Raw genomic sequence first — 70,568 nt, 5'->3', positions numbered from 1 at the left:
TCAGGAAGGACAAGCAGGGCAAAAATGGTGGGGGAGTTGCATTGTATGTAAGAGAGCAGTATGACTGCTCAGAGCTCCGGTACGAAACTGCAGAAAAACCTGAGAGTCTCTGGATTAAGTTTAGAAGTGTAACAATGGTGATGTCATGGTGGGAGTCTGCTATAGACCACCAGACCAGGGGGATGAGGTGGACGAGGCTTTCTTCCGGCAACTAGCAGAAGTTACTAGATCGCAGGCCCTTGTTCTCATGGGAGACTTTAATCACCCTGATATCTGCTGGGAGAGCAATATAGTGGTGCACAGACAACCCAGGAAGTTTTTGAAAAGTGTAGGGGACAATTTCCTGGTGCAAGTGCTGTAGGAACCAACTAGGGGCAGAGCTGTTCTTGATCTGCTGTTCACAAACAGAGAAAAGTTAGTAGGGGAAGCAAAAGTGAATGAGAACCTGGGATGCAGTGACCATGAGATGGTCGAGTTCAGGATCCTGACACAAGGAAAAAAGGAGAGCAGCAGAATACAGACCCTGGACTTCAGAAAAGCAGACTTTGACTCCCTCAGGAAGCTGATGGGCAGGATCCCCTGGGAGAATAACATGAGCGGGAGAGGAGTCCAGGAGAGCTGTATTTTAAAGAATCCTTATTGAGATTGCAGGAAAAAAACATCCCGATCTGTAGAAAGAATAGTAAATATGGCAGGCAACCAGCTTGGCTTAACAGTGAAATCCTTGCTGATCTTAAACGCAAAAAAGAAGCTTACAAGAAGTGGAAGATTGGACAATTGACCAGGGAGGAGTATAAAAATATTGCTCAGGCATGTAGGAGTGAAATCAGGAAGTCCAAATCACACTTGAGTTGCAACTAGCAAGGGATGTTAAGAGTAACAAGAAGGGTTTCTTCAGATATGTTAGCAACAAGAAGAAAGTCAAGGAAAGTGTGGGCCCCTTCCTGAATGAGGGAGGCAACCTAGTTGCAGAGGATGTGGAAAAAGCTAATGTACTGAATGATTTTTTTGCCTCTGTCTTCACAAACAAGGTCAACTCCCAGACTGCTGCACTGGGCAGCACAGTATGGAGAGAAGGTGGCCAGCCCTCTGTGGAGAAAGAAGTGGTTCAGGACGATTTAGAAAAATTGGACGAACGCAAGTCCAAGGGGCTGGATGCGCTGCATCCAAGGGTGCTAAAGGAGTTGCTGGATGTGATTGCAGAGCCATTGGCCATTATCTTTGAAAACTCATGGTGAATGGGGGAGGTCCTGGATGACTGGAAAAAGGCTACTGTAGTGCCCATCTTTAAAAAAGGGAAGGAGGAGGATCCAGGGAACTACAGGCCAGTCAGCCTCACCTCAGTCCCTGGAAAAATCATGGAGAAGGTCCTCAAGGAATCAATTCTGAAGCAATTAGAGGTGAGGAAAGTGATCAGGAACAGTCAGAATGGATTCACCAAGGGTAAGTCATGCCTGACTAACCTAATTGCCTTCTATGAGGAGATAACTGGGTCTGTGGATGAGGGGAAAGCAGTGGATGTGTTATTCCTTGACTCTAGCAAAGCTTTTGATATGGTCTCCCACAGTATTCTTGCCAGCAAGTTAAAGAAGTATGGGCTGGATGATTGGACTATAAGGTGGATAGAAAGCTGGCTAGATTGTCAGGCTCAACAGGTAGTGATCAACAGCTCCATGTGTAGTTGGCAGCCCATTTCAAGTGAAGTGCCCCAAGGGTCAGTCCTGGGGCCGGTTTTGTTCAATATCTTCATTAACGATCTGGAGGATGGCGTGGACTGCACTCTCAGCAAGTTTGCTGATGACACTAAACTTGGAGGAGTGGTAGATACGGTGGAGGGTAGGGATAGGATACAGAGGGACCTAGATAAATAAACCTGATGAGGTTCAACAAGGAGAAGTGCAGAGTCCTGCACTTAGGACGGAAGAATCCCATTCACTGTTACAGACTAGAGACCGAATGGCTAGGAAGCAGTCCTGCAGAAAAGGATATGAGGATATCCTCATATCCAGTTCTGCAGAAAAGGATATGAGGATATGAGTCGACAGTGTGGCCTTGTTGCCAAGAAGGCTAACGGCATTTTGGGCTGTATAAATAGGGGCATTGCCAGCAGATCGAGGGATGTGATCATTCCCCTCTATTTGACATTGGTGAGGCGTCATCTGGAGTACTGTGTCCAGTTTTGGGCCCCACACTACAAGAAGGATGTGAAAAAATTGGAAAGAGTCCAGCGGAGGGCAACAAAAATGATTAGGGGACTGGAGCACATGACTTATGAGGAGAGGCTGAGGGAACTGGGATTGTTTAGTCTACAGAAGAGATGAATGAGGGGGGATTTGATAGCTCCTTTCAACTACCTGAAACGGGGTTCCAGAGAGGATGGATCTAGACTGTTCTCAGTGGTACCAGATGATAGAACGAAGAGTAATGGTCTCAAGTTGCAGAGGGGGAGATTTAGGTTGCATATTAGGAAAAACTTTTTCACTAGGAGGGTGGTGAAGCACTGGAATGGGTTACCTAGGGAGGTGGTGGAATCTCCTTCCTTAGAGGTTTTTAAGGTCAGGCTTGACAAAGCCCTGGCTGGGATGATTTAGTTGGGAATTGGTCCTGCTTTGAGCAGGGGGTTGGGCTAGATACCTCCTGAGGTCCCTTCCAACCATGATATTCTATGATTCTATGACTTCTGTGGGAGGAGGCATGCTGGACAGTGCCAAGAATTGGGGAGACAACCAGGTGTGAGCCCAGGGTGCAGAGAGAGCTGGGGGAGTCTGTAACACTTCCCTGTCCACTCCCACAGATGGAGTCCAAGAGAGATAGGAAGGAGAGGACGAGAGCCCCAGTACTAAAGAAAAATAAGGTGCATCCTAGCTGGACCTGGGGCTCTGTGGGGTTAAGACCAGTGGAAGGGACAAGAGTCTCTTGTGCAGAGCGAGTATGTTGGGTGCAGGAGCAGTGGGGTGCTTTCCAATTGTAGCTGTGACAACATCATGCAAATGGGGTTCAGGGTAGAGCCCTGGGGTGTGGGTGATGCGAGAAGGAGAGCCTAGCCATCATGGCAGATTGTGATGATAACTTTTGTTTTTCCTTCTTGTGTTGTGTTTGGCACCAAGGGGAAAGAAGTGTGGGGGTGGAGAGGGAGGGGAAGAGGGGAAAGAGTCCAGCCCAGTGGTGAGATGGAAAATGAGTGAGAGCAGAAGCGTTGTTGATGCCAGGCAAGACAATCACCAGTGAAATCATGCTGCCCGAGCATTGTGAGATTTTCCCAGGGCCCCCCAAGTTGCCCGAGGCCCCTGGGCATGGGCCCACTGTGCGTTAAGCCGCCACTGCAATGGCTGCAGGGCTCAGGATACCGCTTCCCAGCATACCTGGAATGCCAGGTGGAGACGGAATACGCGGGGAGCTACCACCAGAGCCAATCAGAAGCCAGCGCTCAGAGACAAAGGGGTTGGTTTCCATTCGGTTGTTGGCTGTTGGTGAAGTGGAGCGGAGGGAGACGCGTCACAGCCTGGGAGGTGCCCATTGACACTGAGACCGAAGACCTGGTAAGAATCCCCATGTTTGCTTGTTTTCCTTGTGAATTTCAAGCCAGCCAAGGAGCACAGGGCAGCATCAGCCCCTAGAGAACTGATACTCAACTCCCATTCTGCTGCGCAGGGGCTGGGAGGGAGCTGGTTGTGGGGGGTCGGGCCCCTTGTCAATGCTGTGATTGTTGATGGGTTACTAGTCTAGTTGCTTCTGTTCTTTCCTTAGCCCCAGGCCTTTCTTCCCTCTGCCCAATAAGCTCCCTCACTTGTTGTGTTGTTACTGGGGGATTGTGATAGATTTGTACCCTTGTGCCTGGACGACAATCCTAGCCTGTTATTGGGCACGAAACACTTCCCCAGGGCACAGCAGCCCTTGTGACTCAGGTGCTAGGAGGGGCCCCTGGGGTGGAGTCAGCAGGGGCCAAGAGAGTCCTGCACTTCGGACAGAAGAATCCCATGCACCATTACAGGCTGGGAACCGCCTGGCTAAGCAGCAGTTCTGCAAAAAAGGACCTGGGGATTACAGTGGACAAGAAGCTGGATATGAGTCAGCAGTGTGCTCTTGTTGCCAAGAAGGCTAACAGCATATTGGGCTGCATTAGTAGGAGCATTGCCAGCAGATGGAGGGAGGTGATTATTCCCCTCTATTCAGCACTGGTGAGGCCAGATCTGGAGTATTGTGTTCTGTTTTGGGCCCCTCAGTACAGACAGGATGTGGAAAAATTGGAGAGAGTCCAGCGGAGGGTGACGAAAATGATCAGGGGGCTGGGGCACATGGCTTCTGAGGAGAGGCTGAGGGAGCTGGGCTTCTTTAGTCTGCAGAAGAGAAAAGTGAGGCGGGATTTGATAGCAGGTTTCAATTACCTGAAGGGGGGTTCCAAAGAGGATGGAGCTCGGCTGTTCTCAGTGGTGGCAGATGACAGAACAAGGAGCAATGATCTCAAGTTGCAGTGGGGGAGGTCTAGGTTGGATGTTAGGAAACACTATTTCACTAGGAGGGTGGTGAAGCACTGGAATGGGTTCCCTAGGGAGGTGGTGGAATCTCCTTCCTCAGAAGTTTTTAGGGCCCGGCTTGACAAAGCCCTGGCTGGGATGATTTAGTTGGGGTTGGTCCTGCCATGAGCAGGGGGTGGGACTAGATGACTTCCTGAGGTCCCTTCCAACCCTGATATTCTATGATTCTAAGGACCCAGGTTCCATCTCCCCTGAGGCAAAACAGGCCCATTGGTGAGAGGCTTTGTTGCCCCAGACTCACAGCTGCTCCCTGCTCAGTTCCAGGATGGATGTGCTGAGAAGGTATCTCAGGAGGAAGGCTCCGCAGGTGGCCCCGGAGCCAGAGGGGGGCAGCTGCCAGCGTCCCCAGACAGAGAGCTGCCCCTCCATCCGCATGGCATGGGAAGCAGGCCCCGGTCACCCCAGGAGATGGTCCTGCTCGGCCTTGCTCACTGGGAGGAAACCAGCCCCCAGGGCTGGTGCCGAGAGACAACATCCAGGCCGAGATGGAGGTGTCCCAAGTTCAATCTGGGCAGGCAGGACTCAGCCCACGAGAGGAGCCAGGCAACGCAGCTCTGGGTTTGCTTCTGCTGGAAGGTCAGCCCTCAGCCCAGCCGCGTGGACCAGCAGGAGACATCCCCAGGGCAGGAGCTGGGGGATTGCTGCCTCAGCTGCTTAACTGGTGCTGGAGAGGAGAGCAGCCACTCTCTGGAGGCTCCCTGCAACACGGAGGCTGAGTGGTCCTCCAGTGCAGGTGAGGAGACCCCCTGGGCATGGAGGGCAAGGGGCCATTAACACCCAGTCACTCTGTCGCAGTCATTGGGGGGATCCCAGCCCAGGGGTCTGGCCTGAGCCACGTGAGCTCAATGACCTCAGCGGGAGTCACAAAGCCACCCCCTGCAGTGGGGCATGGGGGGAACTGCTAGGAAGTGGGTCCCTGATGCTTTGTAGCAACTCCCAGGGAGGATGGGACAGTGAAGGGCCCATTCTGCCATGGGGCCATAGGGCTGAGGGTCTGTGGGAGCGGCAGTGTGGAGATCTCTCTGCCATGGGGCCCTGGGGCTCAGGAGTCTGTGGGAGGGGCAGTGTGGGGATCTCTCTGCCATGAGGCCCTGGGGCTGAGGGGTCTGTGGGAGGGGCAGTGTGGGGATCTCTCTGCCATGAGGCCCTGGGGCTGAGGGGTCTGTGGGAGGGGCAGTGTGGGGAACTCTCTGCCATGGGGCCCTGGGGTTCAGGAGTCTGTGGGAGGGGCAGTGTAGGGATCTCTCTGCCATAGGGCACGGGAATGAGGGGTCTGTGGGAGAGGCAGTGTGAGGATCTCTCTGCCATGGGGCTCTGGGACTCAGGGGTCTGTGGAAGGGGCAGTGTGGGGATGTCTCTGCCATGGGGGCATAGGGCTGATGGGTCTGTGGGATGGGCAGTGTGGGGATCTCTCTGCCATGGGGCCTGGGGCTGAGGGGTCTGTGGGAGGGGCAGTGTGGGAATCTCTCTGCCATGGGGCCCTGGGGCTCAGGAGTCTGTGGGAGTGGCAGTGTGGGGATCTCTCTGCCATGGGGCCCTGTAGTGGGGGGTCTGTGAGGGGTAGTGTGGGGTTCTCTCTGCCATGGAGCCCTGGGGCTGAGGGGTCTGTGAGAGGGACACTGTGGGGATCTCTCTGCCTTTGGATGCTTACATGGGAGGGAGAAACATTAAATCTGCTCTCCCCATCCCTTGATACCCCTGTCCTTCCTCTTCCCCCCTCCCCAGCAAGAGTTACCCTCTGCCCTTGTCTCTCTGATGCAGAGACCCCCACGGACCAGTCAGAGAAGGACTTTGCCCCTGAGGAAAAGACAGAGGAGGATGAAGACCCTGACACAGAAAGAGAGGAAGAGGAGGAAGAGCTAGAGACAGAGGAGGAGAAGCAGGAAGAGCAAGTCCTGATCACTGAAAAAGAGGAGGAGGTGGAGGAGCTAGTGATAAAAGAGGAGGAGAACATTAGCACGGAGGAGGAGGAAGACCTGGACACAGAGGAGAAGGGGGAGGAGGAAATATCTATAGAAGAGGACAAGGAGGAGGATGAGAACCTGTCTGCAGAAGAGGAGGAAGAGGAGGAGGAGGAAGAGGAGGAGGAGAATGTGTCTGCAGAAAAGGAAGAAGAGGAGGAGGAGGAAGAAAATGTGTCTGCAGAAGAGTAAGAAGAGGAAGAGGAGGAGGAGGGGAATGTGTCTGAAGAGAAGGAAGAGGAGAACCTGACTACGGAAGAGGAAGAGGAGGAGGAGAACTTGTTTGCAGAAGAGGAAGAAGAGGAGGAGGAGGAGGAGGAAGAGAATGTGTCTGCAGCAGAGGAGAGGAGGAGGAAGAGAACTTGTCAGCAGAAGGGGAGGAGGAGGACCTCTGCACAGAAGAGGAAGAGGACTTGATCACTGAGAAGGAGGAGGAAGAAGAAGGTGAAGGAAGAGAAGGACGTGGCCCTGGAGGAGGAACACCTGATCATGGAGCAAAAGGAAGAAGAGAAGGACCTGGCCATGGAGCAGGAAGAGGAGCACCTGCATGTGGAGGAAGAAGAAGAGGATCTGGCCACAGGAGTGGAGCACCTGGCCATGGAGCAGGAGGAATTGGAGGAGGACCTGGCTCCAGAGGGGAAAGAGGAGGACCTGGCCATGGAGAAGAGGCCAGGTCCTCCTCTTTCCCCTCTGGAGCCAGGTCCTCCTCCAATTCCTCCTGCTCCATGGCCAGGTGCTCCACTCCTGTGGCCAGATCCTCTTCCTCTTCCTCCACATGCAGGTGCTCCTCTTCCTGCTCCATGGCCAGGTCCTTCTCTTCTTCCTTTTGCTCCATGATCAGGTGTTCCTCCTCCAGGGCCACAAAGAAGGACAAGGAGGATCTGGGTCAGGAGGAGGAGAAGGGAGAGGACCTGGCAATGGAGGAGGACGAGGATGTGCTGATGCAGGGGGAAGAAGTAGAGAAGGAGGTGGACCTGGCAATGGAGGAGTAGGAGCAAGAGGACCTGGCCAGAGAGGAAGATGAGTAGGAGGAGAACCTGGCCATGGAGAAGGAGCAGGAGGAAGAGGACCTGACCAGAGAGGAGGAGGAGGAGGAAAAGGAGCAGGAGAACCTGGCCACAGAGGAGGAGAGGGAGGATCTGGCCAGAGAGGAGGAAGCGGAGGAGGGGAAGGACCTGGACATGGGAATGGAGCACGTGGTCATGGAGAAGAAAGCAGAAGAGGACGACTTGGATGAGGAGGAGGATGAGGAGGGCAAAACCAAGTCCTCCTCCACCTCCATGGCCAGTTCCTCCTTGCCCAGATGCATAATCCATTCCCACTGCCAGACTCTTGCCCGCGGTGACAATGAAGGAGCAGGAGAACTCCCAGGCTGCACAGTCGGATGTCACGGGGACATCTCTGGGAGCCATTGACAGTGTGTTCTGTTGGGGCCATTTTCCTTCTCTGACCCAGGGGTTCTCTGCTCCCAGAATCTCAGCCAGGGAGGACACCCTGCAGAATATGGCCCCGCAGTTTGGTGATGGGCTGCAGGAGTCACCACGTAGGTGTGCAGCAGCCATAGCACCTGCATTGACCAGGGACCAAAACCTGCAGCCCTCACAGCCCAGGCTGCCCCCATGGATGGCAATGGGAGTGTAGCCTGGGCAACTAGCTGCTGGGCCAGGGCATATAGAGAGGACTCAGAGATGCAGCAAACCAGTGGGCAGAGAAGTGAAGGAAGTAAGGGAAAGAGGAGAGCGAGGAGATCGGGGGAGCTGCTGCAGTCAAGGGACCCCAGCCAGAAGAGAGAAGCTGGGTGGGTTAGACACACAAAGTCCTGCATCTTGGCAGGGGTTAGACTAGATGAACCTTGCCAGAGGCGGCGAGTTATATGGGCCTGTGGTGCCCGGGCTCCAGCAAATTCAGGGCCCCGAGGGGCCCGGCTCCACCAATGTTCAGGGCCGGGTTTCTCCCCCAGCCCGACCTGCCACTCCCACGTGCCACCCCTGCGTGCCTCCCCCGGCCCAGCCAGCCACCCCTGCGCCTCCCGGACTGGCCTGCCACCCCGCCTCCCCCTAGTGTCCCTGCCTGCCCCCTGCATCTCCACACTGTGCTCCCTCACTGGCCGCTGCCACTGCAGGCTACAGGGGAGCGGTGCTGGGGACAGGCTGAGGTGGCTGCTGTGCCTGTGGAAGTACGAGGCGCATGGCAGCCTCCCCGCCCCCACCAGGTGACTCCAAGTCGAATCTGAGGGGAGGGGCTTATCCCAGCTGGACCTCCTGAGAAGCAGCCTGGTGGGGCCTGGGTGAGTATCTTGTCCCTGGGGGGAATCCTCCCCTCTGACCCCCCACCCCAGTCCCAGGGCAGCCTTTCTGCTGCACCCCAAACTCCTCATCCCTGGCCCAGCCCCACACCCTGCACCCCCTCCTGCACCCCAATGCCCTGTCCCAGCCCAGAGCCTGCACCCAGCACTCAAGCCCCTCTCACACCCAGCCCCCAAACCCCTCCTGCACCCCAACCCCTGTCCCATCCCAGACTCGCAACCCAGCCCCCCAAGCCCCCTCCTGCACCCCAACCCCCAGTCCCAGCCCAGACCCTGCACCAAGCACCCAAACTCCCTCCGAGAGCTTGTACCCCCATCAGCACCCCCACCCCCACCCCCAGTCCCAGCCCAGACCCTGCACCCAGAACCCAAACTCCCTCCCAGAGCCTACACCCCAAACCCCCTTCTCCACCCAAACACCCTCCCTGGACCTTGCAGTGCCTTCTAACCTGATGGGTCTATAATTCTTTGATTCTAGCATCTGTCACCGAAAAAGAAGGCCTGGCTTGTCTGGATTTCCTCCGCATCCTCTGCAGTGAAGACAGAAGCAAGGAATTTATTTAGCTTCGCCGCAGTGGCCTGTTCTTCCTGGAGTGCTCCTTTAGCACCGATCGCCTAGTGGCTTTGCTGACTGTTTGGCAGACTTCCTGCATCCCATGTACTTAAACAACCCTTTGCTGTTAGTTGTTGTGCCTTGGCTAGTTGCTCTTCACTTTCATTTTTGGCCTCTGCACTATACTTTTCATTTGACTTGCCAGAGTTTACGCTTCTTTGTCTTTTCCTCACTAGGATTTGACTTGCCAATTGTGAAAGGTGCCTTTTTAATGATCTTACAAAGGCTCTAGCGGCTGCACCAGCGCGAGCCTCTCCTAAACAAGGCCTGCCGTTTTACTTGCACCTGGCAACTACTCCAGCAAGCACTGGAGCTGTTTTGCTGCAAAAACAAACTGGCCTATGGTTCCAAAACTCTCAGTGAGGTGGAGGCGAGGTTTTCAGCTTGCAAACGTGAGATATTTGCCCTGGTATGGTCCCTAACACATTGGGAATATCTAAGTGGCACCGCTCTCATTGTGGTGAGGACATGCCATACTCCAGTAAAATATGTCATCTCTGGAAGAATTAATGAGGGCAGGGTATCCTCACCCCGGCTGGCGGGATGGACTCTAAGTCTGGTCAATCGGTATATTCGTACTGAGAAGATCCCCCCAATACGGGAATCCTTCCCTATGCTCTGATTACCGCAGGAGATGAGCACGAATGTCCGTTGCCAGATCCTGATTTAGACTTACTATCTCCATTCTTCTTAGCAACATCCTGGGAAGAAGTACAAGGAAAAGGGTTAACACTCTGGGCAGTTGATGGGAGTGCTTGTCACCACGAAGGGCATCCTGTTGCAGGGTTTGCTGCAATCCAGGAGGGGACACAGCAAGTGGTTCAGGGTACGGTGAGGCCGCCGTCAGCACAAGCTGCACAATTAATTGCGGTCCTGGCAGTATCGTCTGGGGTAGCCCCTGAGGAAAACATCTGTCTGTGTTCTGCTTCTAGTTGGGTGGTTCAAGCCCTTACTAGCTGGCTTCCCATCTGGAAGAAAAGAGTTGAAAGTAAAAGCCCATACAAAGGGGGTCGGTTCTGGCCACGCTTGACAATCAGGCCAATCAGCTAGCAAAACAAGCTGCTAGGTTAGGATCAGCATATACATGGGATAAGACCCCCATTGCTGCTGCTGTAGTTAAGATGCCGTCTCCAGATGTGTCAGCAGGCCATGGCATCTTGACCCTGCAAAAACAGGATAATGATCTCCATGCCCTTTTAACAGTAGGGAAACATCAAGGATATGTAAGGACAAAAAGGGATTGATTATAGCAACATCACCAAACTGTGAATTACCTGTATTGGTTATGCCAGTAACTCCACAAAAAGAACTAATAACTGTAGCTCATGGCCAGGGACACTATGCTGCGTCCAAAACTTTGGAACGGGTGTCCAAGTGGCGTGGTTGCCTAACATAAAGGAGGAAATACTGGAACAAACCTTTTCTCGATTTGGTATCCCATGAGAAATAGATTCAGACAGAGGACCACACTTTGTGGGTGAAGTCACAAAAGCGTTGTGTGCGGCCTTAAACATCAAACAGCGGTTGCACATAGCTGCTCACCCGCAAAGTCTGTTATTGTCGAGAGGCTAATAGAGCCATGAAAACTGCTCTTAGAAAAGTAATAGATGTGCAAGGAAGGGATTGGGATAGCAAACTCCCATATATCCTAGTGGCCATGCGATCTACTAGAACTGTGTGTGGGTTTTCACCGCACAAGATGCTAACTGGGAGAATTATGCACACCCCTGAACTTTGATGGGTGGGAGGAGTTCCACCAGATGAGTACCAGCCCAGGGTGCAAATAGACTTATACATGTCACAGTTGCTAGACACCATCAGCAGTCTTCAACATCGAGTAGCTCCCCAACTAAAAGGAATAACCAAGTCATTAGTGCTTGGTTAGGCCACATTAATGATGTAGGATGGGAGGTTGGTACAAAGGTAATGTTTAGGTATTATATAGAAAAAGGCCATGTCCTTAGTCCTCGTTGGGTGGGTCCAGTTATCATAACAGACGGAGCAAGTGCCTCTATATCAGGTTCAAATACCAGCAAAGAAGGGGATCAAATTAAAGTGATTCCATAGCAGCCAGTTAAAGGAATGGAAAGGAAATCAACCCATTTAACTGTGCTAATCATATTTTCTCTTCCATTCCTAGATCGACATGACCACCATCATCCTATTCTCTATGTATATAGGTGGCACTGTATTTGTTAAGGTTTGGTTAATTGATTTGGTTGAAGGTGACCATCTGTTCTGTATAACAGGGAGTCATTATGCCACAGAGGATCCCATGGCCACCCTGGATCCTTTGGAACAAAATGACCCCATTTCTGTTTTAATGATCAAGGAAGAACCGTGCTGTGTGCTCAAGTGGGTCAAAGGAAGATCGAACAAGGCAGGTATATTTCAAGCAGTAATTTCAGAAATGTGCCGTAACTATCAGGCTGCACCTGTGGGATGCAGAGAAAAACCAGAAATGTCATGTAAGTGGGAGATAGTAAAACCTCTTTTGGGAATTGTACCAAAGTTAGGGTGCCCGACAGTTCTCAGATTTGCGGTTGCATTAAATTGGAAGTACCTGAGCATGTACCATGGGGTGGGTTTCTGGAAATATATCAGCTCCTTGGGTTCATGAAAGACCTAGTGCCATGTTCAGAATTAGTACTCCAGCACAGTCCTTCCTTCTCGGCTCTCAATGTACTGTTGTATCCACACCTTCTTGCGATAGTTCGTCTATGCAGGGAAATGGTTGTAAAGCAGGAAGAGTCTTTTCATTGTAAAACTTTCTACTGCAGTAAGATCAAGGTTAAATTTTCCCGTAAATAGTTAGAATTGTATAGGGAGGTTTAAAATGAATGTTACAACGGCAGACTCTGGTAAATGGTCTATGGTAGGTCCGTATGGAATAAGAGTATACCAATTTGTTTTGGTTCTTCCTTCTCCTATTCCTAGTTTAACTGGTCCCGTGGTAATTAGGGAAGAAGCAAATCAAACAGTTATTACACATCCCCAGTTTGCAATAAGGAATGTTTTAATCAGCACTACCCCCTCTGTAATACTATGGTTGTATTTGGGTTCAATGCAAATTTTTCACCATGTGACAATTTATTCATCGGGTGGGTCATAATTTGGCAAAGCCACAGGTGTCGGCAGTTGCATCTTTTTAAAGCAGGTGTAACACCGACAAGAGGGGGAAATGTTAATTTCAGTTTACATGTTTGCCGAATTATTCTGTATAAAAGTTAAAATAAGTTCTGTAAATCAAAAGGCCATTTTGTTTTGGTAAAAGGACAAGGTGACCTCCATTGGGGGTCAGGTTCTTGTTCCTCAGTACCTAGAAAAGGCGGGAAAGTGGGAAGAGCAGGAATCTGACCTTGCCCAGCAACAGCTCCCTACAGAGACCAATGAGGGGAGGGGCCAGGGGCACTGGCTCTTGAGCTTTTGAGCTGTCAGAGGTGCAGGTGGCTGCTCTCTCTCCTGGTGCGGTACAATCTTGCCACTGGCTATGGGCCTGCAATAGCTACTTACTAATTAAGTTAGGGTTGTTTGTTTGTTGTTTTGGGAAAGCAAACTTGCGTACACGGACCTGGTCTGATTAGTTAGATCAATCGTGCACTCAGGACGACGCAAAGCGGGTTAGGGTGGGAGTTAAGATACGGATACGTACCTGTCTGTTTCATCTGTCATCCACGGTCAGTGTTCACTACTGGCTTCTCTTTTCTGGATCCTGCACCCCTTTATCGCTGATGTCTGTAAAGATAGAACATCTTGTATTATAAGTGCATGTGTGTGTCTGTGTGTTATTCCGAATCTCCAGAATCATGAATCCATTCCCCTTTCCATTCCTTCCTCTCCCCTTAGCAAATAAAGTGTTGTTGTTTTATTTTATAGTTTTGTGTGTGTGGAGTTCATTAAAGTCAGCTGTGATAGATGGCCTTAAAAGGGGGACTCAGCGGGAGATAAACTGTAAGGCTCCCCAAGATCTTCTGATCAGATCGGCCTGGAGAGATAAAAATCCTTACACTTGTTGAACCTCATCAGATCTCTTTTGGCCCAGTCCTTCTTGAGAGTGGGAAGGGGCTGGGACAGCAGCTTAAAGCCACATCTCCCCAGGGCAGCACAGCACAGTGTGCAGCGCAGGGGACACATTTCAGTTAGTTTCACTTTGTGCAACTTAACCCTGAGGTTCTCAGCCCTGTGAATGAGAATGTGGAATTACCCAGCCCGTGGGAAAGATTGTGAGTGTAAAATATTCCCCAGGGTTGTTCCATCCCTGGAGGACCATCTGCCTCTGGAGGCTGGGGATGGAATCAGGACCTTTCACTGCCAGGCCTCTGCTTACGACCAGGACTAGGTCAGCCGAGATCAAGTCTAAACAGTGACTTCCAATGAGCCTTATCCCACCGACTGTTGTTAATGGGCAAGGCGGAAAGGCCTCAATTTACAACAATGGCCTAATTTTGGGTACCTCAGTTTCTCTCTTTGAACTACAGGACTGCAGGGAACTTGTTCCAACTGCAGCCACAGCTGCATGTGGAGTCCGTGGGCACTGCAGGTGTCCAGCCCCTATGCACGTAAAGGCAGGATCCCATATTTGGACCCTACATCAAGAGACATTCTTGAAATCTGGCCCCAGCCCACCACTGTGCTCTGCCTCCCATGCTGCCCAGCGTGGGCCAAAGGGGCTGTAGGGAAGGGGTAAAGCCCTCCCCCACCCTGGGAAAATACATTGTTCACTCTTATTTAGCTTGTGGTCCACTATGACCCTTGGATCCTTTTCTGCAGTGCTCCTTCCTAGGCAATCATTTCCCATTCTGTATGTGTGCAACTGATTGTTCCTTCCTACGTGGAGCACTTTGCATTTGTCCTTATTGAATTTCATCCTATTTACCTCAGATCATTTCTCCAGTTTGTCCACATCATTTTGAATGTTCTTCCTATACTCCAAAGCACTGGCAACCCCTCCCACTTTGTGTCATCTGCAAACTTTGTAACAAGAGTATTTGTGGCACCTTAGAGACTAACACATTTATTTGAGCATAAGCTTATGCTCAAATAAATGTGTTGGTCTCTAAGGTGCCACAAGTACTCCTGTTCTTTTTGCGGATACAGACTAACACGGCTGCTACTCTGAAACTATGTAACTGTACACTCTATGCCACGATCTAAATCATGAATGAAGATATTGAACAGAACTGGACCCAGAGCTGAGCATGGTGGGACCCCACTCCTTATGCCCTTCCGGCCTGACTGTGAACCACTGATAACTACTCTCTGGGAACAGTTTCCCAACCAGTTATGCACCCACCTTAGAGTAGTTCCATCTAGGTTGTATTTCCCTAGTTTTTAAGGAGAAGGTCATGTGAGACTGCATTGAAAGCCTTCCTAAAGTCTAAATAAACCATATCTGCCGCTTCCCCCCATCCACAAGGTTTGTTACCCAGTCAAAGAAAGCTATCAGGGGCTGGTTTGACACAACTTGTCCTTGACAAATCCAAGCTGGCTATTGCTTCTCTCCCTATTATCTTCTAGATGTTTTCAGATGGATTCCTGAATTGTTTGCTGCATTATCTTCCCTGGTGCAGAAGTTAAGCTGACTGGTCTGTAACTGCCTGGCTTGTCCTTATTTCCTTTTTCATATATGGGAACTACATTTGCCCTTTTCCAGTCTGCTGGAATCTCTCCCATCTTCCATGACTTTTCAACTATAATAACCAAAGTAAAACTAGCCCATTGGGTCTGTGAGCAGGTAAATCGCCTCCCTCGCCCAGCAGCTCCCCCAGGGCAATGACCCAATGCCTCCCCCCAGCACAGGGACAGAGGCTGAAAGTCCATCTGATGGCGGGTCAGGGGCTAGTGTGGAATGTGCTGGGATCTCGGCCTGGGCCCTAGTGGGGTAGGTGACCCCGTGACACACAACCACCCCCAGCAAGGCCTGCACCAATTTTCTCCCTGTCTGTGAGTCCCAGCAGAGAGACCAGGGACTCATTGGTCCATGGAGAATGAGCTCCTTTCCCCCAGCTGGGGGCTGCAAACCAGTGGTCAAGGTCAGCGGGTGAGGGAGCTTGCACTAGTGCTCCTGCAGGGTCCATGGTGTGGGGTGAACAGAGAAATCCAGTGTCCAGGGCTCTCAGGCCACATGTCAATTCCACTGCAGGAGGGGATCTGGGAGCAGCCCGAGGGGACTGGGGCAGGAGTCGGGAAAGCAGCCATCTGGGAGAAGGAGGGAATTCAGCTGTGCTGGGGAAGCTGGGCTGAGCAGAGATGCTGCTGCAGATGCAGCTAGTTCCCTGAGTACGACGCTGCAGCACTTTAACTACATGGTTAATATAGAGGTTGCAGCTCAGCTGAGTAATGTGCTGCACCCATTTTAATGGTGTTAGTGGCTTTGCCAGGGTATAAAACCAGGGCCGCCCAGAGGATTCCGGGGGCCTGGGGTCTTCGGCGGCAGGGGGCCCCCGCTTCGGCGGTAATTTGGCGGTTGAAAAGAAGCTAACATCATTCTACTCCATGCTGATTAGGCCTCAGCTGGATTATTGTGTACAGTTCTGGGCACCACATTTCTGGAAAGATGCTCACAACTTGGAGAAAGTCCAAAGAAGAGCAACAAATATGATTAAAGTTTAGAAAACATGATCTATGAGAGAAGATTGAAATAATTGGGTTTGTTTAGTTTGGAGAAGAGAAGACTGAGAGGGGACATGATAACAGTTTTCCAGTACGTAAAAGGTTGTTACAAGGAGGAGGAATAAAAATGATTCTCCTTAACCTCTGATGATAGGACAAGAAGCAACGGGCTTAAATTGCAGCAAGGGTGGTTTAGGTTGGTTATTAAGAAAAACTTCCTAACTGTCAGGATGGTTCAGCACTGGAATAAATTGCCTAGGGAGGTTGTGGAATCTCCATCATTGGAGATTTTTAAGAGCAGGTTAGACAAACACCTGTCAGAGATGATCTATATAGTACTCAGTCTTGCCTTGAGTGCAGGCGACTGGACTCAATGACCTCTTGGGGTCCCTTCCAGTCCTATGATTCTGTGATTCGATGATCCAAAGGTCTCTTCTCGCCTTAACGTCTACAATTGTCTGCAAAACTAAGTGTGGCACATTGAGCAGCCTCTGATGTTTTCATGTGTCGCCTGCTTGATCTCCAGAACTAACACTGAGTGAGTGGGGGTGGGGGTGTGACACAGCAGGAGCAGCTCAAACATGCAAAGGGGCTGGCCAGGGCAGTGACATCACAGTAGCCTTTTGCAGGACCTCAGCTGATTGGTCAAAGGCGGTTGGGAGGCGGTGACCTCACAGAGAGTCTATGACAACGGGCAGGTAAAGAGGCTGCAGGGTGGGGGAAATGGCTTTGCTGCAGGAAGTCTCCTTCTCAAGGTCTCCTTGAGGACGGTGAGAGAATACAGGGTCATGCCTGTGAGCGCGAGGAGGAGCCTCCTTGGGGTTTTCCCTTTCCCATTGCTAACTGAGTGAGAAGACAGACGTCCTGTGGAGCAGGTAAGAGCCCCAGAGAGGTTTGGTACTGTCGGAGAAAAACTTAGTTCTCGCTTTTTGGTTGGGTACAGCAAAGTCAGATACTTTATTTTCTCTTTGCAATTGTATAGAGGGAGGGAGTGCCCTAGCACACAGGGTTGCCCCAGTCCTAGGCAGGTCTCTCTCCAGGTAAACAATTACAGTAGCATTTATACTTTTTGTTACATACAATAATAAGCAACAGCTGCATATTGTTTATACATAGGCCATCTTGATATCTTAGTTTTCTCACTTCTGTTTCGATGCCAGTCTACGTTCCTCATTATCGACACAAGGTCGCAACAACTTCTCACACAGTTCTTTCCCACTCACTTCACACAATCCTCGCTTCTACAAATCTTGCGTTAGTAGGGTTACAGCTAGCCTGACTCTTGCTAACAGAGACTGTCATGCATTAAGATCCCTCCAAATCCCTGTCAGTTCTTTCTCTACTTCCACACTCCCCCCTTTTGTACTTCTAGTACAACAAAGATTTTCAAACCTCTATTTGAATTAAGCCATAGATTTCAGATTCTAGGTCAGATGTTTCAACCTTAGGGGTTTTGATTGGATGTAATGACAATGCATGATTAGCATGGACATGAAAGGTATTATTATTAGTACGTCCTTTACAACAACAACAACATAATCCTAAGAAAACTAATAGCAATACAAGCAATAACATTCCCATAGCAATAATATGATGGGGTTGTTGTACAGTTTTAGTCACAAAGCACAATACATCATACTTAGTACATAAAGTAGACTCTCTACAAGCTGTAGGTCAGGCATTCTTTTCAACTTGATATATATATATATATTGAAGCATATGAATTTGCCCTTGTATTTCAGAGATTCTTTGAACCTCTGGTAACACTGAAAGCAAATTTTGAAATTGATCAGGTACTAAGCTGGTCCGATTAAAGGGCATCTGGAACCTAGGGCTACTTGCAAAATTCTATCTGCAGGCCAGTAAACAATATGATTGCCTGCAGTGGTAATGAGATTAAACTGTATATCTTGCAATGTGGTGGTTTTAACATACACACAGAGCTATCATTAGCTTGAAAAAGTAAATGTCCTGTCAGGATCGTTCCTTGTTGCATATTCTCCCAGCAAATGTTGTTGTGAACAGTGACAACTTTCCCTGGCTTCAGTTTATGGATACACTGAAGCTGTGGGGGTTCTAAGGGCCAAAATGTCCATTGACTCCCTAACCCCATCCATATGTCAGATGTAATCCCAGGAGCACTGAGTAAAAATCGATTGGGCATATCAGGTAGTCTAATCTCCCAGATGTCACGGTGAATCATCTAGTCCCACATGCATCTTCTCCATGGACTCGGCAGGATTCGGTATGTGGGAGCCCACACTCCCCTAACCGGTCCAAATGCTTGGAAGGAGCAGTGTGAATATCCACACTTCCACCCAGAAAGTCTCCAAGTATGTCTCCCTGGCCACAGATCAGATGGTACTCCTGATGTGTCTGTAAGGGCCGTGGGCCAAGCCTGGTGCTCAAGGTCACTCTGAATGGCCATTAGCTGGTCATTCAGGAAATCCTGAATTTCTGAACATGCTAGATCCCACTGCAATGCCTTCCCAGCCTCAGTGATGGTCAATACCATCTCTGTCAGCAACTTCTGGGTCATAGAACTAAGGGCGGAAATGACATGTAACTCACCAACTCCAGCCTGTACTTGGGTTAGCTGAGCTCCAGAAATAAGGCTAGTGGTCTTTTCTAGTTGGCCCAATTTCTCATCATGTTCTTGGTTCTTAAAATATTCCGAACTGCTGCTGCACTATTGGCCCCATCCCATAGGGATCTGGTCAACTCCCTCTTCTTCCAGAGGAAATAACCCAGGCCCTCTCTTGTGCTAATCTAATGGCAGCCCCTTGTGAGCAATTTGGGTATGTAGAGGTGATCTGGAAACTGGAGAAGGCAATGTAACCTTAACAGTCCCTAGTGTAATATTAATCACAATCCAGCAATACCCTAATACATCTCTCTTTGGTGTAGTACTATATCACATCTGTTTTTTAACTATCCTCAGGTACTTTCAAGGGGCATTAACATTAATAGCATAGGAGGGGGTGTATTGCAATAAAGTACAGGTTACATTATAAGTCACTGGAATAATTTCTATATAGGTAAAATTTCCAGTGGCAGAACAAACTCTTTGGGTATTCATTTGCTTATTCACTAATTGGGTGATGAAATAACGATAAGGGCCTCTTTCATGTAACACATTGCAAACTCCAGGAACAGCCATCATATCTACTTTCCCATGGAAGCCATCAATTTCAATTACAGATTCTTGCAGTTCATTTGTAGTGATATCATAGATTTCTATTTCCACTGATCCATTTATTCTCCACTCAATTGTTTGCTTATATGGGATATCCTGAACTTTAAAAATATTTTTCCAAACAATCTTTAAATAAATCACTAAAGTATGAAGGCCTTGGCCACTGGTTTTATCAAATATATGGCATTGTCTGTATTTGGATATATTACAGGGGTAACCGTGTAATGGAGGACATGGCAGGAGCAGTGGCAACAAGGTGCCTTTGGTACTTGTCATTTAAAATCCAATTAGGGAGGGCAATACATGCTGAAGGATTTATCCAAAACACAGGGCACAGCCTGTAGAATAAACCCCAACATCCAATCAATACCACATTCCCAAGCACGGGTCCCACAAATTTCTTCCTGCCAGTGTATAATTCTTTGTTTCTTCACCAGGCTGAGTTCTTAATGTCCTTTCTAGTCAGGAATTCCTGGACTTTGGCAATTTCGGTGGAGCAAGTGTCCCTTCTTTTTTCCCGAAACAACCGTGGTAAGGCATCCTACAGGGGAGAGGTTACCAGCACATCACCCTGTAATGGTTTTGCTTCTTCTAGAAAAATCCAAAGGCACAGTAGGTCTGTCAGTGGACAAGGGAGAGGTTACTAGCACTTCACCTTGTCCTTTTTCCCTGCTGTCCAGAAGGCACAGCAGAGCTAGAAGGAGAAATAGGCCAATCATCGGTAGGAGAATCCTCCCAAGGTGGAGGGGTCTTTTTTCAGTGAGAATCATGGGTCCAGGCAGGTAGTCCCTGGCACTTCATGGAAGTGTTGGTGGTTAACAGGACTCGGAAAGGGCCTTTCCAGTGTGGAGCCAGAGCAGTCTTTCGCTGATGGACCTTTACATAGATCCAGGCTCCTGGTTCCAAGGAGTGGCAGGGCTGCTAGGGTCTTTGGGCAGCGCTTCTTTACTTGTGAGAAAAGAAACCTAACTCATTTCATTAATGCCTGGCAGTGTTTTGCAGATCTCATAGCTGCTTGGGCACATTCAAGCCCCCTTTCTTGGTTGTCAGCTACGTCTTAGCTGCGAGCAGTGTCCTTGAATGGGGCCAATGTCTTATCTTTAGACTGAGCATACTAGCTATTTTTTTCCCCCAGTTAATTCGTTCTGTTCTTTTTCCTTCTCCCCTTCTTGGCTTCTTTTAACCTACAAAGGAAACTTCCACTCTTCACTCATACACCTTTTCCCAACAATGAACACATACACATTGCCATTATACAGTACATTAGTCTTATTATTTATCCATGCTAGCTTACATTTCCTGCTCTGATCCAGCATTCAGGGCACAGTAGTCAGCAAAAAGAAGGTCTCTTAGCACAGTCTCCTTTATTTTGGTGACAGCCTGGAGTCTTCACAGGTTGAACAGTTTCCCATCAGTCCTGTATCTCAGGCTGATTCCCAAGGAACTGTTCTGAAAGACGTCTGACAGCATAGCTGAAAACATTATGCTGAACAGGGTCGGTGCCAACACACACCCTTGCTTGATGCCGTTTGTGACGGGAAAGGCCTCTGAAGCTTCTCCGTCGTCCAGAACATGAGCCGTCATGCCGTCGTGGAACTGACGTACCATCAGGATGAATCTGTCAGGGCACCCAAACTTCGACATGATGCACCACAGACCTTCGCGACTGACAGTGTCAAAAGCCTTGGTAAGATCCACGAAGATGGTATACAGTTCACGATTCTGCTCTTGACACTTCTCTTGGAGCTGTCGAACTGCGAAGATCATGTCCACAGTGCCACGCTCTTTGCGGAAACTGCACTGTGTCTCGGGTAGTAAACCCTGTTCCAGATGGTCAATCAGGCGATTCAGCAGCACTTGTGCAAGGATCTTACCTGAGCTAGAAAGCAGTGATATTCCTCTATGATTATCACAGACTTTTCGATTTCCTTTCCTCTTGTAGAGGTGTACGATGGATGCGTCTTTCAATTCCTGAGGAATGGACCCTTGATTCCAGAAGGACTGGAACAGCTGAGTGAGTTTGTCAACAAGCATTGCACCACCATCCTTATAGATTTCCGCTGTAATCGCATCAGATCCTGAGGCCTTGCCACTAGACAGCTGACTGATGGCCTGTAGGGTTTCAGTCTCTGATGGTGGAACGTCCAGGCTGTAATTAATATCCGCCTGCGGCATTCTGTCAATCGCCTCATTATTGATGGAAGATGGGCGGTTCAGTACGGATTGGAAATGCTCAGCCCAACGCTGTAAAATCAGAGTCTTCTCAGTAATGAGAGTTACACCATCTAAGTCCAGTAGAGGGGAACTCCCTGAAGGCCGAGGTCCGTACAAGGATCTAAGGGCTTTGTAGAACCATTTGGCATCGTTTCTATCAGCAAACTTCTGGATTTCATCTGCTTTGGCACTCAACCAGGAGTCCTGCATCTTACGAAGCTTGCTCTGTACGGTCCTGCGAATGTTGTTGAAGGCATTTTTCCTAGCTGTTGACGACAGGTCATTCTGATAAGCACGGTGAAGGCGGTGCTTTTCAGCAAGTAAAGCCTTGATCTCTTCGTCATTTTCATCAAACTAGTCCTGCTGTTTCCTGTGTGAAGGTCCAAGAACCTTTAGTGCAGAAAAGTGCACAATATTTCGGAAGCGTTCCCAGTTCCTCTCAACGTTTTCCTCTAATTGCAGCTCTGAGAGTTGGTTGTCGAGATCTTCTACTAGTGAAGCTGCTGTGTTGGGGTTCCTCAGTTTACTGACGTTGATCTTTTTCATCACAGCTTTATTTCCCTGCGGACGTCTCTTTGGCTTGATGTGAAGGCTTAATTTAGAGATGATAAGTCTATGATCAGTCCAACAGTCAGCACTCGGCATGGCCTTAGTCACCCTTACATCCTGTCTGTCTTTCCTCCGCACGATGACATAATCAATGAGATGCCAGTGCTTGGAACGTGGGTGCATCCAGGACATCTTTTTGCGAGTGGGCAGGCAGAAGATGGTATTGGTGATGATCAAATCATGAGCCACACATGTCTTCAATAGTAATAGGCCATTGCTGTTGCATTTGCCGATTCCATTTTTTCCAATGACGCCATCCCAGGCAGAGTGATCGGATCCTACTCTTGCGTTAAAATCGCCAAGTAGAATCAGCCTGTCGGTGTGCTTCACGGATGAAAGTAGGGCATCGAGATCTTCATAAAACTTGTCCTTTACTTCATCCGGATTTGTCATTGTGGGTGCGTAAGCGCTGATTAGTATAACTCGCTTTCCTCTCGGTAGTGGAAGATGCAGTGTCATGAGTCGATCGTTCACGCCCTTGGGAAGACTGGCAAGTTTGCGGACAAGATGATTCTTAACCGCAAAGCCAACTCCAGATTCACGACGTTCGTCACTGCTACGTCCACACCAGAAGAATGTGTAACCACCTCCTGTTTCTGTGAGCTGACCTTCGTTGGCTAGATGAGTTTCACACAGGGCCGCAATATCGATGTTAAATCTTGCGAGCTCTCTGGCGACCAGCAAGCTAGCATGGATAAATTCACAGCAGCATGCGATAACTTCGGCCTCCTCATCAACATAAAGAAAACCGAAGTGATGCACCAGCCAGCTCCGAAAGCCCAACACCAAGAGCCCACCATCATAGTGAAGGGACAAAAGCTGCAAGCAGTGGGCCAATTTACATACCTTGGCAGCACCCTTTCTCGCGCAGTGACAATTGACATAGAGGTCAACTGCAGAATCGCTAAGGCAAGTTCTGCATTTGACAGACTGTTGACCAACGTGTGGGACCGCCGTGGAATAAGCCTTGCTACAAAGCTTAAAGTCTACCGAGCAGTAGTGCTAACTACCCTGATGTATGCCAGTGAGACTTGGACTGTATACAGGAGGCACGCTAGGTAACTGAACCACTTCCACATGACTTGCCTCCGCAGACTTCTGAGGATCCGGTGGCAGGATAAGGTGCCAGATACAGAAGTCCTCTCCAGAGCAGGCCTGCCGTCAATTTATACTCTGCTTATGAAAGCCCAGACACGCTAGGCAGGCCATGTTGTAAGGATGCCAGACCACCGCATCCCCAAACAGCTCTTTTATGGTGAGCTGTCTCAAGGAAAGTGATCGCACAGGGGACAAAAGAAGTGATATAAAGACACGCTGAAAGCCTCTCTTAAGTCCCTGGATATTGACATCACCTCCTGGGAAACCCTGGCACAAGACCGATCGACATGGCGTACGCTGATCCATCAAGGCTGCCAGACATCTGAAACCAGAAGGATAACTATTGCACAAGAGAAGCGAGCACTCCGTAAAGCCAGAGCTGTAAATGTAGTAACAGTGGTGCCCACACATGTCTGTCCGACATGTGGCAGAACATTTTGTGCCCGTATTGGCCTTATCAGCCACCTGCGGACGCACTGTGGACAGCTCACAACCTGCTAGATGTCAAGGTCGTCTTCGAAAACGATGGACGAACATCAGTCTTATTATTCAATGTATGCCACATATACCCTTCCAGTAAAATAACTTTATTACAGAGCTTTGGAGCAACAAGCCAGGACAAGCACACCCACTTTGAGGAGTCCACTCAGTACAACCTCTTGTGTCCAATGGCTTCCCACCCTTCCCAGCCCTCTGGCTAGAAATCTGAGGTAGCCAGAAGGATCCCATGTGCAATATGGGGAGTGGGTTAATTTTTCATGTCCTTGCTTCCAAAGACTGTTGGTATGCAAATTTTAACAACAATTTTTCCAGTTAAAAGATCTGGCCAATGAAGTTTCTTTTTCTTACTTAAGTAAATGTATTAGACTTTAGTATATCACGTTCTCCTGATTTATCCAAACACTTTGTATTCCAAGTTGAATAAAACAAGTATCTGCTTCTTCTTTTTTGATTTAATCCTCCTGTTTGATTTTAAACTAGACTATTGGATGAAAATATTAAACACAACAATTCTGGCCACAAGACAAACCCCACAAGACAGGACATAGAACACAGAACATAATTCCTATTGTGCCAGTAAATGCATGGTACGTTGAATGCTGTTCAGCTGGCATCAGTTTTCTCTGATTATCTGAAAGACAAAAAAAACAGAGGTCTACCCTTCTGGGCAGCCAGTCATTGCTTAAAAGATACAAATACTCTTGTTGATTTCAGGCAAAACAGGGGAATTACCCCGTATTTTCTTGTATATGTTTCATAGGCAGCCCAGGTTTCAGTGGCTTCTACCTTATCAGTTAGATAATTTGCATTAATAGAGATGCTTTCTGGCTTGCTTCTGGATCCAAAGCTATTCACAGCTTAAAAGATTTTACCTTAAAAGGGACATAATTAAATTTACCAGAATTTTGATTGCCTTTTACTTTTAACTCCTGCTTTCAAACACTGAAAGAAAACATCACTACTTATAGTGGCCCCTTAGAGCCTAATAGGGTTTTAATTACATAGCACTGTATACATTTCTTTAGCTAATTTGACTACATTGTTCATAGCCAAATAATTGCAATCTAATAATTTCTTGCCTGGATTTATTTACAAACATTTCAAAGACACCAAGAACTTTCCTCTTTAGCATTTTTACAAAGTTCAACTGCTGTTCCCTCCAGCAACTACATAGTTAACTTCTCACTTCTTCCTTAAATCACTTGCTTGTCTCCCAACAGCCACTTTTATCAACTCAAATCACCATTTCAAGTATTGTCCTGGGTATTTGAAAGCCCCATGCTTATACTTACTTACTCCTTCCTTCCACTACGCCCTCAAAATTTTCCAACTTGGTTTCCAATCGCTCTATCTGTTGCCTGCCTGCTTGGGCCCGATCCTGCTTTCCTCGCTGAACCGTCTCTTCCACGGGCACTGGCTTTGTTTCAATACCAGTTTAGCTAGGAGGGTGGGCTTCTCAACTAGCCCCCACCCTTTCTGGTCTCTTCCCTTAAACATTCTTACTCACAAGGCTACCCGAGTCCTCCCTCGTGAGGCTTGCCACCTGGGCAAAACACATGGCCCACTGGAATTTAACTATTCAGTTTCCTCTTGTGGCAAACACACTGCTGTTATGGCGTATGCAGAGCACAAATGGTTAAATTTTAACAAGTCCCTGAAGGACCTGTAATTGCTTAGCCAGTGCTTCCTTTTCTGCCTGGAAGTCCTGTCTCAAGGCCTGCAACTTGCCCTGGGCGTAGGTTTGAGTTGCTGCCTGGTTCATGATCTATGCTCTTAATTGCTCAATTCTAGTTATCAAGTACACATCTCTTCCCTTTTCTCCAACTTCTCTATTGCCCAGTCCAGCTACGACTGGGGGTAGATCCACCTGCCACCCTTCTCGGTCAACCAGGGTGGAGATAGGAATGCTAAACCCCTCTCCAATTCTCAAACTTACTGCAGCTGAGAGCGGGCACACCTTTAATCATGCAATCCTCAACATATAACACCAACAGTACCAAGCAAAGAAAACATAAAATAACGAGGGTAAAACAAATAGATGGTGTAAATTCTGCAGGGCTCCCCCCTTCTCAATTGCTCACCAAACTGTGACAGATTTGTTACCAATCTATCCCTCGTGTCAGGTGATCAGGCTGACACTACAGGATCCTTGGGAGAAGATAAAGAAAACACACCATATAACTGAATTTTAAAACTTCATTAATTAAAATAATAAAACAACAGAGAGTGTTGGGAACACTCCGACATCACTCAGGGAAAACATTAATGCCCCAAGCCCTAAGCCACTGTCATATTCACACACCTATGTCCAGACTGGCCACGTCTGTGTATAACGTTCAGAGAAGTGGGAGAGGTGGACGGGAGATTATCCTGTATACAGCTTATCCAGAATTTCCAACATGCTTCCGCTCTTGGGAGGGCTGTTCTTTTACACCCTGGGATCTCCTGCAACGTCTCTTTCAGAGATTCCAGTCCAAGTCGGCTGCCTGTGGCTTCTTCAGTGTCACCAAGCCACACCGGCTTCAGGGTCGCAAAGGCACACCGTTGGCTCTCACTGGACAGTTAAGCTTTGCAAATGTAATCTCAGTTCTGTAACTTGTATTGCCTTTGGTTTGCCTCTGTGTATATTTTTTCACAGCCAGCTGGGGTTGAAAGCTGTTTTTCTTTGTACTTAGCATGGTCTGCGTTGATTCTTGACCTTGAACACAGAGCAACTTTCTCTTTATTTCTGGGCCAAGCTGAATTTCCAATTAACCCATTCCTTTCCTCAATAGACAAATTGCTCACTCTGTGTCAGAGGCTTTCTTGGTGATTAAAAGCATCTTAGATGTATGATCTTTTCTAGATTGAAGGTACCTTCTAATGGGCATTGTTTAGATGGATTTTCACGCGTCTAAAGATTCCAATTCTCTAAATACCTGCAGGTTTTAGGACCATAATGTACGTACATGAAATAAGATTGGGTACCCTTAGGAGGTGAGAGGGAATGCTTAGACTGTCTGCCACCCATTTTCCAATCACACACACAGGGAGGATGCCCTGTCCGCGCTAGCAGCACATAAACTAAGGGTCTTTCCCTACAGGGTACTCACACAGGAGAGGCTAACGAGGATGGCCACGACCCTCCTACACCTCCCTTCAGCAAAGAGCGTCGGCTAGTCTCAGGGAGATGGCACTGCTCTCTCTCGTTGCATCCAGTGAGATGATCAGACTGTCAGTAGCCCACACGGAAAGGAAGGGGGAGGGAAGATGGGTTCACACGCGCCTAGACCCAGGGAGCTTCCTCGCTGGAGGATGCCAGGCCGAGTCAGCCACCGTGGGTTGGATCTTCTACAGATCCTCTAGTTACTGGGCTTGTGTTAGAGTAGTTCTAGTCACAAGCCAAAGGACTTTGCAGAATACTCTGGGCATCTTCCGGTAACAGTCATTCACACTGGTGTACACACACACACACCAAGGCCTCTATTTCTACCACGATCCATCTATACCTGACATCCAGACTCAATACACATGAGGCAGTAACAACCCCTCTTGAGGCGGTAAAAACCCCTCAGCACCAGTGCATACCTAATGCATTTCCCTTATGCAGTAACCTTATTGGGGGCGGCCAAATTAACAGTTCCCCAGTACCGCATACAACTACGTTGTGGGTGGCAAAACTAAGTCCCCAGTACCACTTCAAATTAACCTTATTGGGGGTGGTGAAACAGTTCCCCAGCACCGCTCTGCATCTGATCTTGCTGCACAGTCAATAAGTTCAGATGGCATAAGCCCAGCAGGGACAGACGGCCCCACGGACAGTCCTCCTCCGATACCCCAGTAGAGATTTCAAAAGGTCTCATACCTCTCTTGTGGTGCCATGAGGTCCGAAGGGGAACGATCCGTAGCAGCTGCCTGTGTCTCAGTAGGCGTTGCCATCCCGGATGAACCCCCAGATTGTCAGAGAAAAAATTAGTTCTAACTTTTTGGTTGGGTGCAGCAGAGTCAGATACTTTATTCTGTTTAGCAGCTACAGCAGGGAGAGAGTGCACTAGGACATAGGATCTCCCCTGCCTAGACAGGTCTCTCAACAGGTAAACAATTACAGCAGCATTTATACTTTTGTTACAGACAATAATAAGCAACAGCTGCATTTTGTTTATACATAGGTCATCCTGTTTTCTTGTTTTTCTCACTTATGAGACTCCAGTCTACATTTCATATGATCTACACATTATCTACACAAGGTCGAAACAGCTTCTCACACAGTTCTTTTCCACTCGCCTCACACAATCCTCACTTCTACAAATCTCTTGTTAGTAGGGTTACATTTAGCCTAACTCTTGCTAACAAAGACTGTCATACATTAAGATCCCCTGCAAATCCCTGTCAGTTCTTTCTCTACTTCCACGGGGGAGATATGCTCACCCAGCATTGGTTTAAAGTAGGGAGCCCTCAGTCACCTGTTTGTAACTTGGTGGCAAAAGCGTGGACCTGTTTCCACCCACTGAGGATAACAGCCTACTACTGCTGCTGCCAGCTAATGGCGTTATTCCTCTAGCTCAGGTGGGAGAGGGCTGTGTTGAAGGTCCTGATTAAAACCCTACTGATGATGCAAGTGGGGGATCCAAGGGGCTTATGACCCCCTGCCCATCCCTGATTGCAAAGTAAGAGGAGGGAGTCCTGGGTAGATAAAAGGGGGCTTGAGGAGGTGCTGATTCTGCACCCCTCACCTGGTTGCTAAGGGGCCCGATCCTGTATTGCTTAGGTGTGCTGGGGGGCCTGATTCTGGGCTCCTAAGCGGGGTCATGGGCTCCCCCTTCCATGATTACAAAGTGTGAGGGATTCTGGCTGGAGGGGTGGGGGGCTGATCCTTGCCTGCCTTGTTACAAAGTTAGGACCTGATTGTGCACCCCTAGCAGACCCAGGAGTGTGTGGGGGGGGTTACAAATGTTGATCCCTTACCTCGTCCCCAACCTCTCCCTCCCCTCCCTTTGCAGGTGGATGCTCCCTTTGTACCAAAGTGCAAAGGCCCTGGTGACACAAGTAACTTCAACGACTATGAGGAGGAGGAGATCCGGGTCTCAACCACTGAGAAGTGCGCCAAGGAGTTTGCTGAGTTCTAGGACCAGCGGCCCCCCCAAGAAGGGCGCGCGTGGAGCAGGTGGGGGTGGGGTTGGATTTTGGTTTCATAGATAAATTATATATATTATAAATACATGAGAGCTGTGGCTAGGCCTCCCCTCCAAACCCCCTTTTTCCACAAAGAAGCTTGAGAGTCCCATCTAGAGGGTGAGGATATCATCTGCCCCACCCTGGGAAACACGTCTGTGTCCTCCAACAACACTTGTTTCACTGGAAAAAAACAAAAAAATCCCCCCCCCACCCCCAGCCTCCACTTCCTCTTTAACAGTGTGCTTTGTTGTAAACATATTTGAAACAATTACCAATAAAGTTTTGTTAAAAAAAAAATCAGAGTGGCATGTGGGCTATTCAGCTCTAGGGGACAGTTGTCCTTGTTCCATGTGTGTGAACCTGCCTCCAAAGGGGATCAGGTAATGAGATGCCAGCTAATTCCCTATGAATGAACGGCAGTACTGTCAGTGATGAGCCCTTCTGTACAGCCCCTTGCACAAGGGGGTTCCAAGGGTGAACAGGCTGGAAACCGATTATGTTTTGTGAAAGAATTGGAGGGTTTCAAATTTGTTCCCATTCTATATTGGAGTGAGTCAGAGCAGGACCTTGAACCTGGGTGTTCCACAGCAGAGGTGAGTGCCCAAACCACTGGGTTACTGAAGCGGGCGGGGGGGGGGGAAGGGGTGTTTCCTTTTGACCTGAGAAACCTTTTGTTGAAACCAATCTGTCCTTAAAAATTTTGTTGTCTATAAATCCCCGTTTTCTGGCAATAAAACTCCCGCCCAGCTCTGCCTCTGGCCGCCACTGCCTGTACAAAGGAGCATATAGTCCAGGATCCTGTTTTCAAACAGTACCACTACTGGGTGCTTCAGAGGGAATGAACAAAACAGGCAATCACCAAGTCGTCCAATCCTAGCTTCTGGCAAACAGAGGCAAGGGACATGCAGAACATGGTGTTCCATCCCCGCCCATCCTGGCTAATAGCCATTGATGGATCTATTCCCCAGGAATTTATCTAGTTCTTCTTTGAACCCTCTTACAGTTTTGGCCTTCACAACATCCCCCAGCAAAGAGTTCCATGGCTTGATTGTGAGGAAATACCTTCTTTTGCTTGTTTGAAATCTGCTGCCTATTAATTTCATTGGATCACCCTTAGTTCTTCTGTTCGATGAATGAGTAACTCACATTTCCTAATTACTTTCTCCACACAATTCATGATTTCATAGACCTCTATCATATCCCCCCCTTAGTCATATCCTTTCCAATATGAAAAGTCCCAGTCTTTTTAATCTCTTCTCATACAAAAGCTAATCATACGCCTAATCATTTCTGTTGCCCTTCTCTGTACTTTTTTGAGATAGGGTGACCAGATCTTCATGCAGTATTCAAAATGTGGATGTACCATGGATTTATATAGGGGCAATATGATATTTTCTGACTTATTATCAATCCCTTTCCCCCGCTAAATGGTGCCCCTATGTGGAGTAGGCAGGAGCCACATGTCTCCTAACCTGTGCATCCTGAGGATGCAGAGACCTCTCTCCAGATCCCAGAGCTTCCAAAGCGCCAGATGGCCTCTGGCCTCTCTCCCACCACCTCTTGCCAGGTCTGCCCACAAGTGAGCTTGCCTGTTCCCTTTTAAATCCTTCCCCCAGTCTGTGCTTGCCATGCCCCAGGTGTGTTGGGGTGGGGCTGGCTGAGGCCAGAGCAGCTCCTTAACTCCTTGTTGCCCTGTTACAAGAGGTAAGAAAGAAGGTCCTGCCTTCCCTAATTGCTCAAGGGAATCCTCTTAGAGCAATCAGTGTAGGGCTTTATGCCTTCCTACAAACTGATCACTTTACATGGTGTGTCAAGAAGCTGCACAGCCCTTGACAGCTTTGTTTAGAGCAACATTAACTGCCACAGGGATTTCTGCTCTCAATGCACCAGCCCAATGGTGACCAGATAGCAACTGTGAAAAAACGGGACAGGGGGTGGGGGGAAATTGGTGCCTATATAAGAAAAAGTTCCCCAAAATGGGACTGTCCCTATAAAAATGGGACATCTGGTCACCCTAGCCAGCCCTGATGGAAGGATTCTGTGGAAAACAGGTATTTCCGTTGCTCCAATCTGGACTCTGCAGTTCTGATGCTGCAGAGCTGATATGGAAGGCTGGAGGGTTCCTGGAGTGCATGCTGCAGCACCAGCAATCCCATGCTGCCATGGCCATGGGGACTGGGGTGGCAAGTTGTATTGGCCTGTGGTGCCTGGGCTCCAGGAATCTTGAGGGCCTAGGGTCCCGGCTCCACCAATGTTCGGGGTCAGGTCTCTCTCTCGGCCCTGCCTGCTTGTTATACCAATATAATAAAAACCAGCCGGATCTTATTAAGAGGGATAAGGCAAAGATGCCACATTTATTGTAAATATAATAATAAAGCAGCAAAGAATCCTGTGGCACCTTATAGACTAACAGAGGTTTTGCAGCATGAGCTTTCATGGGTGAATACCCACTTCATCGGATGCAAGAATACCCACTTCGTACTTGCATCCGACGAAGTGGGTATTCACCCACGAAAGCTCATGCTGCAAAAGTCTGTTAGTCTATAAGGTGCCACAGGATTCTTTGCTGCTTTTACAGATCCAGACTAACACGGCTACCCCTCTGATACTATAATAATAAAGCAAAAGATAAAAGTAAACAACGCTGTTTGACTAATCCCTATTACTACTTATTCCTTATACACACACACATGCACACACACATATATATATATATATTCACACAATCATTCATTCAAGTTCTGTATACGTGTTATAGTTACCAGCCTAGAAGTTGCTCATGCCAAGTTACTGCCCAGGTATCTTGGTCATGAGGATGGAGCCGAGTCTGTGTCAGATTCACCTGATGCTCCTGGAGGCTGGCAGCAGAACCAGAGACTCAAAGTTCTCAGTCTTTGGAGTTCATTCTTATAGGAATTAATTCCTATGTTAATCTATGGGAGCTGTTTCATCCTGCTGTTGCTGACTCAATCAGCAGATGGCACATTCCTGGTGGCTCCACATTGTCTAAAGTGGCACATTCCTGGTGGCTTCATACTGTCCAACATTTGTGTTTCTCATCCTTCCAGGTGATGGGGTGGATCCCAGTTTACCCTCCAGGGGTTGTCTGACACATTCTTCGGCCAATGGATACTCCCTTCCTAGGCTGGCACCTCCCTAACCATTCATGCACATCAAGCATTCATTAACATGCATTCCATATCTTAACCATATTTTAATGTACTGTCTCCACCACTTTTGGGGTGTGTGTTCATTCCTATGAGATTCCTGGCCCTGTAATCACAGAGGGTGGGAGTCTGTTTGTTTACATTGTATCATTGCAGCGAACAGCAGAGAGGCAAACAGAAGGAGTTTGCCTGGGATCTGTCTGAGCAGAGGTACACTAAGTGCTGCATTAGGGGGACTGCACTGGTGAGTATCTGAGTGCCTGTTGAGGGGACAGTTTGGCAGTTTGACCGTGTGCTTGATTGTTTGATTGCTTGTTTGACCAGTGTGAACTGGGAGTGCTTTGTTCCAGCTGGGCCTGAGTGTTATAAAAAGGCAGTCAGCTGCAAACCAGCTGAGCAGCGAACAGCAGATAGGCAAACAGAAGGAGTTTGCCTAGAGAGAGCCTACTGAGGCCCCCCTCAAGCAGGTTTCTCTGAGTAGCTTCTGCCACAAGTAAGGAAGCTCTTAGAAGGAAGAGACTTTACTACAGTTTAAGGCTAACGTAGTGTTTACATCAAGAACAAAGTTAATTAACTTGTTTGTAAGTTTTACATAGTAATAGAATATCTTTCACAGGACAGCTACAATCAATGTTTTCTGCAGATAGGAGCTTACTAGTTTTAACAGAAGAACTAAAAGGTTTTTGTACTTGGTGAAACTGGTGGGTCACTGTCACTTGCGGGGAATCACTGTTAGTACCTTCTTTAATATCCCTACATGCTGCCCCCACGCACCTCCCCTGAGTGTCCCCCGGCCCCCACTTGCTGCTCCTGCGCACCTCCCCCGCGGCCCAGAGCATCCCTGTCTCTCTCATGCAGCTCCATGCTGCCTTCCTGCATTAACTGCCACCGCAGGGTCCTAGTGCCCCCGTGTCTCTACTGCCAGGGCAGACTGACCCTGAGCCTCCCCTTCCTCCTCAGACCCTTTCATTTACTGGTGGGACACTCCACCAGCACAGGGGAACCCCCGCCCGCAGTCACCGCTCCTGCCCCACGCTGGACAAGGGGCAGCCCCACCCCCACCCCCAGTGAGGCTTCCCCGCCTTCTGCGACACCCACCACGGGGGAGACAAGGGGGCTTCCTGTACCTGAGAGGGGCCCTAGGAGCACATGCAGTGACAGTGGTGTGAGGTGAGTGTGGTGAGGATGGGGGGGGAATGTAGGGGGGCCCTCCCCCGAAGCTCGCTGCTGCCTGTGGGGAGAGGGCTCGGGGAATCCTTCTCTCTGGCCCTTGCCCCAGGGCAGCCTTTTTTCCCCCCAAACTCCTCATCCCCTGCCCTGTCCCACCCCAGAGCCTGCACCCCCAGCCAGAGCCCTCATCCCCATCAAAGTTCCTTCCCCACTCTGAACTCTGGGGTTCAGATGTGGGGACCTGCATGAAAGACCCCTAAGCTTATTTCTACCAGCTTAGGCTAAAACTTCCCCAAGGCACAGCTTCTTTGCCCTTGGACGGTACGCTACCACCGCCAAGTGTTTTAACAAAGAATCAGGGAAAGGACCACTTGGAGTTCCTATTCCCCCCTCCAAAAAAATATTCCCAAGCCCTTACACCCCTTTCCTGGGGAGGCTTGAGAAGAATATCTTAACCAATTGGTTACAAAGTGATCAAAGACCCAAACCCCTGGGTCTTAGGACAATGGAAAAATCAGTCAGGTTCTTAAAAGAAGGATTTTATTTCAAAACAAAAAGGTAAATATTATTTCTGTAAAATCAGGATGGAAGATAAATTTACAGGGTAACAAAAGATTCAAAAACACAGCAGAACTTCTTCTAGGCTTCTTTTCAAAGTTACAAAAAACAGGAATAAACCTCCCTCCACCCAAGGAAAAAATTACAAGCAAAACCAAAAGAGAATCTAACACGCCTTGCCTGGCTTTTACTTACAATATTTGTAATGTGAAAGACTTTTTAGGGTGATATATATATGAGAAGGAGTTTTCTGATCTGATGCTTCTCTGCTTCCCAAGAGAAAACACACACACAAAAGCCACAAACAAAACCTCTCTCCGCCACCCCCGATTTGAAAGTATCTTTTGTCCCCATTGGTTCTTTTGGTCAGGTGCCAACCAGGTTATTTGAGCTTCCTAACCCCTTACAGGTAAGGAGGAATTCTAGGCTACCCTTAGCTGTATGGTTATGACACCCTCACACCCCAACCCTCTGACCTAGCACTGAGACCCTTCCCACATCCCAAACCCCTCATCCACAGCCCTCACCCCTGCACCCCAGCCTTCTGCCTGAGCCCCTCCCACACCCCAAACCCCACAGCACCAGCCCCACCCCAGTCCTCACATTTTTACATTCTTTTAAAAAAGATACAGTAACTCTTTGCTTAACAGTGTAGTTATGTTATTGAAAATGCTACTTTAAGTGAAATGATGTTAAGCAAATCCAATTTCCCCATAAGAATTTATGTAAATGGGGTGGGCGGGGGTTATGTTCCAGGGAATTTTTTTTGCCAGACAAAAGACTATATATATATATACACACACACACAGTGTAAATTTTAAACACACAATTTAATACTGTACACAGAAATGATGATTATGAAGCTTGGTTGAGGTGGTGGAGTCAGAGGGTGGGATATTTCCAGGGAATACCTTACTGCTAAATGATGAAAAAGCACTCGGCTGATCCCTCAAGCATTAACACATTGTTGTTAATGCAGCCTCACACTCTATAAGGCAACATGAACAGGGTGGGAGGAAGACAGCATGGCAGAGAGAGACAGAGACACACTCCCTGTGTGTGAGAGGGAGACGTTAAGACAGCAGCTGTTCCCCACATTCTCATCCCTGTCATGTGTCTCCCTGTTCTGTGGAGATGGGGGGGCAGAAACAGAGGAGAGGGACACCCTCACAAGAGCACCCCTCCTCCCCTACCAGCCCCCTAAACAGCAATCAGGAAGTTCACCGGAGCAGATCCGAGGCAGAGGGCAGGAGCCGCACATGACATTGGGTTAGAGGGACACCTGAACGATTGATAGTCAATTGATAGTCTGCTGGGTGGCTCCCGCACAGGGAACGTGGGGGAGCTGATAGGGGGGCTGCCGGTCCACCCTGGTTCCAAGCCCCCACCAGTAGCGCTCCAATGGGCTGGTCTTTCTGCAAGCTGTGGACAAAGCAGGTGGCTGCCAAACAACACTAGAAGGCAGCATGGTGCAACTTGAAACAAGCATGTTCTCTAATTCAGAGGTTCTCAAACTGTGGCCCAGCTCCATTCAGGTGGTCCGTGGAAAGTTTCCTCTAAGGCGCACTCCTGCGTGGCCGCCCGTGAGAGAATGAAGGGCCACCCACCTAATGAGTGGAGCCGTGCAGGCGTGGCTTCCCTAATTAGATGCCTGGACCCTGGAGAAGATGCACATGTAAGGTGAGGTGGTGGCCTTGGGGGGAATAGGAGGTAGGTTTGAGCATGCTGAGTACAAAGCTGGGGTCCGGGGGCAGAGGATGTGTGAGAAGCGGGGGTGGGGGGAATTTGGGATGTGCAGGGCTATGACAGCCAGAGAAAGAGGCTCCAGGGCTATGGATGCTGGGGAGAGACTCCCTTCCTTCCCAGCTTCAGCTCTGTGGCTGCTCTGGCATGGGAGAACTCCCTTCCCGCCCCCGGTCCTTTCTAGCCAGGACTCAGGGGCTGCTGCAGTGGTGGAGAGAGGGCACATCCATCACATTAGAAAGGTTAAGACTACGAATATTAAAATATGAGTTGTGTGCTTTTATGTGTAGAACAAAAAAGTTAATTATTATTAAGAGTTTTTTTATATAGCACTGTGATGAAGTGGGATGGTTCTTAATGTTTTCTCTGAATCCTCTGTGGGTGCCTCAGTTTCCTCTATGCATTTCTTAAGTATCTTGGTGTAGGGGATAAAGGGGTCTGACTGTTGCAGAGCCCTAGAGGGCCAGTGTGATGCCTTCAGCACAGAGACTGGCCAAATCCCTGTCTCCTGGCAAGTCATAGCTTGGGCCCCTCCCCTGCAAGATGGCAACTGAAGGTGTTGGAGAAGAAAGAGATCAGGTGACCTCCTGGCACAGGAAAGAGACAAAGGCCAGAGGAGGGGCTGGAGAGTTTCAATTTGGAGCTGGCTGGGGAAATGGAGGGAGGCGCAGACGTGGTCATCACCTTAACAACTAAACAACGTTCATTGGGACGACTTTAAGTGAGGAGTTACTGTATATTGACTTACAAGGCTGGGGATGTGTCAGGACTTGGATCTGTTCTGGGCATAACCAAAAATTATTCAAACCTACTGCCCCTGCATGGGGACATGTTGTCTTTCTCCCATGGCACCTTCCAATAGAGGGAAGAATGTGACACATGAGTAGGAGTCTCTTCCTGGCTTCCAGATAACCAGTGATGACCTGTGCCTGCCGATAGTAGGGATGAGGGGTGGGGGCAGAGTGAGGACAGCTGGCTTCAGCAGTGTTACTGAGTATGCTCAGTCCATGTGAGCCTGCTGAGTACAAACCTAGCAGAAACTCGGGGCCGGGGTGGTGGTTGGAGGGGGAGAATATGACACTAGATGCCTCCTCCCCCTCACTGTGCCTCCACCGATAACCCTCCTGCAGTAACACAAGAGTGTGCTCAGGGGAATGCTGTGCTGCATTGTGCATGCCCTGCAAGATACTCACTGGAAGCATGAAGGGAAGTAACAGTGCTTTTAGCACGGGAGTCTAGGTAAGAAGGAAGAGAAGCTGGAAATTCTCATTGAGGAGGGGAAAGTGGATAGGATGGTGTTTTCTGGAAGGTCACCTCAGGAAATCAGTGGTGTCACGGAGATAGCTGGGAGTGCTGGTGGCATAGGGTCTGAGTAGAGAGTCCACATATCCAGACAGTCCTTCAAGGATATGTGGAAAGTCCACATATCCAGCACTCCCAGCTATCTCCGTGAGGAAACTACAATGCATTGGTGACCTTCCAGAAAACACCATCCTGGCCACCATGGATGTAGAGGCTCTCTACACAAACATCCCACACGCTGATGGAATACAAGCTGTCAGAAACAGTATCCCTGATGATGCCACAGCACAACTGGTTGCTGAGCTCTGTGCCTTTATCCTCACACACAACTATTTCAAATTTGATGACAATATATATCTCCAGATCAGTGGCACCGCTATGGGCACCCGCATGGCCCCACAATATGCCAATATTTTTATGGCTGACCTGGAACAACGCTTCCTCAGCTCCCATCCACTCACGCCCCTTCTCTACCTATGCTACATTGATGACATCTTCATCATCTGGACCCATGGGAAGGAGACTCTGGAAAAATTCCACCACGATTTCAACAGCTTCCACCCCACCATCAACCTCAGCCTGGACCAATCTACACGAGAGGTCCACTTCCTAGACACTACGGTGCAAATAATTGATGGTCACATTAACACCACCCTATACCGAAAACCTACCGACCGCTATGCCTACCTTCATGCCTCCAGCTTCCATCCCGGGCACACCACAAGATCCATTGTCTACAGCCAAGCACTGAGGTACAACCGCATCTGCTCTAACCCCACAGACAGAGACCAACACCTACAAAATCTCCACCAAGCATTCTCAAAATTACAATACCCGCACGAGGAAATAAGGAAACAGATCAACAGAGCCAGACGTGTACCCAGAAGCCTCCTACTGCAAGACAAACCCAAGAAAGAAACCAACAGGACTCCACTGGCCATCACATACAGTCCCCAGCTAAAACCCCTCCAGCGCATCATCAGGGATCTACAACCCATCCTGGACAATGATCCCACACTTTCACAGGCCTTGGTGGCAGGCCAGTCCTCGCCCACAGACAACCTGCCAACCTGAAGCATATTCTCACCAGTAACTGCACACCGCACCATAGTAACTCTAACTCAGGAACCAATCCATGCAACAAACCTCGATGCCAACTCTGCCCACATATCTACACCAGCGACACCATCACAGGACCTAACCAGATCAGCCACACCATCACCGGTTCATTCACCTGCACGTCCACCAATGTTATCATATGCCAGCAATGCCCCTCTGCTATGTACATCGGCCAAACTGGACAGTCTCTAAGGAAAAGGATAAATGGACACAAATCAGATATTAGGAATGGCAATATACAAAAACCTGTAGGAGAGCACTTCAACCTCCCTGGCCACACAATAGCAGATCTTAAGGTGGCCATCCTGCAGCAAAAAAACTTCAGGACCAGACTTCAAAGAGAAACTGCTGAGCTCCAGTTCATCTGCAAATTTGACACCATCAGCTCAGGATTAAACAAAGACTGTGAATGGCTTGCCAATTACAGAACCAGTTTCTCCTCTCTTGGTTTTCACTCAACTGCTAGAACAGGGCCTCATCCTCCCTGATTGAACTAACCTCGTTATCTCTAGCTTGCTTCTTGCTTGCATATATAAACCTGCCCCTGGAAATTTCCACTACTTGCATCCGAAGAAGTGGGTATTCACCCACGAAAGCTCATGCTGCAAAACGTCTGTTAGTCTATAAGGTGCCACAGGATTCTTTGCTGCTTCAACAGAACCAGACTAACACGGCTACCCCTCTGATACTGGAATGTTAGTGTCACTGGTTACAACCCGACCAGGAAGGGGAGAGATGATAACAGTGGTGGGCTTGGAGGCACTTCACATTAGACACGTCATTACCTGTTTAAAAAGTTCTTGGTTCTAAAGAACCCCAGGACCTCAAATGAACAGGGCTCAACCTGCTAACTAACACGACCTAGCAGGGGAATCAGTGGTGGACTGGTACAGTTCACTGAATCCAAACCAGAAAAGGTTCAGTTTCTCCTTTAGCACCTGTTTGTGGCTTGTGGGAAGACAATTGGGTTTGCATGGGGGAATTCCTATTTGGAGACAGATGGGTGAGGTCTCAAATAGCCATTAGTAAATCATCCTTGGAGATTTAAAAAGATGACAGATACTTTTCTAAGCCTCTATTGTGGGTCTCATTGTGGTGGGTAAAGATGAACTGATCACTGGCCTGCATGTTAACAGTTGCTCTGGGGCCAGTGATCGTGACTTGATTGTATTCAGTAAGGACCAATAGAGGAAAGCTCCAAGCAGCCATATTTACATTTGGTGCATTGCAAGGGCTAACTTTTCAAACAGCTCTCTCCTTCTTGGGGTGGCAGCTGCCTCCTCTCCTGACTTGGCCCTCCAGCCCAGTCACTTCCAAACTTCTCCCCTTCCAGGGTCATCTAGAACTAAAAGCCAAGGAATCAACACCCAACATGGGCTAGTAGGTGTGAGGGGGAAATGCCTCCTGTGACGAAGTGGGGGGTTTTCTTGTTTTTCCGTGTTTTCCAGTGAGTTGCATGCAGAGGGAGTGGGACTCAGTGTCCCCGGGTGTTACTGGTTTCACAAGTTGAGGGGAGAGGGAGTTTGTTGTTAGAGAAGACTGGAGAGGGAACTTGGGACCCCAGCTGATGGCCTGGAGGATGGATACTCCAGCGACTGGTGACTTGGTGACCCGGAGACGCAGCTCAGGAGTCACAGCTGGTTCTGGCCAGTGGGAGGACAATGGGCTGCGAAGAGAGGACCCCAGTGACCGCATGAAGAATTACTGGTTAAATTGGAAAAGACGGGGATCGAAATGAAAATCCAGAGGTGGATAAGGAGCTGGTTAAAGGGGAGACTGCAGAGGGTAGTATTGAAGGGGGAACTGTCCGGTTGGAGGGGGGTTACCAGTGGAGTTCCTCAAGGCTCGGTTTTGGGTCCGATTTTATTCAATCTATTTATTGCTGACCTGGGAACCAAGAGTAGGAGTGGGCTGATAAAGTTTGTGGATGACACCAAATTGGGGGGTATTGCCAATTCGGAAGAGGATCGGGATATTCTCCAGGGAGATTTAGATGACCTTGTAAACTGGAGTATTAGTAACAGGATGAAATTCAATAGTGAGAAGTGTAAGGTTATGCATTTAGGGATGACTAACAAGAACTTTAGTTATAAGCTGGGGACGCACCAGTTGGAAGTAACGGAGGAGGAGAAGGACCTAGGAGTCCTGGTTGATCGTAGGATGACTATGAGTAGGCAATGTGATGTGGCCGTTAAAAAGCTAATGCGGTCTTGGGATGCATTAGGCGAGGTATTTCTAGTAGGGATAAGGAGGTGCTAGTCCCGTTATATAAGGCATTGGTGAGACCTCATTTGGAGTATTGTGTGCAGTTTTGGTCTCCCATGTTTAAGAAGGATGAATTCAAACTAGAACAGGTACAAAGAAGGGCCACTAGAATGATCCGAGGAATGGAAGGCCTTTCGTATGAAAGGAGACTTGAGGAGCTCGGTTTGTTTTCCTTAACCAAAAGAAGGATAAGAGGAGATATGATTACACTCTTTAAATATATCAGAGGGATAAATACCAGGGAAGGAGAGGAATTATTTCAGCTCAGTGCTAATGTGGACACGAGGACAAATGGATATAAATTGTCAGTCAGGAAATTCAGGCTTGAAATTAGACGAAGGTTTCTAACCATCAGGGGAGTGCAATACTGGAACAGCCTACCGAGGGAAACAGTGGGGGCGAAGGACCTCCATGACTTTAAGATTAAGCTAGATAAGTTTATGGAGGAGATGGTATGATAGGATAACGGGCTTAGTCAATAGGTCAATTAAGTGCCACACTGGTAAATAGTACAATGGGTCAATGGTATGATATAACCTTTTCCAGAGGGTTTGGCTGGAGAGTCTTGCCCGCATGCTCGGGGTTCAGCTGACCGCCATATTTGGGGTCGGGAAGGAATTTTCCTCCAGGGAAGATTGGCAATGGCCCTGGAGGTTTTTCGCCTTCCTCCGAAGCATGGGGCAGGGGTCGCTTGCTAAGGAGTGGGTGGATCGGCTTATGTGGCCTGCATCTTGCAGGAGGTCAGACTAGATGATCATAATGGTCCCTTCTGATCTTGAATTCTATGATTCTATGATTCTATGACCTAAGCAGCTGGTTCCAGCCAGAGGGGGCCAGAGGAGGGCTGAGAGGAGAGGAGGCCCAGGCCACCCTGTTTACGACCCTGTTTACCTGGAGAGAAGACAACGGAGAGAGGCGGGGCTTGGGGCCGGGGATATCAGATGCCCAGCTGGAAAGCAGGGGGGCTCTGGGCTGGAGAGGGGGAGCAGGCAGAGCCCACTGGGATGCAGGGGGACTAGTATGTGCTGTGCTGAGGGAGGCCAGGCTTGAGGCCCTGAGAGTTTCCTGCGCTGTGTTCAACCCTCAATAAACCCTCCTGTTTTATGCTGGCTGGGAGTCGCTCTGGTCTAGAGAAGAGGGTTGTATCAACCCCTTCGGGGGTGGAGGCCCTGGGGAGTCCAGAGCGAGTGGACTCCCTGAGGGGGCCCACGGTGAGAAACAGGTGTGCTAAGGCCCAGAGAGATGCAGCTCCAGGAGGTGGAGGGGCCTGACCCCGAGAGAGGGTGGAACCCCGAGAAGGGCTGTCACACTGGAAGGGGCACCCGCCACGGACCGCACGGGGCCACGAGTGGGCACGATCTGTGAGTCCATGACACCTCCCTCTCTGGGTATAACAGATGCAGGTCCTCTCTTCCCTCAGGGAGGGACCTTCAGGCAGTTGCTGAGGGACAGAGCCAGCCTTCCCTCAGGACCTGCCAGATAAAGGATCTTCCTCTTGCCAGGTCTGCCCACAAGTGAGCTGTTCTGCTCCCTTTGAAATCCTTCCTCTGCTCTCTGCTTACCCTGCAGCTGTGTTGGGGTGGGGCTGGCTGAGGCCAGAGCAGCTCCTTAACCCCTTGTTGCCCCGTGTGAGATTTGTATTCCTCATCACAAGTCCAAACAGAGGGGAAACAACCTTGAAGGTACAGCTTTCCATACTCTTAACGGCTAACAAGCCTAGCAGGTCTGAGGGTCTATTTTTGCAAGTCGAGCTTTTTATTCTATTGGGTACTTTTATCTAATTCTTCAGATGTAGTATTTGAGTAGCAAATTATTACCCTACTAGCAGTAACAACATGAATTTTGAATCCTTAATGTTATCCTGGTTTCTCTTGAACTCCTTGGAAGGTGATTTTAGATGATACTTCATGCATCAAACATTCTTTTGCCCTGTGTCATCCTGGCATGTCTGTTGCCGGGTTTGGGAGGAGGGTTAGAGAGAATCCATTCTGCCGGAATAGGGACTGCAACCTAGCACACTCTAGATCAGGCCTGCACAACTCATAAAGCAGCGAGGGTCACATTACTCCAAAGAAAACAGCTGAGGGCCGAAACCCCCCAGTCCCGCGGAAACATCCACCCCCCCACCCCCAGCACCTCCCAGCCCCGCGAAAACACCCCGGCCTAGCACCGCCCAGCCCTGCAGAAACAAACCCTCCTTCCCCAGCGCCCCCCACCAAAACAGCTGTGGGCCAAAAAGGAAGGTTGGGGGTGGGGAGGTGATACTTCATTTTAAATCACCCAGGGGCTCCCAGCTGAAGAGCTGGCTGGGAGCCCTCAGGGGCAAATTAAAGGGCCCGGGGCTTTAGTGGCTGGGGGAACTCAGAGCTTTCCGGGGCAGGGGCAGGTATTTAAAGGGCACAGAGCTCCTGCCACTGAGGGGAGCCCGAACCCCTTAAATCCCAGCCCCAGACAATCCGTTGGAGCCGCGGCCGGGATTCAAAGGGCTCTGGGCTGCCCGCAGAGCGCCGTGTGCGGGGGATTTAGAATCCCCCCGCGGGCCGCCCAGTGAGGCTCCGCGAGCCATATGTTGTGCAGGCCTGCTCTAGATAAATGTGCGCCAGGGTTTCCTTTGCGCCACAGAAGGAGCAGGTGTCCAGGATAGGGGTAAACCGCGGGAAGTACAAGCCCGTGCTACGGCCCTGTGGAGGAGCCACCAACTGATATCTCCAGAGGGCCTGGGAACCAGGGTGGAGTATAGGCTGGTCCACCAGGACTTCTCACCCTCGAGAGGTAGCAGGAGGTCCTGCCCCTTTGTGTCAGGGCAGGATGAGAGGGTGAGGAAGAGAAGGGGGTGGAGCATGAGCATGTACAGATGTTTCCTTGGCACGGTCTGGAACTGAACTGGCTTCAAATCGTGCAGCTGGCTCACGGTGAAAGTGCGGGGGGGCGGTCAGGTCCACGGGGCAGGGGCCCCATGAAAATGTCTGGAAGTGTCTGGGGTGGAGGGTGGGTGGGGCATGACCTTTCCCAGGACCCTTCCTGGTAGATGCTGTGCTTTCATTCCTGGACACTGCTAGGAGGCCCAGCTTCCATCCCTAGCAGCTTGGCTGTTCCATCCCCTACAGTGAACCTCAACTGCCTTTAAAGGACTATCCAAGCCCCTCCCAGGTCTGCTCCTGTTGGGGGTCTCTCTCCTGGCTGAGCACAGGCTGTCCTTCTATCACCCACCAGGCCTGGATCCTAGTTACATGCTGCTCCCTTCTCATGTAGCCCTGCACATATTCCCTTCACCTGGGGACAGGTTCAGTTGAGCTGCAACCCCTTTCATGGCCATCTCACCCTGGGACAGCCTGAAACTGGAAACCTGTGGGCTAATAGTAACTGTTTCTGTGAAAGATGCTGAAGGCACAATGAAAGAGGAAATCCTTTGGACTGGATTTAAATGATTCCAAAGGAAAGTGAATGTGAGAAATTGTACAGAATTACCCTCCTAGCAAAAAAAAAGTTGAAGGTCCGAAAAGACCTTGTGTCCATATTCTGTATAACACAGGCCATAGAACGTCACCGAGTGCTTCCTCCAGAGAACCTATGGCATATGACTGAGCCAGAGCACATCTTCTGGAAAGACATCTACATGCATTCGAGCCAGCTGGTAAGAAAAAACATTCTTCTGCAGTGATGTGAAGTTAAAGAACATGGAGAAGAAGAAAACTTCTACTTGGGTTGTTACTGGAGCTGAAGCAGAGAGGCCAGGATAAACATGGCTAGGGCCCAGGACTGACTATCAGCAGATCTGCCGTTTTCTATTCCTGGCTTTTTGACCATGAGCAAATTCTTTGCTTCTGTGTGCCTCAGTTTCCACAACTATCAAATAAAGATAATCAAGGTTCTGGGTTTTTTCTCTCCTCTTTTGCAAGGCAGGAAACTTAGATCCATTTGGGGCCTGTCTACACTACCGGTCTAGAGTGTCTTTGTAAGCTTATGACCCCCACCTCTTGTTCAGAACCTATGGATAACACAAGCTCCTAAGTTTGTTCTGTGCTTAGCCCCTATGGAACAGCTGGGCTGGACGGCCTTTTCTCGCTGGGCTGTGAGGAGAAGGTTCTGGGCACTAGGGATATGAAGATGCTCTCAAGGACTAATTCTTGAAAATAAATATCAATGAACTGCCACACAATATAAAATCACTGCCGCTAACAAATAATAGCAGAATGGTAATTAATGCTGAGGACAGGGCAGTGACACAGAGCAATGGGATCCCTTGATAAGCTGGCCCCAGTGAAAGAAAACAAGTTTGAAAAGAACCAAATGAAAGGTCCTCTACCTAGCAACAAAGCATGCAGGCCACACCTACACAATGGGGAAGTGTCTCCAGGAAAGCACTAATTGTGAAGAGCATTTAGGGGCCATGATGGGCAAGCCATTCAACATGAGCACCCAGTGTGATGCTGTGGTGAACAGGGCTAACGCCATCATTAGATGTATGAAAAGAGCAGTGAGTAGCATAGGGAGGTGACACACCATCAGTAAGACTGATCCTGGAATACGGCCTCCAGTTTTGGCATCCACCTTTGAAAAAGATTTTGAAATATTGGAGATGGGGCAGCAAAAAGCAATGAAACATTTTGAGGGCTGCAGACAAATGCCTGCTAGTGAGATAATGAAGAGCTCAGCATGTTTAGACTATCAAAAAGATCGGGAAGTGACATCATTGAAGTGTTGAAGTGACTTCATGGAGAGAAAAGATTGGGTATTAAAGGGCTCATTAATCTAGCAGAGAAAAGCAGAACAAAACCCAGTGGCTGGAAACTCAAAAGAGACCAATTCATATTAGAAATAGGACACAAATATTCAACAATGAGGATGAATCACCAAAGGAAGAAACCAGAAAGGGAAGTGGTGGGAATTCCCCATTTCTTGGTGTCTTCTAATGAAGACTAGGTGCCTTTCTGGAACTGTTTAGTGAAAAACTAGCTACTATTCTATCCAGAAAGCATGCGCTATGCAGGGTGTCAGATTACATGCTCTAATTGTCAATTCTGTCCATAAAGTCTGCTCATTTATGAACAATTGAGCGTAGTATGGGGAAGAGCGTCTCGTATTCTACTGTGTAGTCGGCGTCATCCCCACAATGAAGAGTCACTGAGTGGGGTGATCCAGGGGAAGCAGCTCAAACACCCAATGTGGCTGGACAGGGGCAGGACTTCAGCACTGCAGGGGAGGGGTGGGTGTGGCAGTGACATCAGAAGGGCCTTTGGCAGGACCTCAGCCTATTGGACAAAGGTGGTGGGGAGGCGATGATCTCACAGAGAGATCTTGACATCAGCCAGGCAGGACAGGGGTGCAGGACAGTGGCAACCTTGGAGATCCCTGTGGCTTTGCTTCAGCACATCTCCTTCTCGAGGTCTCTCCTTGAGGACTGAGAGAGAATTCACTTTCACCTACGTGAGCGCAAGGAGGACCCTCTTTGGAGTTTTCTCCTTTTCCTTGATTGATTTTGCCAGAAAACAGACATCCCTGTATAGAAGGTAAGAGCCTCCGACAGGTTTGGAACCTGTTTAGTCTGATCCATCAGTTGCCAGCTGATTTTTAGGAAAGGAAAACACTAGATTGTGGGGGCAGCATTTGATTTCCGACCTAGGACATTGTCCCTTAGAATCACTGGGGACCGTGGGGTTTCTCCTTTTTGTTTTCCCTTTTCCTCTGTCCCTCCTACCTTTCTCTTCTAGCTTCCTTTGTCCTTTTCCTCTGCTCTCCTCCCACCACCAGGAGCTCTGTGTGTGCACTGGCGGGGGTGGGAGGCTTGTGGGAGGCCCTCACAGAGAGATGAGACCGGAATAGTGCTCCAAGAGTGATCCCCTCGGTGGTGACCTGCGCTATTCTTTGGGCTATTTGATGAGAACCCTTAGCCTCCCTCCCCTGAAAGTCTCAACCTTGATTGGCTGAGGAGGGGGCTATTGATAGGGACGAAACTTTGGTCTTTGTTGTTCTCTTTTATGACCAAGCACAGAAGTCACAACCAGTTATATGTTTGACCAATGGTGATGCTGCTCTCCATTCATTGTCTCAGAGCAGTTCATGGTCCTCTCTAACCTTCCAATTCTTCTAAAAGAATTGCTGAATGATTCCTATGAACAATTATTGGTCTGTAGCTCATTTGAGAGCAACTCTGCTACTGAATGGCTGCATCAGCTAAGACAAGTCACTGCTCCTTTCTCAGCCTTAATTTCTTTCTTTCTGCAGAAAAGGATCTAGGGGTTACGGTGGACGAAAAGCTGAATATGAGTCAACAGTGTGCCCTTGTTGCCAAGAAGGCTAATGGCATTTTGGGTTGTATAAGTAGGGGCATTTCCAGCAGATCGAGGGATGTGATCATTCCCCTCTACTCAGCACTGGGGAGGCCTCATTTGGAGTACTGTGTCCAGTTTTGGGCCCCACACTACAAGAAGGATGTGGATAAATTGGAGAGAGTCCAGCGGAGGGCAACAAAAATGATTAGGGGGCTGGAGCACATGACCTATGAGGAGAGGCTGAGGGAACTGGGATTGTTTAGTCTGCAGAAGAGAAGAATGAGGGGGGATTTGATAGCTGCTTTCAACTACCTGAAAGGGGGTTCCAAAGAGGATGGATCTAGACTGTTCTCAGTGGTAGAAGATGACAGAACAAGGAGTAATGGTCTCAAGTTGCAGAGGGGGAGGTTTAGGTTGGATATTAGGAAAAACTTTTTCACTAGTAGGGTGGTGAAGAACTGGAATGGGTTACCTAGGGAGGTAGTGGAATCTCCTTCCTTAGAAGTTTTTAAGGTGAGGCTTGACAAAGCCCTGGCTGGGATGATTTAGTTGGGTTTGGTCCTGCTTTGAGCAGGGGGTTGGACTAGATGACCTCCTGAGGTCCCTTCCAACCCTGAGATTCTATGATTCTCCTTCTGTCAAGTACGCATAATAATCCTCTCCCACCTACCTCGCGATAGGTGGATGACGGGGATCCATTGAAGAGTGTCACTAGTAGCAGTGCAGAATAAGAGGTGTCCTATCACATTGAGCCATATCAGATGATGACATAATATTCTATTGTATTGGTATTTTATTCTTTTGAAATTGTTAAGAGCAGCAACTACTTAGCTCTGACTGAAGCATCTCATCTAACTTTCTAGATCACGGTGTCTCCTCTTTGTGTACGATGAGACAGTTGAATGCACTGTGAAAAGAGGAGATGCTCTTGTTTTGCAAACAAATATTTTTGCAAAGAATTTTCATCCTACTTGTAATGATTTCAAGAAACAAAGTGGTTTAATCATTCAGATTTGGATTTTCTGACAGAAAACGGTTTCCATGAAAATGTTCACCCCTTCTTTCCTGGGCTCTATCCCTGCCTCCATGGGGGTTGTTGTCTGTTAGTTAGAACAGGAGTCCAGACTGTTGGCTTCTCTTTCTGGCTCTGTCACCACTTTGCGTGGGACTCCTTGGGTAAGTCCAATGGGAATAGGGTCAATTCTCTAACTGCAGGCAGCAGTGAGCCTGGGTGAGAAGGGATGCTCAAGCTGTCTGCGGCGGAGAAAGGGATGTTTCCAAGTGTTGAACGTCAAGAATTCTAAACTTTACTAAAATGGCTAGTGTAGAGAAAGAAAAAATAGTTGGGGGCAAACTTGAACCATTGTCTTTTTTAAAGCCCATTCGGGGATGTGAGTGCCAGAGAGCCATAGAGAAGGGGAGCAACTTGCCCTGTCCCAAAGATCAATAGGCAGCAATGGAAGCAGGAGTGACACTTCCTCTCAAAGGCAGGGGGACCGGACATTAGGGCCTGGTTGCAATTGCCAGGTGTGGGAGGGAGTGTGCAGCAGCGGTTAGTGAAGGGGTCCATCCATGGCTCTGACTCTCAGTGTGACCCTGAGCCCGTAGCTGAGGCCCCTTTGCCATCAGCAGGGTTGGGGGTCCCATCGCTACAGCCCAGGGGGGTTGGGAGGCTCCAGGAAGGTGTGTAAAGGGCTGGGATGTCAGGATTCTGGAGCCGCTGTCACCTCCGCACTAGGGCAGTGTTCTGCACCCCGCTGATGCTGGCTGACTTTCTCCGTCCCCTGGCAATAAGACAGACTCTTGTTTTCTCAGCCAGTCGATCGCCCTAGAGTCATCACCCTGCCTGCTGGCTGGGCAGGTAACTCCTCAGGTCGCCAGCCTCTCCAGCCTGCCTTGGGCTTGGAGAGTGAGGAGGAGGGCGAGGGACATCTGCTGACCCTGAACATCCGCCGTCCATCAGACCATCTCCTAGAGCAAGTGAGTGGCATTAGGGTTCCTCGGTGGCTTCCCCTGTCTGTATGGAGAGAGGCAGAAAGAGGGGGAGAGAACATCTCAGAAGGGGGATTTCATTTGCAAACAGCTCCCAAGAGCCTCTCACTCTCAGACTGGGCAGGGGCCTCTCCCGAGCCATCTCCAGTGGGTTTGGAAAGGTGCCATCAATGGGGCTCCCAGCCCTTCCGTTGTGGGACACTGTTCCCCAGGCTGAGAGTCTCTGAGCTGGGCCAGACCCTGTCAGCTGCTGAGCATGGGAATCAATGGGGAATGAGGAGGAAGGGCCCTGGTCTTCCTGTGCCTAGCGTCTTTGTGACTTTGATCTGGGGAATGGTTTCCCAGGAGAAGTCTGGACTTCTGGGATCTGTTCCTTCTCTAGCCTGGGCGGGGGAGTGTGGCCTGGGATGACAGGAGGGGGCTGCTTGTCCAGAATAACCGATGGTCTTTGGGACTGACCCCATTGCTCTGAAAGGATGAGACTTCCTGGATATTGCAGCAGCAGCAGCAGGGATTACGAGGGGGAATGTTGGGAGCAGATCATGCAATGTAGTCCTGGCAGTGTGTGTAGCTTGCACTCCCTGCACTCGTGTGGGGGGAGAAGGGGCTGTTCTGGTTGGAGCAGGGATGAGGAGGGAGCGAAAAGGCCCATGAGTGAAAGGCTGCCTTGAGCCCGGACTCACACCTGCTCCCCGCTCGATTCCAGGATGGCCAGGCTCCTGAGGATGCTCAGGAAGAAGGCTCTGCAGGTGGTCCCAGAGCCTGAGGGAAGCAGCTGCCATCTTCCCAAGGGGCAGAGTTGTCTTCTTTACCTGAATGGCGGTGATAGGTGTATTCTCTACTTGTTCAAAGTAAAAGATTTCCTTCTGGGCAATATCTCGACGGTTAACTGGCAACGGCAGCCTGAGAGACCATCCGTATTGCCGTGCAGAGTGGATTTCCTATATTTGATTTCATATGTGTGCGTGGAAAGCAACAATGCCCAGCATTGCATACGACTAGCGGCTAATGGAGGAATGCCTGCGTGGGGTCCAAAAATTGAAGTCAAGGGTCGATGGTCAGTAAGAAGAGTAAATTTCCGTCCAAACAGGTACTGATGAAACTTTTGAATTCCGAAAACGATTTCCAATGCCTCACGTTCGATTTGGGCATAGTTAGTTTCTGCTTTGCTTAGAGTGCGTGAAGCAAAAGCAATAGGTCTCTCTTCTCCTGAAGGCATAATGTGTGACACGTCTGCTCCCACTCCATACGGGGACACATCGCAGGCCAACTGAAGGGGTAAGGATGGCTCAAAGTGTCTCAGAACTTCAGAATTTAGCAATGCATCCTTAGCTTTGTTAAATGCAACATCACAGGCGTCAGGCCTTGTTCTGCCCAAGGAGTTTGTGAAGTGGTTTTACCAGTGTGGCTAACTGTGAGATAAACTTTCCATAATAGTTCAATAGTCCCAGTAATGAGCAAATCTGGCTACATTTCGAGGATGGGGAGCCTCCACAATAGCTTTAACTTTGGCAGGGGCCTTACAAAGACCTGTAGCATCAATGATGTGTCCCAAATATTCAACAGAGGGCTGGAAGAATTCACACTTGTCTTTGCGGACTCGCAGTCCATACTCTTCCAGTCTTTGTAGGGTAGCCTCTAAATTCTTTAGGTGATCCTCCTCATTCCTTCCAGTGACCAGGATGTCATCCAGATAGCACTGGACTCCTGGCAAGCCACACAAGATCTGGTCCATAGCCCTCTGGAACAGGGCGGGAGCAGATGTTATTCCGAAGGGTAGGCGACAGTATCGATAAAGCCCCTTATGAGTCACAATAGTCAACAGCTCTTGGGACTTTTCATCACCGTGCATCTGTAAATATGCTTGACTCAGATCAATCTTACTGAACTCTTGTCCCCCAGCCAGGCTTGCAAAGAGGTCATCGATGCGGGGAAGCAGGTATTGCTCTGCAAATAACACTGGGTTGACAGTGACTTTAAAATTACCGCAAATCCGGAGGGAGCCATCTTTCTTCACTATTGGAACAATAGGAGATGCCCATAGGCTATGGGTAACTGTTATTAAGACACCATTTGTGACCAGGTGCTCCAGGTCCACTTCGATTTTCGGCCTGATGGCATATGGCACAGTTCTGGCTTTCAGATATTTTGGTTGACTGTCAGGTTTAATGTTCAATGTCACAGTGATTCCCTTCATACTTCCCAGAGCCTCTCCAAAAACAGCAGCATGTTTCCTTAGTATAGTGGTCAGACCGGTTTCTTCTTTAGTCACTCGGTGCACTTCTGCCCAATTCAGCTGGATCTTCCTAAGCCAAGACCTACCCATTAAGGCTGGGTAATTACCTCTAACCACAAACAGTGGCAATTTAGCAGCCTGTCCATTGAGCTCCACCTTAACATCAGGAGTGCCCAACATGGGCACAGCTTCTCCCATATTGGTCTTCAGCACTGTTTTTGTTGCTTTAAGTGGAAGATGCTGTAGCTTTTCTTTATATACAGTCCCTGAGACCAGCGAAATGCCTGCACAGGTGTCCAGTTCCATGCGTATCGGTTTGCCGTCCAACAACAGGGTTACCCAGTCTTCATGTGAGCTCACTGCCAAAGACAAAACGTGGAGTTGCTCTTCTTCTTGTGAGGAGGTATCTCCTTGGTCATCCTGGGTCTGCTCTAGGCTATGCAGATTTCGCTTTTTGGTCAGCCAGACCACAGGCCTCTTTTTCTTTTGTTTACAGGCACACTTGATGTGTCCCTTTTTGCCACAGCGTCGACACACCAGGTCCTTACACCAGCATTCTGATGCAGGGTGACCTGGCTTACCACAGCGGTAACATTCCTGACTCCCCTCAGTTTTGTGGGTAGGTTCTTGTGACACCTTATGCACCCTAGGGGATGCACCGATGGATTGTGCCTCCTTTGTAGCCAGTTCCATGGAGACAGCAATATCAATGGCCTTCTGTAAGGTAAGCTGAACCTCTGTCAATAGGTGCTTCCGTATAGCTTCACTGTGCAGGCCACACACTAACCTGTCACGTAGGGCCTCATTTAACATCTCCTTAAATTCACAGTGTTCTGCAAGCTTTCTCAGAGTTGTTACAAATTGTATAACTGTTTTGTCTTCTTTCTAGTCTCTTTTTTGGAACCTATATCTTTCAGCAATTTCCAGTGGTTTTGGAGAACAATGGGACTCCAGGATTTCCACAATGTCACTGTAAGATTTAGTCTCTGGCTTCACAGGGTGTAGTAAGTTGTGTAGCAGGGAGTAGGTCTTAGCCCCTACAACACTTAAGAATATTGGCACCTTCTTCTCTTCTGTAATGTCATTTGAAATAACAAACAGCTCAAAACGCTCAGTATATACAGGCCACTGCACTAAATACTCCTCAAAAGGTTCCAGTGGCCCTGTAAGTGTAGCCATGATTTTAGTTTCAGTTTGCACAGTCAGAGCAAATAAGCCAGTTCTCACCCCCTTCCAGCAGCAAACAAGGTTTGTTTGTTTGTTTTTGTACCTTAACTTTACTTCCTTCTGTTGCTGGGGCAGCACAGAGATCCTATCCTCGTTGCCACGTTGTTATATCCTTGGGGGCAACAGCTTTAGGAAGAAATCACTGGAGACACAGAGAGCTGTAAACCTTGGAGCAGCCATTTATTGTGGCTACACACAGAACTAACCAACAGCCAGCCAAACAGACTGGGCTATCCCCTAATAATCTGACTCAGTTGCCATAGCAACACAAGATTCTATTACCACAACAACCAAATACACAACAGAACCTGGTTCCACCTTGACACTGGTAGCAGCCCAGGGCTCTGTACTCAAAAGCTAGGGCTGCTCTTTTCTCTTTGCTGCAGGTTTCGCTGGGCACATCCTACATCTCTTCTCAAGTTCCCTTCTAGGCTTTCCTTGCTGCTTTCAACTTCCTACCTAGTTCTCATTCCAGTTCATAGCCCAGCTAGGCTTGATCGCCGCTGAAGTCTGGTTCTTTCGGGGCCAATACATGGTCCCTCTGAGGCAGGATTAATTCTGTAATCAGTTTGGCTATGCCCCAGTCTCTGCAGCCCAGGGGAAAGCACTCTCCTTTCCCTGTTACAGACCTGCGCTGCCCAGGCCTTTGTGCTCTTATTGGGTTGAGGTGAGTCTTGCCCACATGCTCAGGGGCCATGATAGGCTGGAAATGGATCTCTAATGTGGGGGAGCAGGGTCCACTCTACTGTGCAGCGCACAGAGATGATAGGGGACCCTGTATTGCTTCCAGCTGAGAGATCTCCTGCCTCTCAGTGGCTAGAGGAGTGTGCGTGTGTGGGAGGGGGTTGGAGCTGACAAACCAAATGTCTATTCTCCCTGACAAGGATAAGGAGACTCATGTCCCTGTCCCCATCACAGACCCTCCTAGGCCTGGTCTACACTAGGACTTTAATTCGACATAGAGGGCTCTTTAGTTCAAATTCTGTACTCCTCCCCGAGGGGAGTAGCGCTAAATTCGACATGGCTATGTTGAATTAGGCTAGGTGTAGATGCAAATCGAACTTAGTAGCTCCGGGAGCTATCCCACAGTGCACCACTCTGTTGACGCTCTGGACAGCAGTCCAAGCTTGGATGTTCTGACCAGCCACACAGGAAAAGCCCCGGGAAAATTTGAATTCCTTTTCCTGTCCGGACAGTTTGAATTTCATTTCGTGGTTGGACATCGGGGCGAGCTCAGCAGCACCGGCAGCAATGCAGAGCTCTCCAGCAGAGGAGTTCATGTAATCTCTGAATAGAAAGAGGGACCCAGCATGGACTGACCGGGAAATCTTGGATCTGATCGGTGTGTGGGGCGAGGAGTCTGTGCTTTTGGAGCTGCGCTCCAAAAAACGGAATGCAAAGACCTACGAGAAGGTCTCCAAAGCCATGAGAGACAGAGGATACAGCGGGATGCAACGCAGCGCCTCATGAAAATCAAGGACCCCAGACAAGGCTACCAAAAAATCAAAGCAGCAAACGGACGCTACGGAGCCTGCCACCACTGCCCCACCAGTGACCGTGGACTCTGACGATGGGACAGTGTCGACGGCCAGTTCCTCGGCGATGTTCACGGACGGGGAAGATGAGGAAGGGTTTGTGGAGGACGAGGCAGGCGACAGCGCTTACAACACTGGTTTCCCCAACAGCCAGGATCTCTTCATCACCCTCACGGAGAGCCCCTACCAACCCTCCCCGGCCATTAACCCAGACCCTGAATGAGGGGAAGGAGCAGTCGGTAAGTGCTTTAAACATGTAAACTTTTATTCTTAATATTACAGGAATCTGAAGTATGTGAAAAGGAGGTCTCTATATATATGGGGATAGAACAGTAATCATCCTGGGAGATCTCCACGAAGCTCTCCAGGAGGGAATCAAAAAGCCTCTGCAGGAGGTTGCTGGGGAGAGCTGCCTTACTGGGTGCTCCGTGGTAGCACACCTTTCCACCCCAGGCTTTCATGAGGTACTCAGGGAGCATTGCTTCCCCGAGCACGGCTGGATAGGCCCCTGGTTTGTGCTGGCTTTCACGCAGCATGCGCTCTCTATCTCCTTCAGTGACTGTCCTCAGGGTGATCTCGCTCGGAGACTCCTGCATCTAATTAGGGGAATTACTGTAATGTTACGCCTGGTCCAAAGTATTTTTAAAAAATCTCCAGACAGACGGCGTAGCAGAGACTCAGCATGCTGCTGCGTGACAAGCGTAACGGAAAGCCAAAGAATCAAATGGACGCTCATGGAGGGACGGGGGACTGAGGACGCAAGCTATCCCACAGTTCCCGCTGTCTCCGAAAAGTTTTTGCATTCTTGGCTGAGCTCCAAATGCTTCTAGGGTCAAACACAGTGTCCGTGGTGGGTCAGGGCATAGCTCGGCAATTTACGCACCCCCCCCCACCCCCAGAAGTGAAAGGGAAAACAATCCTCTGTTGACTCTTTTACGTCACCCTATCTTTACTGAACGCTGCAGATAGATGCGATGCTGCAGCATTCAACACCAATATCCTTGCCCCCCCCCCCCGCCATGGGTGGCTGACGGTACAATATGGCTGATATCCATTGTCATCATCAGCCTATTGGCACATGGGGCAGTGCAAAAGGACTGGTAACCATGCCGACTAGCATCAGTGAGGTTGATCAAGGGCGCCTGCTCCTAATTTTTCCTGGTAGATGGTGCAGTATGGCTGGTAACCGTCCTCGTCATAGCAAGAGGGGGCTGAGCTCCATCAGCCCCCACCCTTCATGTGTAAAGAAAAGATTCAATTGCCCCTGGACTAGCAGAGGGATGCTGGGCTCCTCTCCTCCACACTGCGTAATGTCCTGTCTGGACTATCATAGCAGCTGGAGGCTGCCTTCCACTCATTTCTCACTAAATAAATAAATAAATACATTTGTTAGTCTTTAAGGTGCCACAAGTACTCCTGTTTTTTTCGCGGATACAGACTAACACGGCTGCTACTCTGTAACAAGTCACTGTGTCTTATTCCTGCATTCTTTATTACTTCATCACACAAATGGGGGGACAATGTTATGGTAGCCCAGGAAGGCTGGGGGAAGAACGGGATGAACAGGTGGGGTTGTTGCGGGAGCACCCCCTGTGAATAGCATACAGCTCATAATTTCTGCAGGATCTGACACAGAGCAGCTGTGCTCTCTGGTTCTATGATACAGTGGTTCTCTAGTACACTTGCCCATATTCTAGGCAGGACTGATTCTATTTTTAGATACCAAAAAGGAGGGATTGACTCAGGGAGTCATTCCCAATTTTGGCTTTTGTGCTCCTGGCTGATCTCAGCCAGGGGCACTTATGACAGCAGCAAATGGTGCAGTGCAAAAGGACTGGTAACCATGATCATCTTATTACCAATTTATGGTATGGTAGATGATACAGTATGGCTGGTTACCATCTCTGCTATCATGCAAAAGCAAAAGCATGCTGCTGTGTAGCGCTGCTGGACTGCCTCTGTCAGCGGCATCTAGTACACATACGGTGACAGGCACAAAAGACAAAACAGGCTCCATGGTTGCCACGCTGTGGCGTCTGCCAGGGCAAGCCAGGGAAAACGGGCTCGAAATGATTGTCTGCCGTTGCTTTCCCGGAGGAAGGGATGACTGACGACATTTACCCAGAACCACCCACGAAAATGGTTTTTGCCCCATCAGGCACTGGGATCTCAACCCAGAATTCACAGAGGCAGACTAGACTGTGTTCATTGTTCGCAAAAATGTATCTTTGCAAGGAATTCACTCCCTGTTTCCCATCACACAGCTTCGACTGTCTCCAGACCTGCCACAGCATCCCCCTCACAGAGGCTGGCAAAGATTAGGCGACGAAAGAAAAAGACATGGGACGAGATGTTCGCTGAACTTATGGGCTGCTCCCGAGACGAGGCGGACCAGCAGACCCAGTGGAGGGAGAACATGTCGCAGTACCAGCGCTCATACAGCGAATGGGAGGAGAGGTGGCGTGAGGAAGACAAGCAGGCAACTCAAACGCTGCTTGGACTAATGAGGGAGCAAACGGACACGCTGCGGCGCCTTGTGCATGTTCTGCAGGACCGCAGGCAGGAGGACAGAGCACCCCAGCAGAGTGCTCAAGTACCCAAAAGCTCTCATACCCTAACTTTTGAGAAGTCCTTCTCTTCCAGACTCACCCAAGCCCCAATCCCAGTTTCATCCCCTAATTGTCTAGTTAATTATTAAAAATACTTTGCTGTTAATTACTGTTTCCGTCATGTTTTTTCACAGAAGACTGTGTTTGAAAGGGGGGTGGGGAAGGGGGTTGGTAATTGCATAGGGGAGTCACCTTTACCAGGGTACAGACACGGGGGCAGGATCAGCAGCAGGTCACACACACAGTACAGTCAGTAGGCACCCTTGTCGGTATGGGAGGTGGTTTCCAGGTTCTGTGTGGGTGCGGGGGGGGGGGGGCGTTTATAGATCTTATGCAGCAGTCCTTGTCCTGGACCGCAGAGTCACACAGCAGAGGAATCTGTATCCGTCCTCCTCTGCCACAAGGTCACATAGCCCCCGCACACAGAATCCCAAAAAGGAGGGATGGCAGGCTCCATTGAAACAAGCAGTCCGGCACTGCGGACCGCTCTAGGAGCAGGAGCCTGTCATTCCTCGAGTTTAGAGGCAGTCTTTACATCACCGCACACCCTACCCAGCACAGTCTGCGTCCCGGTTTCAACCCTTTAACGCAAAGTCATCAATAAAGAAACCTTTGTAAAGTTACAGTGGAACATGTATTTTATTTTTAAACGTGTGTTGGAAGTGGGGGAAGCGGGGTGGACGGGGTATGTAACTGCAGATGCTAGTCAACAGTAACTTGGTAAAGAAACAGGGGCAGGTTCAGCTTCTCTGTAAAGAAACTGAACAGCCACAGGTCACGCTGCTCGCTGCTCGCTGGTACTTGAAGAGTTCCTTGTCGCTGTGCAAGGCGCCTGCATAGGGCTTCACGAGCCAGGGCATTAGCGGGTAGGCTGGGTCCCCGACGATCACTATAGGCATCTGCACATCCCCAAGAGTTATTTTGTGGTCCGGGAAGAAACTACCTTCCTTCAGGTGTCTAAACAGACCAGAGTTCCTGAAAACACGCGCGTCATGAACTTTGCCTGGCCACCCGACGTTGATGTTGGTAAAACGTCCCCCATGGTCCACCAGTGCTCGCAGCACCATTGAAAAGTAGCCCTATTTCTCAGCAGCTGACTGTGGAAGAGGTGGACGATAAGGTGCGAGGAGTTGACAACGGCCATAACTGCAGCGGGCTCCGTGCTCGCAGTGCTGTGGCGCCCGCGCTGTCACTGAGCAGAAAAGTGCACGAACAGATTGCCCGCAGGCGCTTTCAGGGAGGGAGGGAGGGAGGGCGTGATTGACGGTTCAATGATGACAGTTACCCAAAACCACCCTCGCCACATTTTTCCCCCTGCATGCATTGGGGGGAAATCTCAGAATTCCAATGGGCAGTGGGGAGTGCGGGAACTGTGAGATAGCTTTCCACAGTGCACCGCTTCCAAAGTTGACGCTGGCCCCGTTACTGTGGACTCACACTGTCGAATTAGTGTATTTAGTGTTGATACACAAATTCAACTTCATAAGGTCGATTCCACAAATTCGACTTAAGTTGATTCGAAATAGTCTTGTAGTGTAGACATACCCCTAGGAATCTTTTCTTCTGCTGCAGTAATTCAGCTTGTGGGAGGCAGGACAAGCTCACACAGTCTCTCTCACATGGTGTCTATAGAGCAGCATTCTGTAGATGCACTTGTAGATCCAGGAGCCATTTGAAGGCCTCCTCTGTGAGGTTGTGGAAATCACTCATTTCACCTTTGACTCCAATCTGGGGGCACTGGGTTATGGTGTCTTCCAAGGTTTGGATGTTCTCCCCACAGTTGTGAGATGGGGCGGGGGGCGGGAGAAGGGGTCTTTGATTTTCTACTTGTGCAGCAAGTAGCTGCAACTTAGCTCAGTGACAATGTGCTTCTTTGGAACAGTGGCTGAGGTCCAGATACTCTGCCATTCCCTGGCCGGGTCTGGAGACATGAAGGGGGTGCATGTGGTCCATATTGACTCTGGAGCTCACTGTGTCCCCTACCCAGTGCCCAGGTTGGGGCATTCTGCTTCCTGACTGGCAATGGAATTGGACAAACCCCACCTCCTTTCTCTGCTTCTACAGGGTGCAGGGAATTAAACAAGGGTCTGATCAAGCAATAGTGCCCGACTGACCCAGTGCTCTCCTCTCAGACACTTGGGGATCAACCAGGGGGACAAGGAGCAGAGAGACACCCAGAGCCATAATCCTCTATTAACTCACCCACCCGGGGATTCTCCTTATGCCACGTAGCAATGGCTCCATGTCAGCCACTCAACTCACAGCAACTATCGAGGTTCCAATGTGGGACCTTTAGGACCAGCCTGTCCCACAGGGTGCTGGATGAGGAACTCTGAGCTGGAAATAAGGAGTGGGCTCTTGTCCTGTCTCCAGGAGGCATCTACTGCAGCGACCCCAGCCAGCCCCACTCCCTGAGCTGTCTCATGCCCTGCAGCAGTGTCCTTACCTCCTTCACCCTGGCTGTGTTCTTATAGCCCAGAAGCCTGCTGTCCCGGGGCCAGTCGTGGCACCACAGATCTTCTGCCTCGTGTATGGTCAACCCTGGAAGAGAGAGAGAGAGAGAGAGAGAGAGACTTTGATCCTTCTGGTTGCAGTTTCTGTGTCCTTCCAATCCCATTAGTGGCTGCACAGTGGAGTGGAGAAGAACAGAGGCAGAGAGAGACTTGTCCTCCAGCTGGGGTCAGGCTGAGAGAAATTGTCTGGGGTTCCATTATCCACCTATGGTCACTCTCAGTCCCCTATTGGGTTCCGTGTGCCAGCGGGTTCCTTACCCCTCTGTTGGAGCAGCAGCTGGTACAGCCGGTAAGTCCCCTCCCTGGCCTGCTGGCTGATGTCTTTGTCTGGGTCACTGACAAACAGAGCCAGCTGTGCCACATGGTGATCCATCCTAGGGAACTCTGCTGAGATCTAATGGAAGGGAGAGGAGAGGAGACTCCATCAGCAGTTTCCTGTCAGCTCCCTGTCCCCCCTGGGCCAGAAGGCTCCTTCCCCTTAGCCCCTCTGAAGGAGATGGTGGGGGAGAGGAGCCTGAGCTAGACCCTTCATTTGCTCTGCTGCCAAGGGAGCCAGGAGCTGCTTTGGGATGCCAAGCAGGGGCTGGAGCATGATCCCCTTAAAGACCCAGGGACAACACTTGACCAGGACAAGAAGAACTTGACTCAAGCCTATCTCATTCCCTGCTCTGACTCTGCCTCCCCAAGAGGAACACTCCGAACCCACAGCCCCTGCAGCAGCAGCAGCAGATGCTACAGCCCGTTGGAGCCAGCCCGCCTACGCCTGGAGTCAGGAAGCTGGGCTCAGAGTCACTTACGTCAAACTCAGGGAGGGTGACTGCATATCTGAGCAGGGCCGTGCTGCTCCTAATAGCCCTGGCTCTCTCCTGGGAAACCCTGGACACCATCCAGAGGTTGACATGCTGTGGGGAAAGGAGGCAGGTCAGGATCAATGGGCAGGTGGTGCTTTGCAAATGAGCTCCGCCCCTTCAGCCCCAGGGGCCTGAGACATTATGCGCAGGGGGGAATAGCTGAGTCATTGATCACAGAGCTTTAGAAGGGGATTCTTTCCCCGAGGATGCAGCTTGTATCCTGCAGGTCACAACTTGTCAAGGTCTCTCTAGATTGGGACAAGGTTCGGTGTTGGGGCTGGTCCCATCCTCCCAGAACTCCTGATTCCTGAACAGTTCACCAGAAAGGAGACTGAACCCTCGCCCTTCCCTGCTACTAAAATCCTTGCTGGCATGTAGGGAATCACTGAGAGCACAATCCCCCCAGGAATTTCAGAGCATATCAGAAAGAAGGGCTGATTCCCTGGGGTCCCCCTGTTTCTCTAGGAAAGAGCATGTGCCTCTTCTCTGAGAACCATCTCCGGAATCTCATGGGGGGTGTGTGTTGGGGGGGCGGGGCTGGTGACGGGTGGGTTTTCAGACTCTCACTCCCCAACACAACCAGGGGCCCTGTGGTTAGTGCTCAACAGAACCAGGCAGAGCTCTGTCTTGAAGTTCCAGCTCCTTCCTCTGTCCCTCAAGAAAACAGGACCTGACACTGCACTGCACTGACCTCCCCAATAAGGATGCCCCACTGGGGACCCAGCTAGGAAGACAGAGTGGAAAATGGATCTTCCAGTCTCTCCTTAACAGTCCCCCAAAGAGTTAAGGTAAAATTTGTTCCCACCCCTCCTTATGGGGCTCACCTCCAAGATGTAGTGGAGCCTGTCTGCGTCTGGGGACTCTGCCAGCAGGTTCCCCAGCGTGGCATCCAGGAGCTCTGGCATGACTTTGTGCAGAGCCTGCAAAGCATGGGTCAGAGTTAGGGAAACTGGGCCTACACCTGCCACAGGATGGGAAGAGGGGTCTCTGGGAAGCACTGGGGAGACTCCCAAACACATATCCTGGCCTCTCTCATTCACATCCCAGTGCAGGCAATTAGCAAGGATTGATGACACCTGGATCTTTGATCCATGAGCTTAGTACGTCTCTGCAGAGGGCCTTGTAGGCAGAAGAGTATGAAACAGCCAAGTTGCTATGGATGGAAGCTGGGCTGCTGGGCAAAGCATGGCATAAGAAAGAAAGAAAGAAAGAAAGAAAGAAAGAAAGAAAGAAAGAAAGAAAGAAAGAAAAATCCCCCAGGGAGGGATAATCCTCTGGAGGGAAGGATCCAATCCTGCAGCTTGTTCCATCTCTGCCTACCCCACCCCTAAAGCTGGAGCTCCAGCGAATCAAAGGAGCAGGGACCAAGGACCACTCTGGAAGAGGAGGAGGATGTACCTGGCTGTTGATGGTGTCCTTCTCTGTGCCCAGGGTGAAGATGCAGTGAAGGGCAGCTCGCAAGAGGTGGGTCTCTAGGTCTGGCTCAAGGGCAGGTTTCATGATGCTGGCAAGAGAGGGGAGCTGGTATTAGACTGTGCAGTACTGGGGTGGGACTGTCGCCAATATGGACACAAAACCACAGGGATATAGGCACAGGCTGGTGAGAATGGAAATTGAGGCCCTGAGCTAGGGAATGACAAGGCCAAGGTAACACAGACAGACAGTGGCAGGACAGGAATAGCGCCTGTTCCCTGGAGCTTGCTGCTCCTCCTGTATCTGAGCCCGGGAGTGAGCCCCTCCCCAAGGCCCCTGGAATGTTAGTGGAATGAAAAGAACAGCCCAGCCAGGAGAGACTGAACCTTCCCACTCCACCAGCTCTGCCAGAGGAGCCACTCCTGGGAGGTGACCTGGGAGTGGGAGGGACAGTGACTCCCAGCCTTGGGCCTGAGCAGCACTGGGGTTAGGGGAGCCAGCGGGGGGAGGGGGCTGTCTCGGTACCTGAGGTTGCTCACTGCAACCAGGGAGTTGGTGAGGATGGCGCTGGGTGGAGAGTCTTTAGGAAGCTCCTCAATGAGCCTCTGTGAGACGCGAAGGAGACAAAGGAGTGTGAGAGATTCGCGCCCTACTGACACCTCCCAAAGAGGACATTACACAGCCAGTGCCCCACATGGCCAGCAGGATCCCCCACTACCTCCTGCTCCTCCCATTTCTTCTTGCCCATCAAACTTGTCCCCCTTCCAGGATTCCTGCCCAGCCCAGTCCCAATCCCCTTCTTTCCTTCTCCCTGTCAAAACTGCCCCCATTCAGCACCATCCCAACTACCGAGCTGGGACCATGTCATTCCTTGTCCCCCAGTCTCAGCTGCCCTGCAGCCCCACAATTCCCCCAGTGCCCAATCTCACAATTACTCCCTTCTCTTCTCCCCAGCCTTCAGCTCCAGCAATCCCTGCCCTCTGCTGCCCCCTCCAACACCACCCAGCCCCCACCCATTAGCCCGGCGATACCCCTGCCAATCCCATGTCTCTCTCCTCCCTCCAGCTGCCATATGACGTGTCTCACTCACCACAATCCTCTCCACCACAGCCGCCTTGCAGCAGCGCGGCTCCAGCGTGTCCAGGTCGATGGCCTGCAGGAACATGAGCTCCTGCCCCTCATCCTGTACCCATCAGGAGTGGGGTATAGCAAGAGAGAACCGGTTAGCTAGGGACCATCCTGCCCCACCGACACCAGCTCCAGGGCTCAGGCCTCAAAGGGGTATTGTGGGGACTGGCCTATTGTCCAAATCCCCCACCACTCCTACACAAGCAGGATCAGGAACAGGGACAATGCCTATGTCGGGAGGAGACCTCGGCTGTTGTGGGACAAACACCCCCATCTTGGGGGTCCCACAGCATGGATGTAAAAGGGCCCCATTAGGGGTGGTGGATCATCAGGGACAAGACCCTTGGTAGGGGGAGAGGATGTTGGGAAGGGACAGGACAATCTTGGTTCCAGCCCAGGTGGGGAACATTTGTACATTTTCTCTGTACTGGAGCTGCTCTCTGATGACCTTGAGAGCAGCTTCATCTGTGGACATGTCCAGCCATTCCTCCTCCTCTGAATTCCTGGGGGTCCCTGCAACAGGGAGAGAAGGTAACAGGGTGATTCCTGCTGCTCCTTGGAGGAAGGACAGGGGCGTGGTGGCGAGAGCAGGATTAAAGACCCTCTTTCCCACCTCAGGCACCCAGGGCAGATCGGGCCCCACATCTCCCTCTCAGGGATGCCTTCAGCCCCCAACAGCTTTAGAAGCCCAGAGCAGAGAGCCCCCACTCCACTGTCCAGGACTCCATGGGAAATTCCTACCCACCAGCCCCAGAGCATCAAAGGACAAAGTGGCAGCATCTCTTGATGCCCCCCAACCCCAGTTCCCCTTGCTGCAGGGGCAGCTGGGTGACTGCTGCTGGTGTCAGTGGGGTTCACATGGCTCAGGCCAGACACCTGGGCTGGGGACCCCCCCGTCCCCCCACTGGGAGTGTGTCTGGGCCCAGGGTGTTCACATCACCCCTCCCTGAGCCCAGCCTGGCTCCTCACCTGGAACAAAGCAGCAGCGTCCATCGGCGTCGCTGCTGCCAGAGTCCCAGGCGCTGCTGCTGTCCTGTGCTGAGCTGCTGGTGCTGGGACAGGGATCGTCCACCTCCTGGCCTGAGGGGGCTGGAAGGTCCTCAGTGACCGGGCAGGGCGATGCCTCCTGTTGGGAATGAGGGCTGGGCTTCTGGGGCCGCTGCTGCCCACACAACAAGCCCCAGAGCCTCCCTGCTCGATGCCCCTCCTGGGCTGGGTCCTGTCTGCGAAACCGCATCCTGAGCCAGCTCCATCTGCACCTGGTCAGGGCCTCTCCCAGCTCGGCACCTGCGCCGGGAGCTGGTTTTGTTTGCCAGAAGGCCGGGCACTTCCTCCTTCTGGCCTGGATGGGAGCTGCTTCCCTGCCCGCGGGGATGGAGAGGTTGCTCTGCCCCTTGGGAAGATGGCAGCTGCTTCCCTTAGGCTCTGGGACCACCTGCAGAGCCTTCTTCCTGAGCATCCTCAGGAGCCTGGCCATCCTGGAATCGAGCGGGGAGCAGTGTGAATCTGGGCTCAAGGCAGCCTTTCACTCATGGGCCTTTTCGCTCCCTCCTCATCCCTGCTCCAACCAGAGCAGCCCCTTCTCCCCACACACGAGTGCAGGGAGTGCAAGCTACACACATTGGCAGGCCTTCATTGTGTGATCTGCTCCCAACATTTCCCCTCGTAATCCCTGCTGCTGCTGCTGCAATATCCAGGAAGTCTCATCCTTTCAGAGCAATGGGGTCAGTCCCAAAGACCATCGGTTATTCTGGACAAGCAGCCCCCTCCTGTCATCCCAGGCCACACTCCCCCGCCCAGGCTAGAGAAGGAACAGATCCCAGGAGTCCGGACTTCTCCTGGGAAACCATTCCCCACATCAAAGTCACAAAGCCCCTAGGCACAGGAAGACCAGGGCCCTTCCTCCTCATTCCCCATTGATTCCCATGCTCAGCAGCTGACAGGGTCTGGCCCAGCTCAGAGACTCTCAGCCTGGGGAACAGTCTCCCACAAGGGAAGGGCTGGCACCTTTCCAAACTCACTGGAGATGGCTTGGGAGAGGCCCCTGCCCAGTCTGAGAGTGAGGGGCTCTTGGGAGCTGTTTGCAAATGAAATCCCCCTTCTGAGATGTTCTCTCCCCCTCTTTCTGCCTCTCTCCAGACAGACAGGGGAAGCCACCGAGGAACCCTAATGCCACTCACTTGCTCTAGGAGATGGTCTGATGGATGGTGGTTGTTCAGGGTCAGCAGATGTCCCTCGCCCTCCTCCTCACTCTCCAAGCCCAAGGCAGGCTGGAGAGGCTGGTGACCTGAGGAGTTACCTGCCCAGCCAGCAGGCAGGGGGATGACTCCAGGGCGATCGACTGGCTGTGAAAACAAGAGTCTGTCTTATTGCCAGGGGACAGAGAAAGTCAGCCAGCAGCAGCGGGATGCAGAACACTGCCCTAGTGCGGAGGTGACAGCGGCTCCAGGATCCTGACATCCCAGCCCTTTACACACCTTCCTGGAGCCTCCCAACCCCCCTGGGCTGTAGCGATGGGACCCCAACTCTACTAATGGCAAACAGGCCTCAGCTACCGGCTCAGGGTCACACCAAGTGTCAGAGCCATGGATGGACCCCTTCACTAACCGCTGCTGCGCACTCCCTCCCACACCTGGCAATTGCAACCAGGCCCTAATGTCCGGTCCCCCTGCCTTTGAGAGGAAGTGTCACTCCTGCTTCCATTGCTGCCTATTGATCTTTGGGACTGGGCAAGTTGCTCCCCCTCTCTATGGCTCTCTGGCACTCACATCCCTGAATGGGCTTTAAAAAAGACAAAGGGTCAAGTTTGCCCCCAACTGTTTTTTCTTTCTCTACACTAGCCATTTTAGTAAAGTTTAGAATTCTTGACATTCAACACCTGGAAACATCCCTTTCTCCTCCGCAGACAGCTTGAGCATCCCTTCTCCCCCAGGCTCACTGCTGCCTGCAGTTACAGAATTGACCCTATTCCCATTGGACCGACCCAAGGAGTCCCACAGAAAAGCGGTGACAGAGCCAGAAAGAGAAGCCAACAGTCCTGACTCCTGTTCTAACTAACAGATAACAACCCCCACGGAGGCAGGGATAGAGCCCAGGAAAGAAGGGGTGAACATTTTCATGGAAACCGTTTTCTGTCAGAAAATCCAAATCTGAATGACTAAACCACTTCTTTGCAAAAATATTTGTTTGCAAAACAAGAGCATCTCCTCTTTTCACAGTGCATTCAAGTGTCTCATCGTACACTAAGAGGAGAAACCGTGATCTAGAAAATTAGATGAGATGCTTCAGTCTGAGCTAAGTAGTTGCTGCTCGTAACAATTTCAAAAGAATAAAATACCAATACAATAGAATATTATGTCATCATCTGATATGGCTCAATGTGATAGGACACCTCCTATTCTACACTGCTACTAGTGACACTCTTCAATGGATCCCCATCATCCACCCATCACGAGGTAGGTGGGGGAGGATTGTTATTCATACTTGATGGAAGGAGAAATTAAGGCTGAGAAAGGAGCAGTGACTTGTCTTAGCTGATGCAGCCACTCAGTAGCAGAGTTGCTCTCAAATGAGCTACAGACCAACAATTGTTCATAGGAATTATTCAGCAATTCTTTTTGAAGAATTGGAAGGTTAGAGAGGATCATGAACTGCTCTGAGACAATGAATGGAGAGCAGCATCACCATTGGTCAAGCATATAACTGGTTGTGACTTCTTTGCTTGGTCATAAAAGAGAACAACAAAGACCAAAGTTTCGTCCCTATCAATAGCCCCCTCCTCAGCCAATCAAGGTTGAGACTTTCAGGGGAGGGAGGCTAAGGGTTCTCATCAAATAGCCCAAAGAATGGCGCAGGTCACCACCGAGGGGATCACTCTTGGAGCACTATTCCAGTCTCATCTCTCTGTGAGGTCCTCCCACAACTCTCCCACCCCTGCCAGTGCACACACAGAGCTCCTGGTGGTGGGAGGAGAGCAGAGGAAAAGGACAAAGGAAGCAAGAAGAGAAAGGTAGGAGGGACAGAGGAAAAGGGAAAAGAAAAAGGAGAAACCCCAAGGTCCCCAGTGATTCTAAGGGACAATGTCCTAGGTCAGAAATCAAATGCTGCCCCCACAATCTAGTGTTTTCCTTTCCTAAAAATCGGCTGGCAACTGATGGATCAGACTGAACAGGTTCCAAACCTCTCGGAGGCTCTTACCTTCTATACAGGGACGTCTGTTTTCTGGCAAAATCAATCAAGGAAAAGGAGAAAACTCCGAAGAGGGTCCTCCTTGCGCTCACGTACGTGAAAGTGAATTCTCTCTCAGTCCTCAAGGAGAGACCTAGAGAAGGAGACGTGCTGAAGCAAAGCCACAGCGATCTCCAAGGTTGCCCCGTCCTACACCCCTGTCCTGCCTGGCTGATGTCAAGCTCTCTCTGTGAGATCATCCCCTCCTCACCACCTTTGTCCAATAGGCTGAGGTCCTGCCAAAGGCACTTGTGATGCCAGTGCCACACCCACCCCTCCCCTGCAGTGCTGATGTCCTGCCCCTGTCCAGCCACATTGGGTGTTTGAGCTGCTTCCTCTGGATCACCCCACTCAGTGACTCTTCATTGTGGGGATGACACCGACTACACAGTAGAACACGAGACGCTCTTCCCCATGCTACGCTCAATTGTTCATAAATTAGCAGACTTTATGGACAGAATTGACAATTAGAGCATGTAATCTAACACTCTGCATAGCGCATGCTTTCTGGATAGAATAGTAACTAGTTTTTCACTAAACAGTTCCAGAAAGGCACCTAGTCTTCATTAGAATACACCAAGAAATGGAGAATTCCCACCACTTCCCTTTCTAGTTTCTTCCTTTGGTGATTCATCCTCACTGTTGAATATTTGTGTCCTATTTCTAATATGAATTGGTCTCTTTTGAGTTTCCAGCCACAGGGTCTTGTTCTGCTTTTCTCTGCTAGATTAATGAGCCCTTTAATACCCAATCTTTTCTCTCCATGAAGTCACTTCAACACTTCAATGATGTCACCTCCCAATCTTTTTGATAGTCTAAACATGCTGAGCTCTTCATTAGCTCACTAGCAGGCATTTGTCTGCAGCCCTCAGAATGTTTCATTGCTTTTTGCTGCCCCATCTCCAATATTTCAAAATCTTTTTCAAAGGTGGATGCCAAAACTGGAGGCCGTATTCCAGGATCAGTCTTACTGATGGCATGTCACCTCCCTATGCTACTCACTGCTGTTTTCATACATCTAATGATGGCGTTAGCCCTGTTCCCCACAGCATCACACTGGGTGCTCATGTTGAATGGCTTGTCCAGCATGGCCCCTAAATCCTCTTCACGGTTAGTACTTTCCTGGAGACACTTCCCCATTGTGTAGGTGTGGCCTGCATGCTTTGTTGCTAGGTAGAGGACCTTTCATTTGGTTCTTTTCAAACTTGTTTTCTTTCACTGGGACCAGCTTAACAAGGGATTCAATTGCTCTGTGTCACTGCCCTGTCCTCAGTATTAATTACCACTCTGCTAGTATTTGATCACCCACCAATGTTAGCGGCAGTGATTTTATATTGTGTTGCGGTTCATTGATATTTATTTTCAAGAATTAGTCCTTGAGAGCCTCTTCATATCCCTAGTACCCGAAACCTGCTCCACACAGCCCAGCGAGAAAAGGCCGTCCAGCCCAGCTGTTCCATAGGGGCTAAGCACAGAACAAACTTAGGAGCTTGTGTTATCCATAGATTCTGAAAAAGAGGTGAGGGTCATCAGCTTACAAAGACACTCTAGACCGGTAGTGTGGACAGGACTTGCAAAATAGGAGAGAAAATAACCAGAACCTTGATTAGCTTTATTTGATAGTTGTGGAAACTGAGACACACAGAAGCAAAGAGATTTGCTAATGGTCAAAAAGCCAGGAATAGAAAACGGCAGATCAGCTGAGAGTCAGTCCTGCCACGTTTATCCTGGCCTCTCTGCTTCAGCTCCAGTAACAACCCAAGTAGAAGTTTTCTTCTTCTCCATGTTCTGTAACTTCACATCACTGCAGAAGAAGGATTTTTTCTTACCAGCTGGCTCGAATGCATGTAGATGTCTTTCCAGAAGATGTGCTCTGGCTCAGTCACATGCCATAGGTTCTCTGGAGGAAGCACTCGGTGATGTTCTAGGGCCTGTGTTACACAGAAGATGGACAGCTAAACTTTTTCTTTTTCTTTTTGGACCTTCAACTTTTTCTTTTGTTGGGAGGATAATGCTGGACATTTTCTCACATTAACTTTCCTTTGGAATCATTTAAATTCAGTCCAAAGGATTTCCTCTTTCATTGTGTCTGTCATGGGTCTACCCTCACTTGAAACTGGGGGGTTTCAAAGTGAGGACCCGCATGCCACCATGTCAAGGTCTCACCCCACTTTGAGCTTGTGGGTTCAAAGATGGGGACCTGACTTGGTTTCCTCTAAACTAAAATCCTAGTTTAGATCTAGTAAGCTGCCACCACTCAATCAGGAAATGTGGATTGAGACACAGTCCTTCCCCAAAATCCTAGGGGATTCCAAGAGCCCCAAATCCATGGAGTTCTTACACCCAGGAGAAACAAACCATTCCCCCTGCTTCCTCCCTCCTCCCTCTTCCTAGGAGAGATACCGGGATCTAACTACAGAGGGATACCCGCCCTTCTCTTTCCCTGAGAATCCACCCAAGGAAAGACCAAACAAGTCCTTAATAGAAAAGAATTTATTAAAGACTAAAAAGAAAATACAGAATCTCTATGAGCCCAAGCTGGACACTCTAAGGGTCTAAGCTTATCAATCTCTGGAGAGAATTCCCCCTCCCCCCTTTCTCAGTCAAAGCAAAATCAGCAAACAGGAATAAAGCATTTCCTTTAGCAAACACACAATTGCAAATGTAGAAAACAAATCATAAGACTAATTTGCCTTTCTAATTAATACTCACTATTAATTAGTAGAAACTACTCCAGGAGAACTTGGAGACATGACTGGCCTTTCTTAGATTCAAAAAGAGAACTAACAAAGAACCCAGACAAAGGCTTCCCTCCACAGAGATTTGAAATTATCTCGTCTCTGATTGGTCCTTTGGTCAGGTGGTCACCAGGTACTGCATGTTAACCCTTTACAGGTAAAACAGACTTTAACCCTTTACTATCTGTTTATGACACGCCCCCCAAATCGCCAACAGTGGGAACTACTGGTGGTGATTTCCTTCTAGAACTTTAAAATAAACAGATTTACAAAACACATGCACTATTACATATACTACTAAGTATGTAAACAACAAGGTATTTGACATTGAACAACACTTTTTATGCATTTGACCGGACATACTTGGCAACGTCCTTGCCCATCCTCCCAGTGGAAGGACTTCCCCAACCTGTCTTTGGTTGTGATCACCCCAGAATGACCACTGGGATGTCATGGCCCAAGCTTAAGAGCTTGTACCGGTACTTAGTTGGAACTACCAACTGTTTTTGAGGATTGTGGCCTTTCTGGTGTCCACCAGAAAGAATGTCCTTATATAAAAGTCCTTGTTTTACAACAAACTGGAATTGGGTAGAAGAGCTGAGAGGCGGTGGGTTGCTTCGTGCCGCCGCCCAAGCTGTGTTAAGGCTGTCATCGGCTTCCTGCTCAGTCTGGAACGGTTTCCTTGAAGCTGGAGACACTAGTTCCTCCTTAGACTGTGGACTTGGGCTTGGTCCCTCTGGAAGCGATGTAGGTGATGAGGTTGTTTCCATTGACTGTGGACCGCTCTCCGCTGGTGCACAAGGTGATAGTTCAGGCTCTGGCTGAGCCTCTTGGGTAGAGTTGTCTGCTGCTTCTGCCAGTTTAGGCCCGTTGGCGCCCCCTGGCGGTGGAGTTGCAAGCGCTGGTGTCAGTGCTGGCGCTGGTTCTGCCGCTGGTTGCTTTTCCAGTTCCGGTCCTGGGACTGGATGTACTATGGCTGCTGTAGTTGTTGGCATGAGATCCGGTTCCACCACCTGTGTCTGGGTGTCTGGTAGCACAGACCGGGTCTTGGTGGATGGCTCAGGAACAGGGATGGGAGTGCCTGCTTGTTCGGCCTGGCTGCGGGTGACCACTCCCCCCCTCTTGGCCAGCTGCACATGGTTGGCCAAGTCTTCCCCCAGTAGCATGGGGATGGAATAATTGTTATAGACAGCAAAAGTCCACTTTCCTGACCAGTCCTTGTACTGGTCTTCAGGGATGCTGTACCCATGGCAGGTCCTTTTAAAATTTTTCAAGAAGGCCTGAGTGTCCTCACCTGCCATGTAGGTGGGAAATTTCTTGGGATGGGGAACAGTGCCTTCTGGTGTTGGCCACACCCCTCTGCAGTCAGTGAATTTTATGTGTGGCTTGCTGGTGTTGCTTTTTGGTGCTGGTCACACCCTTCTACAGTCAGGGAATTGGGTTGCTTGCTTCCCAATTCCTACCCTGTCTACTCGTGATTGAATAGAAAGAAACAAAAGCTTTTGATTTGCAAATGGTGTTTGCTTGTTTGCTGGCTTACAAGAAACTAGAAAATCTGGTTTGGTAACTTGCCTTTAGCAATTGTAAGTACCTGACAGTAGGGGTTCTTCTAACAGCCTGTTAGAAAACCTTATCTCCCTCAGCTAAACCCAGCTGAAAATCTGTTTTAAAAAAAAACAAAAAACAATCTCCCTCTCCTTCTGAG

General features: G+C 49.7%; 1 protein-coding gene and 3 long non-coding RNA genes across 5 annotated transcripts in view; 2 read left to right on the top strand and 2 right to left on the bottom strand.

The window, feature by feature from the left end:
- LOC120404808 overlaps positions 1-13,083 on the bottom strand; it is a 14,441-nt gene extending 1,358 nt beyond the window's left edge. Inside the window, exons 1-4 of the long non-coding RNA XR_005598188.1 lie at positions 13,067-13,083; positions 11,978-12,132; positions 10,041-10,115; positions 9,251-9,331 (exon numbers count right to left, since the gene is read on the bottom strand). This is a non-coding gene — a long non-coding RNA (uncharacterized LOC120404808). The remainder of the gene's footprint in view (positions 1-9,250; positions 9,332-10,040; positions 10,116-11,977; positions 12,133-13,066) is intronic.
- A 28,472-nt stretch (positions 13,084-41,555) lies between these two features.
- On the top strand, positions 41,556-43,994 carry LOC120404814. Its single transcript, XR_005598195.1, has 2 exons — positions 41,556-41,804; positions 43,655-43,994. It is a non-coding gene; the product is annotated as an uncharacterized LOC120404814 (long non-coding RNA).
- A 1,475-nt stretch (positions 43,995-45,469) lies between these two features.
- LOC120404811 lies at positions 45,470-55,706 on the top strand. Its single transcript, XR_005598191.1, has 3 exons — positions 45,470-45,632; positions 48,210-48,374; positions 55,649-55,706. It is a non-coding gene; the product is annotated as an uncharacterized LOC120404811 (long non-coding RNA).
- Positions 55,707-57,454: 1,748 nt separating this feature from the next.
- Positions 57,455-62,924, bottom strand: LOC120404802. Of its 2 annotated transcripts, XM_039537800.1 has the most exons (8): positions 62,868-62,924; positions 61,861-62,411; positions 61,296-61,375; positions 60,756-60,861; positions 59,304-59,408; positions 58,765-58,900; positions 58,440-58,534; positions 57,455-57,914 (listed from the first exon to the last, which is right to left on the bottom strand). In XM_039537800.1, exons 2-8 carry the CDS (start codon positions 61,933-61,935, stop codon positions 57,843-57,845), a joined length of 669 nt encoding a protein of 222 aa, XP_039393734.1. In that variant the 5' UTR covers positions 61,936-62,411; positions 62,868-62,924; the 3' UTR covers positions 57,455-57,842. The 2 variants fall into 2 exon arrangements, with proteins under 2 accessions (XP_039393734.1, XP_039393735.1); XM_039537801.1 differs by lacking the exon at positions 61,296-61,375.
- Positions 62,925-70,568: the final 7,644 nt, after the last annotated feature.

Source organism: Mauremys reevesii, linkage group 4, assembly GCF_016161935.1.
Source record: "Mauremys reevesii isolate NIE-2019 linkage group 4, ASM1616193v1, whole genome shotgun sequence".
NCBI lineage: Eukaryota > Metazoa > Chordata > Testudines > Geoemydidae > Mauremys > Mauremys reevesii.
This window is presented reverse-complemented; position numbering and strand designations above follow the sequence as displayed.

What these genes read in the sequence shown, in the direction of transcription:
- LOC120404802 (XM_039537800.1), bottom strand. Translation starts at nt 61,935, where the DNA reads ATGTTCCTGCAGGCCATCGACCTGGACACGCTGGAGCCGCGCTGCTGC. An exon ending in CTGTGGTGGAGAGGATTGTG is followed by an intron (nt 61,376 to 61,860) that starts GTGAGTGAGACA and finishes CGCGTCTCACAG; the next exon opens with AGGCTCATTGAGGAGCTTCC. An exon ending in GCTGCTGCTCCAACAGAGGG is followed by an intron (nt 58,535 to 58,764) that starts GTAAGGAACCCG and finishes TCTCTCTTCCAG; the next exon opens with GGTTGACCATACACGAGGCA.